The sequence below is a fragment of the Oncorhynchus nerka genome, linkage group LG18, assembly GCF_034236695.1.
Source record: "Oncorhynchus nerka isolate Pitt River linkage group LG18, Oner_Uvic_2.0, whole genome shotgun sequence".
NCBI lineage: Eukaryota > Metazoa > Chordata > Actinopteri > Salmoniformes > Salmonidae > Oncorhynchus > Oncorhynchus nerka.
Window position 1 is genome coordinate 22,211,103 of NC_088413.1, and position 62,156 is coordinate 22,273,258.

The 62,156-nt window shown below is 41.8% G+C and overlaps 4 protein-coding genes across 5 annotated transcripts; 1 reads left to right on the plus strand and 3 right to left on the minus strand.

The window, feature by feature from the left end:
- Positions 1-6,907: 6,907 nt before the first annotated feature.
- On the minus strand, positions 6,908-9,938 carry LOC135561822 (C-type lectin domain family 10 member A-like). Its single transcript, XM_065003749.1, has 6 exons — positions 9,113-9,938; positions 8,941-9,042; positions 8,072-8,836; positions 7,822-7,964; positions 7,556-7,659; positions 6,908-7,273 (listed from the first exon to the last, which is right to left on the minus strand). Exons 1-6 carry the CDS (start codon positions 9,252-9,254, stop codon positions 7,117-7,119), a joined length of 1,413 nt encoding a protein of 470 aa, XP_064859821.1. The 5' UTR covers positions 9,255-9,938; the 3' UTR covers positions 6,908-7,116.
- Positions 9,939-22,944: 13,006 nt separating this feature from the next.
- On the plus strand, positions 22,945-28,598 carry LOC135561823 (ubiquitin carboxyl-terminal hydrolase 37-like). Its single transcript, XM_065003750.1, has 10 exons — positions 22,945-23,286; positions 23,741-24,082; positions 24,362-24,493; positions 25,115-25,247; positions 25,357-25,493; positions 25,670-25,769; positions 25,899-25,978; positions 26,174-26,424; positions 26,860-26,941; positions 27,778-28,598. The coding sequence occupies exons 2-10, from the start codon at positions 23,805-23,807 to the stop codon at positions 27,788-27,790; spliced, it is 1,206 nt and encodes a 401-aa protein (XP_064859822.1). The 5' UTR covers positions 22,945-23,286; positions 23,741-23,804; the 3' UTR covers positions 27,791-28,598.
- Positions 28,599-31,514: 2,916 nt separating this feature from the next.
- Positions 31,515-36,573, minus strand: LOC135561824 (C-type lectin domain family 4 member M-like). Its single transcript, XM_065003753.1, has 6 exons — positions 36,352-36,573; positions 35,966-36,067; positions 35,523-35,861; positions 35,262-35,404; positions 35,042-35,145; positions 31,515-32,888 (listed from the first exon to the last, which is right to left on the minus strand). The coding sequence occupies exons 1-6, from the start codon at positions 36,491-36,493 to the stop codon at positions 32,732-32,734; spliced, it is 987 nt and encodes a 328-aa protein (XP_064859825.1). The 5' UTR covers positions 36,494-36,573; the 3' UTR covers positions 31,515-32,731.
- Positions 36,574-45,858: 9,285 nt separating this feature from the next.
- LOC135561825 (C-type lectin domain family 4 member E-like) lies at positions 45,859-54,236 on the minus strand. Of its 2 annotated transcripts, XM_065003757.1 has the most exons (6): positions 54,005-54,236; positions 50,389-50,490; positions 50,073-50,285; positions 49,818-49,960; positions 49,585-49,688; positions 45,859-46,229 (listed from the first exon to the last, which is right to left on the minus strand). In XM_065003757.1, the coding sequence occupies exons 1-6, from the start codon at positions 54,144-54,146 to the stop codon at positions 46,073-46,075; spliced, it is 861 nt and encodes a 286-aa protein (XP_064859829.1). In that variant the 5' UTR covers positions 54,147-54,236; the 3' UTR covers positions 45,859-46,072. The 2 variants fall into 2 exon arrangements, with proteins under 2 accessions (XP_064859829.1, XP_064859830.1); XM_065003758.1 differs by lacking the exon at positions 50,389-50,490.
- Positions 54,237-62,156: the final 7,920 nt, after the last annotated feature.

Below are 62,156 nucleotides of genomic sequence, written 5' to 3' on the forward strand. Positions count from 1 at the left end.
CCCCCTTCTGACGACCAGGTGGCGAATCGCATCTCTGCATGTCTGGCAGACATATCAGTGTGGATGACGGATCATCACCTCAAGCTGAACCTCGGCAAGACGGAGCTGCTCTTCCTCCCGGGGAAGGACTGCCCGTTCCATGATCTCGCCATCACGGTTGACAACTCCATTGTGTCCTCGTCCCCAGAGCGCTAAGAACCTTGGCGTGATCCTGGACAACACCCTGTCGTTCTCAAATAACATCAAGGCGGCCCGTTCCTGTAGGTTCATGCTCTACAACATCCGCAGAGTACGACCCTGCCTCACACAGGAAGCGGCGCAGGTCCTAATCCAGGCACTTGTCATCTCCCGTCTGGATTACTGCAACTCGCTGTTGGCTGGGCTCCTGCCTGTGCCATTAAACCCCTACAACTCATCCAGAACGCCGCAGCCCGTCTGGTGTTCAACCTTCCCAAGTTCTCTCACGTCACCCCGCTCCTCCGCTCTCTCCACTGGCTTCCAGTTGAAGCTCGCATCCGCTACAAGACCATGGTGCTTGCCTACGGAGCTGTGAGGGGAACGGCACCTCAGTACCTCCAGGCTCTGATCAGGCCCTACACCCAAACAAGGGCACTGCGTTCATCCACCTCTGGCCTGCTCGCCTCCCTACCACTGAGGAAGTACAGTTCCCGCTCAGCCCAGTCAAAACTGTTCGCTGCTCTGGCCCCCCAATGGTGGAACAAACTCCTCACGACGCCAGGACAGCGGAGTCAATCACCACCTTCCGGAGACACCTGAAACCCCACCTCTTTAAGGAATACCTAGGATAGGATAAAGTAATCCTTCTCACCCCCTTACTTAAAAGACCTAGATGCACTATTGTAAAGTGGAGCTGTTCCACTGGTTATGTCATTCCAAACAGCCTGAAAGCACCAACGAGGACTTTGTAAGTCCTTGAAAGTCATGGAATGACTTGTCATGGGCATAAGAGCTTTAACATCACGTCTGCTAAATGACTTAAATGTAAATGTAAATGTAAATCATCAGAATCTTTGACTCTGTTATCTACAAAGTATAAACACATAGTTACTAGGTAAAACACCTGGTAAATAGGCCTAATAACCAGCACGTCTTACAACTAGGTGATAATCAATGAACTTGGACCTAAACTCACAGTAGACAGACAGGCCTATGATCCCAGCCAGTAGAACACACAGCAGCCCCAGAAACACTGCAGCAACTAGTAAGGGTCTCTTGCCTGATCTATCAGGCTCTGTGGAAACAAATAAGAGACTTTTACGTTGTTATATATATAGTCAGTCAGATATATTGTGTGTGTGTGTGTGTGTGTGTGTGTGTGTGTGTGTGTGTGTGTGTGTTACTTGAGTGCTGGTCGCCTGGTCCATTATTAGGAGCAGAGTCTGCTGTCTCTTCTCTCTTGGTGCTGGTCTCACCGTCTCTCAGGGTGTCTGCACTGACATAGACATCCACAATACTCTCCTCCATCTCACCTCTGTCAAACTTGACCTTCTTGTTCCTATCTGGTTCAGCATAGATGACCTTTTACATCTTTAACAATGCCTGGGTCTTTCTTTCTATGTTGGTCTACTATACATTAAGTCTCTGCTTCTAGAATTCATGTGGTGGTCTTCCAACATGGCCACCAGGAGGCGTCGTACGTCAACTGCAAGTCCACAAAACGTTAAGTCTCTGCTTCTAGTGATATCTCTGTCTCTGAGTCATCTGTGTGTCTCTGTCTGTGTGACTGCTGTAGGTGTTAACTCTAGGGAAGTTTCAACAAAATGGCACGATTAGTTGTGGCTATGCTAATACAAAAATATAACAAGTTTGCATACTGTGTCTGTGCTTGTGAGAGATTGTTCCAGTGGTTATTGTTGAACCATTTTCTGCAGCACAATATAAATCATTCCATGTCTCTACATGGTCATCTTGTCCAGAGTGTATCTCAACACAGTCCTCCTGTCCAGGGAACCTGACTTTCTATTTGTGATGATGGACAGGACACTATCATACCAGGAAGATATAGATCATAGAGGGGAAGTGGAGAACAAAGACTAGCTGTTAACATATATTAAATATCATATGTAACAGCCCCAAGATAATTCAGGGAGTTTCCAGAACTCCTCCTTCCTTTCACCTTTCTGCTGATTTGGACCCTCTGTTTACTCCCAAATATACATCAACAAGTTCAGTAGGTCCAGAACTACAAACATGGGTCACTATAATGTCCAGACAATAGATGTGACACTACAAACTGCTCCAAGTGGATATTGAGGATGGGTAGTTTAAACCAGTGAGGATGAGATGATAACAGTAACCCCCGGGGCTCTCCTCTACATTTACAGTTTAGCCATTTAGAAGACGCTCTTATCCAGAGCAAGGTTAAGTGCCTTGCTCAAGGGCACATCTACAGATTTTTCAAATAGTCGTCTCAGGAATTCGAACCAACAACCTTTCGGTTCCTGGCCCAACGATCTTAACCGCTAGGCTACCTGCCGCCCTTTCTCTTAATGAACCTGATTGGTTGAGGAGTTTTTGAGTGACAGCTAGTTGAACCACTGAAAATATCCACTACACTTCCATCTTTTGGGACCCATATAGGAGAACAACATTCAAATATGAGTATTTGATATTGTGCTTATATGTAAATTGACAACAAAGACTGACTGTCAAATTTGATTAAGTAACATTCTTTGATATCTCTACTACACTCATTGATTGGTGATACAGTCACCTCCTATACAGTGTATGTAATGGTGGTTTGGTACTGTTGAGAATGTCATCACCAGGCCTACATTGGAGCATGTAAATATCTGCAGAATATATTTGAATTGGAAGTTATGTGAATGGAAAAGTCAAATGTACTGACTTCATGTTGAACCTGATGAGGTATAAAACACAGGAAGTTACAAACAGGAAATAAGTAGGACATTTATTAATATAATACTACAAATAAACACAACAATAGATGCGTTTGCATGCATGTGTGCACGCAGTGTGTGTGCATGTGTGTGTGAGGTTGTGTGTGTGGGTTTGAGACAGAGAGAGAATGTCTGTGAGAGAGAGAGTGAGAGAGAGAGAGAGACAGAGAGAGACACACAGAGACAGCGAGAGAATGAAGGAGGAAGTTTCGTGCACTGTGTGCGGCTGTATGTGTTACAGTATGTTGTCATGGTGATGTTAAACAGCTTTCTCACAAACCCAGTAGATTTTCCTGTCACATGACAAGTCATTCCATGCCTCCAGAGGACGCTGATCTTTACGTATCTCAACACAGTCCTCCTCACCATAGTCTAGTCTGCCAGCACCATTATCAGGCTGTGGTTTATGCCAGTACCTACAGGGTTAACAACAGTCAGATATCATGGTTAATACCAGTACCTACAGGGTTAATAACAGTCAGATATCATGGTTAATAACAGTACCTACAGGGTTAAAACAGTCAGATATCATGGTTAATACCAGTACCTACAGGGTTAATAACAGTCAGATATAATGGTTAATACCAGTACCTACAGGGTTAATAACAGTCAGATATCATGGTTAAGACCAGTACCTACAGGGTTAATAACAGTCAGATATCATGGTTAATACCAGTACCTACAGGGTTAATAACAGTCAGATATCATGGTTAATACCAGTACCTACAGGGTTAATAACAGTCAGATATCATGGTTAAGACCAGTACCTACAGGGTTAACAACAGTCAGATATCATGGTTATTACCAGTACCTACAGGGTTAAAACAGTCAGATATCATGGTTAATACCAGTATCTACAGGGTTAACAACAGTCAGATATCATGGTTAATACCAGTACCTACAGGGTTAACAACAGTCAGACATCACAGTTAGAACATCACAATCCTAAATAATGTTCAGAAATGTTTCAGTTTAAATTCAACTTAGTTGACTGCTGCCATTAATGACAATAACCTGCATAGATAAAGGTTGGACGAACTGAACATGTGAGCCTTATTGTCAGAGTAGTTATCATCTCTCACTCTGTGGTCAGTGAACCTAGAGTATGAACAACACAGAGAATCAGTCCTACTCCTTACACTGTGGTCAGTGAACCTAGAGTATGAACAACACAGAGAATCAGTCCTACTCCTTACACTGTGGTCAGTGTTATTAGAGCAGTAATATATTACCTTGGGTTGGTCAGTGTTATTAGAGCAGTAGTATATTACCTTGGGGTGGTCAGTGTTATTATAACAGTAGTATATTACCTTGGGGTGGTCAGTGTTATTATAACAGTAGTATATTACCTTGGGTTGGTCAGTGTTATTATAACAGTAGTATATTACCTTGGGGTGGTCAGTGTTATTAGAGCAGTAGTATATTACCTTGGGTTGGTCAGTGTTATTAGAGCAGTAGTATATTACCTTGGGGTGGTCAGTGTTATTATAACAGTAGTATATTACCTTGGGGTGGTCAGTGTTATTAGAGCAGTAGTATATTACCTTGGGGTGGTCAGTGTTATTATAACAGTAGTATATTACCTTGGGGTGGTCAGTGTTATTAGAGCAGTAGTATATTACCTTGGGTTGGTCAGTGTTATTATAACAGTAGTATATTACCTTGGGGTGGTCAGTGTTATTAGAGCAGTAGTATATTACCTTGGGTTGGTCAGTGTTATTATAACAGTAGTATATTACCTTGGGGTGGTCAGTGTTATTAGAGCAGTAGTATATTACCTTGGGTTGGTCAGTGTTATTATAGCAGTAGTATATTACCTTGGGTTGGTCAGTGTTATTATAACAGTAGTATATTACCTTGGGGTGGTCAGTGTTATTAGAGCAGTAGTATATTACCTTGGGGTAGTCAGTGTTATTAGAGCAGTAGTATATTATCTTGGGGTGGTCAGTGTTATTATAACAGTAGTATATTACCTTGGGGTGGTCAGTGTTATTAGAGCAGTAGTATATTACCATGGGGTGGTCAGTGGGGTATCGTCCACCCATATCAAGTTCCCCTCAGTAACAGAGTCAGTCAGACCAATCCAGACTCCCTTGTTGAGGTTGAAGAGAAACTTATTTTGTTGAAAAAGATAAATAAATATATGTTCTCTCTCTCTCTCACTCTCTCTCTCTCTCCCTCTCTCTCTCTCTCTCTGTCTCTCTCCCTCTCTGTCTGTCTGTATATATATATATTTATATATCTATATATAATCTCTCTCTATCTTTCTCTCTCTCTCTCTGTATATATATATATTTATATATCTATATATAATCTCTCTCTCTCTCTCTCTCACCTGTTCCTTATCACTGTTTATGATCACCAGGTCTGCTCCTCTCTCCAGACAGTCCTCTCTGCTCTCCTTCCAGGTTTTTGTATCATTAGACAGGAAGTACCAACTGGATTCAAAATTCTGCCAGCCTTTGGGACATGTTTGTTCTACAAGATGAAAACATGAATTTCTTTCAATTAACCACACAGGATACTTAAGTGAAAAATTCAGCACACGATAAAGTGTGTGGGATTAATGAAAATGTACTATTGTATGTTTACTCACTGAGATTGGTAAGCCTCCCACTAAGAAAATCTCTCTCAGTCTGTAGCTGGTCTCTCTCTTTAATCACAAGGCTATAACTGGCCTGTAGCTGGTCTCTCTCTTCAGTCAGATTGCTGTAACTGGCCAGCAGCTGGTTTCTCTCTGTTGAGTTGTGATGACCAATGTCTCCATCTGTAAAAGGGAAAAGTTGATCAAACATGTAACTAAAACACCATTAATGAGTAAGTGTGATTAAGTAGGCTACTTAATTCTCAGTGACAACATAGTAAACTTACAGTAGACAGACAGGACTATGATCCCAGCCAGTAGGAGAACACACAGCAGCCCCAGACACACTGCAGCAACTCCAGAGGGTCTCTTCCACCACTGAACATGTACTGAATCACAAATTATTAAAGATCTTTGGTAATGTGTTTTACAGTTTCATCCAGGATTGAGACAAATAAAGCTAGAGTTCTACAGGGTTATCACACCTGTATTTGTTTGTGTGTGTGTGTGTGTGTGTGTGTGTGTGTGTGTGTGTGTGTGTGTGTGTGTGCGTGTGAGAGATTGTTCCAGTGGTTATTGTTAAACAATTTTCTGCAGAACAATATAAATCATTCCATGTCTCTACATGGTCATCTTGTCCAGAATATCTCAACACATTCCTCCTGTCCAGGGAACCTGACTTTCTATTTGTGATGATGGACAGGACACTATCATACCAGGAAGATATAGATCATAGAGGGGAAGTGGAGAACAAAGACTAGTTGTTAACATATATTAAATATCATATGTAACAGCCCCAAGATAATTCAGGGAGTTTCCAGAACTCCTCCTTCCTTTCACCTTTCTGCTGATTTGGACCCTCTGTTTACTCCCAAATATACATCAACATGTTCAGGAGGTCCAGGACTACAAACAAGGGTCATTATAATGTCCAGACAATAGATTTTACACCACAAGATTGCACCACATGGATATTGAGGGTGGGTATGCTTAACCAGTGAGGATCAACCTGATTGGTTGAGTGACAGCTGGTTGAACCACTGAAAATATCCACTTCACTTCCCTCTTTTGGGACCCATATGGGGGAACAACAGTCAAATATGAGCATTTGACATTGTGCTTATATGTAACTTGACAACAAAGACTGACTGTAAAATATGATTAAGTAACATCCTTTGATATCTCTACTACACTCATTGATTGGTGATACAGTCACCTCCTATACAGTGTATGTAATGGTGGTTTGGTACTGTTGAGAATGTCATCACCAGGCCTAAATTGGAGCATGTAAATATCTGTTGAATATATTTGAATTGGAAGTTATGTGAATGGAAAAGTCAAATGTACTGAATTCATGTTGAACCTGATGATGTGTGAAACATAACTACTGGTACACAGGAAGTTACAAACAGGAAATAAGTAGGACTTTTATTAATATGATATTTCAAACAAATACAACAATAGGTGTGTGTGTTTGTGTACATGCATGCAAGTGTTTGTGCGTGTGTGTGAAGGAGGGTGTGTGCGTGAGAGAGAGAGCGAGAGAATGAAGGAGGAAGTTGTGTGCGCTGTAGGCTACTGTATGTGTTACAGAATGTTGTCATGGTGATGTTAAAGCACTTTCTCACAAACCCAGTTGAGTTTGCTGTCACATGACAAGTCATTCCATGATGTTCGAGGACTCTGTTCTTCATGTATCTGAACACAGTCCTCCTCACCATATTCTGGTTTGCCACCACCATTATCAGGCTGATTTGGAGACCAGTACCTACATGGTTAACAACAGTCAGATATCATGGTTAATACCAGTACCTACAGGGTTAAAAACAGTCAGATATCATGGTTTATACCGGTACCTACAGGGTTAAAACAGTCAGATATCATGGTTAATACCAGTACCTACAGGGTTAACAACAGTCAGATATCATGGTTAATTCCAGTACCTACAGGGTTAAAAACAGTCAGATACCATGGTTAATACCAGTACCTACAGGGTTAACAACAGTCAGATATCACTGTGGTCAGTGTTATTAGAGCAGTAGTGTATTACCTTCGGGTGGTCAGTGGGGTTCTGTCCACCCATCTCCAGGTCCCCTCAGTAACAGAGTCAGTCAGACCAATCCAGACTCCCTTGTTGATGTTGAAGAGAAACTCCTGTTGTTGAGAAAGATAAATATTTATGCGTATATGTTTGATCATATTTACCGCCTGCACATCCATATCCTCTCTCTCTCTCTCTCCATCTCTCTCTCTCTCTCTCTCTCTCTCTCTCTCTCTCTCTCTCTCTCTCTCTCTCTCTCTCTCTCTCTCTCTCACCTGTTCCTTATCACTGTTTATGATCACCAGGTCTGCTCCTCTCTCCAGACAGTCCTCTCTGCTCTCCTTCCAGGTTTTAGTCTCAGTAGACAGGAAGTACCAACTGGATTCAACCTTCTGCCAGCGTTCAGGACAGGTTTGTTCTACAAGATGAAAACATGAATTTCCTTCAACTTATCACGATGTACACTTAATGAAAAAATACAGACACACGATAATAATAATAATTTACTACTGTAGGTTTACTCACTGAGATTGGAAAGCCTCCCGCTAAGAAAAACTCTGTCAGAATGTAGCTGGTCCCTCTCTTTAGTCAGGGTGTTGTAACTGGTCTGTAGCTGGTCTCTCTCTTTAGTCAGGGTGTTGTAACTGGTCTGAAGCTGGTCTCTCTCTTTAGTCAGGGTGTTGTAACTGGTCTGAAGCTGGTCTCTCTCTTTAGTCAGGGTGTTGTAACTGGTCTGAAGCTGGTCTGGTCTCTGGTCTTTAGTCAGGGTGTTGTAACTAGTCTGAAGCTGGTCTCTCTCTTTAGTCAGGGTGTTGTAACTGGTCTGAAGCTGGTCTCTCTCTTTACTCAGGGTGTTGTAACTGGTCTGAAGCTGGTCTCTCTCTTTAGTCAGGGTGTTGTAACTGGTCTGAAGCTGGTCTCTCTCTTTAATCAGAGTGTTGTAACTGGTCTGAAGCTGGTCTCTCTCTTTAGTCAGGGTATTGTAACTAGTCTGAAGCTGGTCTCTCTCTTTAGTCAGGGTGTTGTAACTGGTCTGAAGCTGGTCTCTCTCTTTACTCAGGGTGTTGTAACTGGTCTGAAGCTGGTCTCTCTCTTTAGTCAGGGTGTTGTAACTGGTCTGTAGCTGTTCTCTCTCTTTAGTCAGGGTGTTGTAACTGGTCTGTAGCTGGTCTCTCTCTTTAGTCAGGGTGTTGTAACTGGTCTGTAGCTGGCCTCTCTCTTTAGTCAGGTTGTTGTAACTGGTCTGTAGCTGGTATATCTGTGTTGAGTTGTGATTATCAATGACTCTATCTGTAAAAGGGAAAAGTTCATCAAATTTGTAACTAAAACACCATTAATGAGTAAGTATAATTAAGTAGGATACTTAAGTCTCAGTGACAACATACTAAACTTACAGTAGACAGACAGGACTATGATCCCAGCCAGTAGGAGAACACACAGCAGCCCCAGACACACTGCAGCAACTCCAGAGGGTCTCTTCCACCACTGAACATGTGCTGAATCACAAATTATTAAAGTAAGTGTGTGCGTGTGCGTGTGCATGTGCGTGTGCGTATGGAATCTTACCTGAAGCAACAACTCCATGTCTTGGACTGGGCTTGAAGGCTCTTACGTTGGCATATAATTTTCCATCAATGTCTGTGTTCTTCATTGCATCAGGCTCGTCTTCTTCAAATCCATCTGGGATTTCATAGACTCCCTCTGACATAATTAAACACTTGTGGTGAAATACAGTAACTTATACTTCTAACCTCAACTCTGTGTCTTGTCCCTGCACTGTCCTACGTCTGTGTAACTAATGGTAGTGTCACTATTTTTTAAACTGTCAACCACAGTGAAGGGGAAACTGTCAAATCCACACAACATTGGCCACCATGTGACTTGTTCCAGCTTTAGTTTCTAATCAGTGAAAAACAAACATTATGTATGTGTGAATTGACAGGGACCCAATATTGGATCTGCTAAAATAAATTGGGATCCTGTTAATTGACATATAAACTACATATATCCTGACTGAGTTTACAGCACCCCCAGCCTTCAAATGGAGAGCACATTATGGATCTCACTCTGTGACTGGTGGTGTGGGGGGAAGTTGTCCCTAGACACTGATCTTAGGTCCGTTTTGCATTTCCACAACAAATGGTTAAGGTTAGGTTTGGAGGAAGGAAAGCTGAGCCTAGATCTGTGTGATCCTGATCCTAGATCTGCCAAGGAGTGTGAATAGCAACAATGATCATATCAGGGTCTTTGTCCTATCTATGCTGACTGTGAACATTTCATCAGAATGAAAAATAGAAGTTCTGACAATATCTCCATAGATTCAGTTTGACAGATTTAATAGAATAGAAAGAAGAATGAAAACACTTCACATGTTTTATGACAAGAAGTTCATATCTCCACCCTGTCTTTCAGTACAACATCGCATTACATTACCAGTTACATCTAATGACACAACTCTCTCTGCACTGATTCCACTGTTCCACATGACATCTACCTACATGAACTATTATATACAACTCTACAGCTCTACTCTATTCCACAGGAGGAGAGAAAGCATCACACAGATCCTTAGATACAGAGACAGAGTCAAAGGTGGCCCTCTGGTGGATGTAGTACTAACTACAGGTACAGCTGTAGTGTTGGTGACAGAGACCTGGGTGGATGTAGTACTAACTACATGTACAGCTGTAGTGTTGGTGACAGAGACCTGGGTGGATGTACAGCTACTAACTAACAGGTACAGATGTAATGTTGGTGACAGAGACCTGGGTGGATGTAGTACTAACTACAGGTACAGCTGTAGTGTTGGTGACAGAGACCTGGGTGGATGTAGTACTAACTACAGGTACAGCTGTAGTGCTGGTGACAGAGACCTGGGTGGATGTAGTACTAACTATAGGTACAGCTGTAGTGTTGGTGACAGAGACCTGTGTGGATGAAGAGACTATGTAGTACTAACTACAGGTACAGCTGTTGTGTTGGTGACAGAGACCTGGGTGGATGTAACTACAGTACAGCTAACAGAGACTTGGGTGGATGTAATACTAACTACAGGTACAGCTGTAGTGTTGGTGACAGAGACCTGGGTGGATGTAGTACTAACTACAGGTACAGCTGTAGTGTTGGTGACAGAGACCTGGGTGGATGTGGATGTACTAACTACAGGTATAGCTGTAGTGTTGGTGACAGAGACCTAGGTGGATGTAGTACTAGGTGGATGTATGTAGTACTAACTACAGGTACAGCTGTAGTGTTGGTGACAGAGACCTGGGTGGAGCTGCAGTGTTGGTGACAGAGACCTGGGTGGATGAACAGCTGTAGTGTTGGTGACAACTATGTAGGTACAGCTGTAGTGTTGGTGACAGAGACCTGGGTGGATGTAGTACTAACCAGCTGTAGGTACAGAGACTGGGTGGATGTGTTAACTACAGGTACAGCTGAGTGCTGGTGACAGAGACCTGGGTGGATGTAGTACTAACTACAGGTACAGCTGTAGTGTTGGTGACAGAGACCTGGGTGGATGTAATACTAACTACAGGTACAGCTGTAGTGTTGGTGACAGAGACCTGGGTGGATGATGTAGTACAGCTGTACTGGTGACAGAGTACAGCTGTAGTGTTGGTGACAGAGACCTGGGTGGATGTAATACTAACTACAGGTACAGCTTCACCACGCTGTCTGTGTGGGTGGACCATTTCAGTTTTGTCCATGATGTGTAAGCCGAGGAACTTTAAACTTTCCACCCACTCCACTACTGTCCCGTCGATGTGGATAGGGGGCTGCTCCCTCTGCTGTTTCATGAAGTCCACGATCATCTCCTTTGTTTTGTGGACATTGAGTGTGAGGTTATTTTCCTGACTCCACACACCGAGGGCCCTCATCTCCTCCCTGTAGGCCGTCTCGTTGTTGTTGGTACTAGATGGCAGGAAGCTTGGCCCCGGTAATGTACTGGGCCTTTCGCACTACACTCTGTAGTGCCTTGCGGTCGGAGGCAGAGCAGTTGCCATTCCATGCAGTGATGCACCCCGTCAGGATGCTCGCGATGGTGCAGCTGTAAAACCTTTGAGGATCTGAGGACCCATGCCAAATCTTTTCAGTCTCCTGAGGGGGAATAGGTTTTGTCATGCCCTCTTCGTGACTGTCTCGTTGTGCTTGGACCAAGTTAGTTTGTTGGTGATTTGGACCCCAAGGAACTTGAAGCTCTCAGCCTGCTCCACTACAGCCCCGTCGATGAGAATGGGGGCGTGCTCGGTCCTTCTAATAAGAACTGGAGTCTGCGTCCAGTGTGTCTGCCCGTTGTTATCAAGGTAATCACATGTATATCCAGGATGCATCTGGTTTACTCAGCCCAACATCACATGCACACTAGCACTCAGTTCACACAGGGAGCAGCGTGAGCAGTGATGTCGTCATTATGTCATCCTAAAACATGGCAGACATTGGATGAATATAAAAAATACAAATGTTATCGGCCTCAAATGTTATCGGCCTCAGTGAAAATTATTTGAATAATTCAATGGATATTTTTTTCACGTAGGTGATGACTAAAGTGACTTATTACACATTTTCAAATCTGACTTCTCTATGTGGCCGTGTATGGAAATGGTCTTTCTGGGCCAAGCGTCCCTTATACTGCAGTACCGAAACAAAACTGTATTAGCAATCGTAACCGTGCTTCTAGACCAGAATCCTGGTAACTTGGAGGAGACACCTGGTAGCCCGTTCTGGGGAGTGGTAAAACCTGTCTCCTGTAGGGAGGGAGGGACGGAGAAGGGGGGAACACAGAGAGGGGAAACATAGAGAGAGAGAGAGAGAGAGAGAGAGAGAGAGAGAGCTTAGTCAGACATCTGATGTAGCTGATAAGAACTGGTAGCTTACACAACCAATTCCATTCATATCATGTTGAGAGGATATGAGAGAAGGAGGCCATTTTAGAGTTTTGAAACAAGACCTTTACCTTGCTTACAACGGAGAGACGCAGGAATGTGTCGTTCAAGTCTGTGGCTCCAGCAGCCTCAGCCTCGATGGTCAGGGTGATATCCGTTCCTGACGGGGTGCTGGCGGGGAACTTTAAATATGTCTGTGTGTGTGTGCGTGTCTCCGTGTGTGTGTAAGTGCTTGTGTGTTTGTCCTCTCAGTACTTTTCTGATCTCTGTCAGTGACGAACTGCAGGCGAAACTGTTCTAAGTATTTAATCACATTCAATCACTTTCAATCAGGAAGCTGGTCGACCTGCTAGGACAGTTCTGCAGAATCTCTCCTTTCCACAATGTGTTAATGTTAGTTTGTAGGCCAAACCGCTCAGACCCCACAGACGTTTTTGTAAGAAGAGCGATTTTGGGGATGTCTCATGTTCTGACAAACACCGCTATAGTACGGCCACCTTCCACCACAGATGAGGAAGGGTGATATCGGAGGATGTGGTGGATTGAGACGTGGCCCATGCAAAAATAGACATCTGCTGCTTAAACTGACAGATTTTGATGAAGATATTTTTATTGTGTTCAGGGCGTCAGTAGGGGTTTTCTAACATTCTGTAGAAAGAACGATTAATATATTTGAAATGGAAATGATGAAATGCACCACATGCCGTGTGCACAAAGTAAAATGTACTAATGTAATGTTGATTTGTCAAACAACTACTGGTATACAAGAAGCTACAATCTGTGGAAATAACTACTGATATAAAGAGGAAATAATATTGGTAATACACTAGTTTTTTTCTCAGTCAGGTTGTTGTAACTGGTCTGTAGCTGGTCTCTCTTTCAGTCAGGTTGTTGTAACTGGTCTCTCTCTTCAGTCAGGTTGTTGTAACTGGTCTGTATCTTGTCTCTCTCTTCAGTCAGGTTGTTGTAACTGGTCTGTATCTTGTATCTCTCTTCAGTCAGGTTGTTGTAACTGGTCTGTAGCTGGTCTCTCTCTTCAGTCAGGTTGTTGTAACTGGTCTGTAGCTGGCCTTTCTGCCGATGTGTCGTGGTGCTGGTCTCACTGTTAGATATCCACAATCCTTTCCTCCATCTCAACTCTGTCAAACATTATTGGTCATATCTGTCTTGGTATAGATGGACTCACACATTTTAAACTATGTTTTCTGACTATGGATACAGCCTCTTAAAGCAGGGCTTTCCAAACCCTCCTTGGTGAACTTAATGTGTTTTGCCCTAGCACTGCACAGCTGATTCAAATAACCAACTCATCATCTAGCTTTGATGATTTGAATCAACTGTGTAGTGCTGGGGTAAAAAACTAAACATTCACCCAGAGGAGACCCTCAGTACAGAGTGTCTGAGTCTGAAGATGACTGCTTTTAAACCTGATGACTGCATTTTAACCTTTTAAACCTGTTGTAGGTGGGGATTTGTGGAACAGAAACATGTCCTGGCTGGTTATACAGTAACATGTCCTGGCTAGTTATACAGTAACATGTCCTGGCTGGTTATACAGTAACATGTCATAGCTGGTTATACAGTAACATGTCATAGCTGGTTATACAGTAACATGTCCTGGCTGGTTATACAGTAACATGTCCTGGCTAGTTATACAGTAACATGTCCTGGCTGGTTATACAGTAACATGTCATAGCTGGTTATACAGTAACATGTCATAGCTGGTTATACAGTAACATGTCCTGGCTAGTTATACAGTAACATGTCCTGGCTGGTTATACAGTAACATGTCCTGGTTGGTTATACAGTAACATGTCCTGGCTGGTTATACAGTAACATGTCCTGTCTGGTTATACAGTAACATGTCCTGGCTGGTTATACAGTAACATCTCCTGGCTGATTATACAGAAACATGTCCTGGCTAGTTATACAGTAACATGTCCTGGCTGGTTATACAGTAACATTTTTTTATTTTTTTATTTTAACTTTATTTAACTAGGCAAGTCAGTTAAGAACAAATTCTTATTTTCAATAATGGCCTAGGTGGGTTAACTGCCTGTTCAGGGGCAGAACGACAGATTTGTACCTTGTCAGCTCGGGGTTTGAACTTGAAACCTTCCGGTTACTAGTCCAAACCACTAGTCTACCCTGCCGCCCCAATGTCCTGGCTGGTTACTCCAGGAGGTTGTCAACCCTGGCTGGTTATACAATATCATGCCCCAATGTCCTGGCTGGTTATACAGTAACATGTCCTGGCTGGTTATACAGTAACATGAGATGTCCTGGCTGGTTATACAGTAACATGAGATGTCCTGGCTGGTTATACAGTAACATGTCCTGGCTGGTTATACAGTAACATGTCCTGGCTGGTTATACAGTAATGTGTCCTGTCTGGTTATACAGTAACATGTCCTGGCTGGTTATACAGTAACCTGTCCTGGCTGGTTATACTGTTGGGACACTTTCTTCTTCTTTTCACCTTGTTATGTGATTCCTGTGTAACTTCCTGGTCTACTGGGGGAAGTTCCACCCACTTACTGTGAAGCAACACAAACATAGACACAGACACATGCAGAAACACACACGATAACATAGCCACTATAAACACACGTACACGTGGATTTTGTGTTGTATATATGTGGTAGTAGAGTAGGGGCCTGAGGGCACACACTTAATGTGAAATCTGTTGTGAACGTATTGTAATGTTTTTAAAATTGTTTAACTGCCTTAATTTTGCTGGAATCCGGGAAGTGTATCTGCTGTCTTGGCAGGAACTAATTAATGGGGATCCATAATAAACCCCAGGAACTAAGTTATGTAAACTGGTTTTGATACCTTGGCAGGAACTAATGGGGATCCATAATGAAACCCAAGAATAGTAGCTGCTGCCTTGGCAGGAACTAATTAATGGGGATCCATAATAAACTCCAGGAGGAGTAGCCGATACCTTGGCAGGAACTAATGGGGATCCATAATAAACTCCAGGAGGAGTAGCCGATACCTTGGCAGGAACTAATGGGGATCCATAATGAAACCCAGGAAGAGTAGCTGCTGCCTTGACAGGAACTAATGGGGATCCATAATAAACCCCAGGAGGAGTAGCTGCTGCCTTGGCAGGAACTAATGGGGATCCATAATAAATACAAATACATACACCAGACACACCCTCTTATATGATCTCTTACTACTCTATATCACTGATTAACATATTGGATGTATACATCTTAATAATGTCTCTGGAAGCTTTAAAAAATTATGAATAATCAGACCTGGGTTTAAAAACTATTTGAAATCTGTCCACTACTTTTAGCGTTTGGGACTATTCTATTGGTTCCATTAAGCCAGACAAGCTCAACCAAGCACAGCTAAAGTATTTGTGTTTTACAGCAGATTTCCTCTTTAATACCAATGAATACACTTAAAGCATTAATCTATTTGCATAATTGAAGGTAAAATCATTTTTAAAAAAGTGCTTCCACTATGACTTGATATCAGTTAGCATTTTTCAGTGTTTTCAGTCATGTGTGTGTGTGTGTGTGTGTGTGTGTGTGCGTGTGTGTGTGTGCGTGTGCGTGTGCGTGTGTGTGTGTGTGTGTGTGTGTGTGTGTGTGTGTGTGTGTGTGTGTGTGTGTGTGTGTGCGTGTGTGCGTGTGCGTGTGTGTGTATGTGTGTGTGTGCGTGTGCGTGTGCGAGTGTGCTCAAATACAGTAACTTCTACTTCTAACCTCAACTCTAATATAATATGCGTCTGTACCTGTGTCTTCTCCCTGCACAGATTATTCTTTTGGGTCCCAACCCCTAATGTGTCTCTACCTGAATTAATGCTGTCATTGAACGGGGGGCGGAGCTGTTGGCCGAGGTTGCCGGGCGGAAGGGGGCGTTATAGACCTCTGGATCTCTGAACTGGTTTTGACCTTTTGCTTGTCCATGACTATTATCTTGCCTTCCCCCTTTGGATTGTTAATAAATATCTTGGGCTCGAACCATCTGCCTCCTGTGTCTGCATCTGGTTGTCCTTGTGCCCCTATTGAAGAAGGTGATTGAATTAAGAACAATATTGTAGGAATTGCTATTTCTCTGTCCTACACACACCCCAAAAATACACAGAATTCTCACAGATCAGATTTGCCCTAACAAAAATGTTGCTTACCGGTAGATATTAATTTAGAATCTTCCAGTCCTCTAAATGTAATTATTGGCGGAGGGGCATCACGTCATTAGCGGAGTCAGGCTGCATTGGTAGAGAGTCATGCGGAGAGTCATGGGGTGGCAGGTATCCTAGAGGTTAGAGCGTTGGACTAGTAACCGAAAGGTTGCAAGACCAAATTCCTGAGCTGACAAGGTAAAATTCTGTTGATCTGCCCCTGAACAAGGCAGTTAACCCACGGTTCCTAGGCTGTCATTGAAAATAAGAATTTGTTCTTAACTGACTTGCCAAGTTCAATATAATAAAAATGATGCATTGAAGAGGAATGAGATTGAGTCACAATCCATGCCAGGCACACCTGTGAGGAACTCCATCTCCTGTACTTGATGAAAATACCTGTCTATTTGTGGAAGAATCACCCTGTTTAACTCTTTAGTCATATCACAGTTTACCTACTTGTTTATGGTTTTTCCTACACCTAGCGACCTGTAAATTATATGAGAAAAAAAGATTCAATTTGATTTGAAATGGCAAGCCAGACAAAATTAAAAGGGCCTATTGTTTAACCCCATGTTCAAGAATGGCCTTTTTCCCTTTATTCAAATTAAAACTGCACAAAATTTGAAAACAAAATATTTTTAAAATAACCATGAACATGAAAATGAGATTGTGAACTCTGTAAACAGCGTTTCCACCTTTGAGAATGAGAATGATAATTTACAGCAATTAATACATTCATTCAATAAATTGGAATACAAAAGAAGCCATCCACACATGATGAAATATTAGCAGGAGAATAGACTCTTCATAGCCTGGCTAATGTAGGCGTGAAAATTCCCCCAACTTGCACGACTTTACAATTGATCCCTAGTTTTGGTCTCAAGTAAGCATGGTGTGTGAAGAGCGTTTAAATAAAATAAGCATTGTTTGTGAAAAAACCCACCAGGAATATATAGACCGGGACCTATGAACACTTAAAAAACGAGAGTCAGGGTTAGTACTTTGTATAAATAATTGGTTATCCTGACCTGGATGACATGACAAAAATCCTCAAGTCTACCAGTACTTTTGAAATGTCTCCAGTAGATTGTCTGTTCTCCCTGAAAGCCCCAATCTGCTCACTTAAATGAATAGAGATCCTGGTCATGTTGCTACAGTATGTTCTTACAGCATAATCAAAGTGAGGACATTCAGCGATCTGCTGTATACTTATGGCCTATAGTAACCTGGAAGTCACACCTTTCCAGTACTCCTCTACCTGCCCCAAACTCCACCCATTCTATGGTGCTATATGTTCCAGGGTCAGGACTGTAACCACCAGAGGACTTGAGAATGAGCCCGAGCTGGGAGGATCACCAAAACTAAAGTTTTTTGGGTTTCAATGCATTTACTTATTTTTTTATTTATATAGTCTGTCCATGTGTAGGCATACTGTGTAATACAATCGATACTTGTGTACTAAAAACATGAATGTGTTTTTGCAGAGCAAACAACCATGCCGACAACCATCCGTGGAGATCGGTGGACAAAGGGTTGGACAACGGGCCACACCCATAAAACACATGGTTCCCATGAAAGCAGTTGGTTTTGCTACATTCTTAAAACATGTTTTATTATGCAGCATTTGTGTGTTGGAGTCACTTTTCATTCTTAATTGATCTACCATTTCTATCACAGGACACCACAATCGATGGGGGCGCAGAGCAGTACCATTCTGCTCATCTGATTAAGGTGCACGTGAATCAGTATCACTCATTATTTGCAGAAACAGATACTTGTATTTTTTATTTAACTAGGCAAGTCATTTAAGAACAAATTCTTATTTACAATGATGTCCTAGGAACAGTGGGTTAACTGCCTTGTTCAGGGGCAGAACAACAGATGTTTACCATGTCAGCTCAGGGATTTGTTTCAACAACCTTCCGGTTACTGGCCCAACGCTCTAACCACTAGACTACACGCCGCCCCAACTGGGATGGATCCCGAGGCAAATGTGGCTGACCAGTGAACCTCCAGGTGTTCATCATTAATACTGTGACCAAGACTGATGCATCCCGAAAAAACATTCAAGACAGAGTTAATGAATACTTGAGGTCACTGAGAAAGTCTTGACATGGCCTGCTCTCCCATCTTTGCCATGTTTACTATGTACTGAATGACTGTGGGCTATGTTTAGCATCTTTGCCATGTTTACTATGTACTGTGGGCTATGTTTACTATGTACTGTGGGCTATGTTTACTATGTACTGTGGGTGAATATGTTTACTATGTACTGTGGGCTATGTTTACTATACTATGTTTACTATGTACTGTGGGCTATGTTTACTATGTCCTGTGGAATATGTTTACTATGTACTGTGGGCTATGTTTACTATGTTTATGTTTACTATGTACTGTGGGCTATGTTTACTATGTACTGTGGAATATGTTTACTATGTACTGTGGGCTATGTTTACTATGTTTAATATGTTTACTATGTACTGTGGGCTATGTTTACTATGTACTGTGGGCTATGTTTACTATGTACTGTGGGCTATGTTTACTATGTACTGTGGGCTATGTTTACTATGTACTGCGGGCTATGTTTACTATGTACTGTGGGCTATGTTTACTATGTACTGTGGGCTATGTTTACTATGTACTGTGGGCTATGTTTACTATGTACTGTGGGCTATGTTTACTATGTACTGTGGGCTATGTTTACTATGTACTGTGGGCTATGTTTACTATGTACTGTGGGCTATGTTTACTATGTACTGTGGGCTATGTTTACTATGTACTGTGGGCTATGTTTACTATGTACTGTGGAATATGTTTACTATGTACTGTGGGCTATGTTTACTATGTACTGTGCGCTATGTTTACTATGTACTGTGGGCTATGTTTACTATGTACTGTGGGCTATGTTTACTATGTACTGTGGGCTATATTTACTATGTACTGTGGGCTATGTTTACTTGTCAGACTGCACACTAGCTTATTAAACGTGTGCATTTTTAAATAGTAAAAATAAAATAATAATCAATAACATGTTTCTACCACGGTGTGTTTCTGGTTGATGGCCAATATTAAGTACAGTCAAATACATTTGTGAATTAAATCACTTTATTGTTTAATTAAATAAGGCTCCTTTCTCTTTTATGTGCTGGAGTTATTTTAAGAATAAAGTAGGCTAATGAAGGCAACAAATTGTTGCTTACTGAAACTCCCAATGTCATCCAATTGTTACAATAGGATTTGAAGCAAAAGCCTACCTGCGTACGGTCAACTATTTCAGCACCGTTTTGTGCTGCTCTGAGAAAAGCAAGACAACTTAATAAACATGTACATTTTTAAAGTAATTCAAATTCAAAAATTAATTCAAAAATATATTTATATTGTACCACTGTAGATGTTGCAGGCAGTCAGAGATGAGTCCTATTGTAAAGTGTAGCCTAAAGGCCAAAATGGGAAAACTTCAATGTATTCAATGCTTAAGTACTCTAAAACCAGATTTGCCCAACCCCTACAAATATATGCGTTTATTATTATTCCTGCATTATCATTGTATAAAAGCCCATTAGATGTTAATTTAGAATCCTCTAAATGTAATTAGATCTACTATTGTAATTTGTTGATCTGAATTGATCTGCAAGTATTTTCATTTTGAGTTTCCGGTAAACTCTTTGTTTCCTTTCATGTGTCCAACCAATTAGAGACAATCGAAACACACACAGTAACGTGTATATGAGGCCCGAGAGCAGATCTGTTATCCAACGATTAGTTTCATATTAAAAACAGTCAAATGTTTCTCAAAGATGCTCTCTGGTGGTCAAACTAGCTCCAACGAGCGTTAATGGCAACAATGTCTGACACTTAAATAATAAATAATAAATAACGTGCCATAGAATTCTGCGGCAGCCTGCAAGTTGTGCTGCAGTATGATGCAACTTTTTAAGGAAGAACCACTGTAGGAGTTGGCAAGACAGCACTAAACAGACCTGGGACTCTAGCTAGTAGGAGTTGGCAAGACAGCACTAAACAGACCTGGGACTCTAGCTAGTAGGAGTTGGCAAGACAGCACTAAACAGACCTGGGACTCTAGCTAGTAGGAGTTGGCAAGACAGCACTAAACAGACCTGGGACTCTAGCTAGTAGGAGTTGGCAAGACAGCACTAAACAGACCTGGGACTCTAGCTAGTAGGAGTTGGCAAGACAGCACTAAACAGACCTGGGACTCTAGCTAGTAGGAGTTGGCAAGACAGCACTAAACAGACCTGGGACTCTAGCTAGTAGGAGTTGGCAAGACAGCACTAAACAGACCTGGGACTCTAGCTAGTAGGAGTTGGCAAGACAGCACTAAACAGACCTGGGACTAGCTAGTAGGAGTTGGCAAGACATCACTAAACAGACCTGGGACTCTAGCTAGGGTTGGGTTATGTATAGGTAAGAGGAATTGCTTAGGGGTTGGAGTGAGGTTAGAAAACAAACAAATTCATGCCAGCAAAATTGTGTTATGCCTTCCATTCAACACCAACTTATCACCTAGCAAGTGTATTTAACACGCACTGTAAGCTCTGCCCACTGACCATTGAGCTTTAATTGAACCAATCACATTCATTATGTCCTTGAGACAGAGCTGCCCTCAGGGCAAAATTGAATACGGAAAACTGTCCTTATCCAATCTGGATTGTTGTTTGAGGTTTAGGCTAAATCTTTATCACCTGTTCACATTCTTTTAATTTCATGAGGATAGGGGGCAGTATTTTCACTTTGGATTAATTGTGTGCCCATAGTGAACTGCATCAAACTCTGTCCTAATATATGCATATTATTATTACTATTGGATAGAAAACACTCTGAAGTTTCTAAAACTGTTTGAATTATGTCTGTGAGTATAACAGAACTCATAGGGCAGGCAATCTTCCAAACAAGGAGTGAGATTCTGAAAGTTGGGGCAACTTTGACGTCATCGCCCCCTCCTTCCCCAACAAGAAATGGATCTGGAAGCACTTTCTACGCCTTCCACTAGATGTCCTCATTAAGTAGAAAGTGTAATGGAGCATTTGCTGTGAACTTTGACCTAATGGGAGGGAAAATAGTCAGTGTCGCAACAAAATGCCATTTTGCTGTGGCGAATATCTCTGTGGCTGCTTCGGCTGTTCCATTCAGACCCAAATGAAAACGTATGATCCAGTTGGAACGTTATTGGATATATATGATAATAACATCCTGAAGATTGATTCTCTACTTAGTTTGACCAGTTTATTCGACCTGGAATATATCTTTTGGAAGTTTTCGTGCGAGTTATCTTGGACCAGCAGTCAGTTTTTGGGCACGTGAGCTGAAAGTGATAGCAAATGCAGCTACTTGGACACTAGTATTGGACATTATGGAACAAAACCACGATTTATTGTGGAACTAGGACTCCTTGCACTACATTCTGATGAAAGATCATCAAAGGTAAGGGGATATTTATGTTGTAATTTCGTATTTCTGTTGACTTCAACATGTCGGTTACGTCTGAGCGCCGTCTCAGATTATTGCAATGTTAGGCTTTTTCCGTAACGTTTAAATAAAATCTGACACAGCAGTTACTTTATGAACCAGTGGATCCCTGAGGGGAACACCTTGCCCCAACAGGTTTTAACCAACCCTTTGTCCATCTGTTGGTGAATAAGAGAAAAAGCATTTAGCATTTAAATAAACCGATAACCAAACCAAAAACAACATGGAAGCTATCAAAAAACTTGTAAGATGAAGATGAAGGCACTTAAAATGCCTTTATTGTGGTCGTACGTTTAATGAAACATAGAAACAAGAATACAATGGAGCATATTATCTACAATATTGTATGTATACTGCATAACTTTGCTCTTCAATAAAACATATTTGTTCATTGAACAATATATTTTAAAATGTTATAGATTGGGTTGCTAGATGGTGGTGTCATACATGACCGATGACATCACAATGGTCTTAAAGCCAATTTGAACAATGGGTTAATGTGGAAATGTATCAGTCTTCATTGGTTATTGACATGGCTTGTTTCTGCTGGTGCAAAAAGGTATGAAATCAGGTCATTTAATCAATTAATAACTACTATAATTCTGGAGTAGTATTTTTCTCTTAAACCTAGTGGGAAGAATAAAAGTAAAATGACATTCTGATTGACGAATACGTAAAAAGTGTACATGAAATGTACATGAAGTTCGGCTATTGCAAATGTCACTCAATGTAACCTGTCTATACTGTGTTATTTGAGCTTTAGGATAGATACCTATGATTCTCCATTTAGGCCAACCTCTTCCTACTCTTATGACCCCCCTCTTCCATTGGCTGGGGATCTTTAGCACTATCACATGTTCTTGTCAACAGAAAAAACGTCAGAATGCAAATTCAGTTGATGTGGAGCAGAAGACAAGAAAGAAGGAGAGGGGCACTTCATCCCCCTCTCCAATTCCATCTGATCGTTCTGAACGGAATGGCTCCGCTACCTCTGACCCCTCACCCTCTGACCAACTCTCCTCCCTCCATCCACCTCCCTCTCCTGTTAAATGTTCCTCTCAGCCTTGCTCTCCTGCTGAACAACCCTCTGTACCCCGGTCACCTGCCAAAAACCCTTCCCCAGTGAAATCCTCTCCAGTGGTGTCCCACCCTAGTTCTCCCTCTCCTACCAACCCTCTGGATCGTCATGGAGACACCAGTCAGGAGGGCACAACAGTCAGGTAATCCAAACATAAAGTACAGTGCCATCCTAGAGTCTCTTTGGAGAGTTGGGTTTAGTGCTACCAGACCAGGACCAGTGTTAATCAACAGTATGAGTGCTAATCTAGGATCAGGTCCTCTCTGTCCATAATAATCTGATTCATTGATCTATGATCTAAAATGCAAAACTGGTCCTAGATCAGACTCCTAATCTGAGACACTTGATAAACACAGTCCCAGAAAGTTATTTTCCTGAAACTGTAGTTTTAGCCTCTTCTGTCTACATCTAGTGGATAAAGAGAGTACTAACCTATTGGCCTGGTCTACTTGGTACACTGCAGTTATATGGACAGCAGTACATGCATAACTACTCAGCTGTGTTTATAGTACAGTACAGTATTTAATAGAGAGACTGTGTAGAGTGATAATATCTCTGTGTTGGAGGCGTAAGACCTGTTTCTCTCCTTCCTCCAGACCTCTGTCTCTTCAGGACCGCTCTAGTCCAAGGCCCCAGAGACCAGTCTCAGCCACCAGAAGCATGACTCTCCCCAGGGCCAGCTCAGCCACCAGAAGCATGACTCTTCCCAGGGCCAGCTCAGCCACCAGAAGCATGACTCTTCCCAGGGCCAGCTCGGCCACCAGAAGCATGACTCTTCCCAGGGCCAGCTCGGCCACCAGAAGCATGACTCTTCCCAGGGCCAGCTCAGCCACCAGAAGCATGACTCTTCCCAGGACCAGCTCAGCCACCAAAGGGTCAGAAGAGACCCAGGGGGCCAGAGGAGAACGGGGGGAACTGGTCAACATGGAACTTCTTGGGTAAACCACAACACACTGCACATGCATTGAATATAAGTTCTTTATTGTTTAGAGATCAGTGTCTGATATACTATGGGGATAAGGCTTACTATCAAGCATGTCCATTTTATTAGATATTTATAAACCCATGAATTATGTCAATCTTGGTCTAAAGGACATCCACTTCTTTGTGTTTAATATAATGTATCCCTTATCCCCTGCCATTATCATCACTTTATAGAGATATGAAGGTTATGATTAATCTCTATGTGTGTACTGATGACTGCTTCTTCTTCACAGGTTGCCTAACATTGGCAACACTTGCTTCCTTAACGCCACCCTGCAGTGCCTCCTGGTCCTGCCTTCCTTCTCAAAGGAAATCCTGCACCAGGAACAACTCTGGAGCTCCTCCCCCTTCTCCAACTTGCTCAGGTAAGGGAAGGCTCAAAAGCAGACACACACCCCACACACCCATTAATTGTGGTCATAAATTAAAGAAGGGACACTCTTTTCACGCCACTTCTACAGAAAGGGATTGTCGTAGCAGGTTAAGATAGCACTTTCACTAATCCTAACCCTTTTCCTAACCTTAACCACTTCATATTTTGATGTGTATTGTATTTATGGTTTATTTTCCAGTTTCTTTTTGTTTTTGGAATCTTCATAACCAAGAGGAACAACAATCACACACTGATTATGATGTAGGCATTTGTAGGCCAATTTGGAAAGTGTAGAATGACTACATGACCCATGATGCTCATTGACTGAACATTCCACCTCACCGTGGGAAATTTGGTAGTTTTTTTAAATGCTCTGGAATTGAGAGCAGTATCCAAACCAAATATCTTAGAAGAATAAACAATACATTTTTGTTGTTTGGCTTCATTGACCGTCCTCAAAGGTGAAATTGCATCGACTCGAATGAATAATTTCTAATGATGGGGTACCACTAGATAAAACATATTTGTATTTACTCATCTGCCTCTTCAGGCATTATCCAGTAGGTTGACACCATCCAGTCAGCTGCTAGCTTACTCTCTGTCTCCCCTACAGGTGTCTGTCTGATGTGCACCGTTCGGGTCTACCTGACAGTGTGGCAAACCAGGCCTCAAAAGCAGACCTCATGTGGAAGGTCAAGTACTCCTTGTCGGGATACGATTTGAAGTATCTGGGGGACACGCAACAGGTAACTGAGGCACTACTCTCTTGTGTACGAGTGCTCTTCTTGCAAGGGTTCATTTTCTCTTCATCATTTGCTTTTATCTTGGTGTGTTTCTTTCTCTTCCTCATCATAGGACGCACACGAGTTACTTGTCAATATGCTGTGCCAGCTGAAGGAGGAGGGCATGATTCTGAAGACACTCGGGATGAACTATACCTGCCCTGTTTCCCAGCTGGAGTTCCAGCTTGTGTCGGTGCGCACATGTACCAGGTAAGAGCTCCCATTGGTTGTAATGTATCTACTGAGAACATGATCTTTCTATATTTATATATATATATACAGTATATATTAATATTACAAAACACATGGCATAACAGAAACATTGTAGAGACCTGAAACAGAAACAGACTTCATGCATTTTTCTTCTCTTTGTCCTGCTTCTGAAGCTGTGGGCGCGAGTCGTCTACCAGAGAGGACTACAACCACCTCTCATTGGACTTCAGCCCTGAGCGCACCTTGCTGAACAGCCTAGCACTCACTTTCAAAGTCAGCACTTAGGGCTCAGCCCTGCATGTAGAGACTAACACCCAGGGCAAGCTGCCCACTGCCTCAGAATACGCTATCTTATTATTGTAGTGGTATCATTCATTATGTAATGCTTTTGTTTCTAACCAGAGTGAACAGGTTGAATTCACATGTGAGGGCTGTAAAGGCCTCCACGCCTCAAAGGTGGAGCAGTTCCACACACTGCCTCTGTGAGTTGTCCCTTTATAACCTCTCATAGTACTAGCAGTGTTTAATGTCCTGAGCCTTTAGGAGTAGTTACCTTCCTGAGCAGGTTGTAGGACTTAAGAGGTGAGCACCACCAAACAAATTTCACTCATCTGTTATTTTGTTGACTGGTTTCATTGTCTGTCTGTTCATCTCTCTTCCTCTCTGTTTCTGGGCAGTGTGCTGGTTCTGCATCTGAAGAGGTTTGGAGGACCTGGGGGGTTGGAGAAGCTGGAGGCTCCTCTTTTGTTTCCTTCGGAGCTGAGGCTCTCCACCCTCTGTGGGGACATGGTGCCACACCTGCACAGTGCCAGCCCACAGGCCCTCACCAACCAGGCCCCCAGCATCCAGGGGTCCATCCCCCAGACCCTCGCCAGCCAAGTCTCCAGCCCACCTGGAGAGGCCAAAGACAGCGCCCTCTGCTGTTCAGGTAGGTCATGGCACCATAACACTATTCTTGCTCCAACACCACACAAACCACCCACTCCCAAAACGGTCCTGCTAACAGAGAAGCTGGAAGCTGCAATTTAAAATGTTTCTCAGATATCTTTAGTGATGTATGGGAGCTGTTTTAGTCCAGAGCAATTCAGACAAGTGACCACGTTTTCAAAGCTCTTGATATGTATATTTGACCCCTCAGATTCAAAGGAGCAGGAACTAGGGAAAGTGCTGCTGACAGCCTCAGTGGTGAGAAGAGAGAGAGAGTGAAACCAGTGAAAAATAAGTTATGACAGAACACTGAGATAGTTATGAGGAGTACATGATGTAGTAGACCTGTAGTAGACTAGTACTGTAGTAGACTGTAGACAGTGTGGTGGACTGTAGAGGAAATGAGAATCCTATGATCACATGTGTTTTCTTACAGAAGCAGAAGCCAGTACAGTCAGTGAATGGTTACTACCAGCTGACTGGCGTAGTCTCTCATTTGGGAGGCTCCGCAAACTCCGGTAAGTAAATACCATCAAACACACACATGCAGATGCACAAAACATATGACATCAGCTGAATTCCAAATCACTCCCTTCTCCTTGGATCTCAATTTGCATGTTCACGTGTGCCTCTGCCGTATACACAAGCATCCCAAAGCTGAGGGAGTGAAAATTATCGAGGGTGAAGGCCAGGGATCATCAACAAGATTCAGCCTCGGGTCCATTTTTTTTCTTAGCCAGATGGGAAGGGGTGTGGAACAAAATTACAAATAATTTGTAGACTGCAAATATACCGTAGGAAGGCCAAACAGATATAATATTTGACTAATTTCAAACCTTGCTTACATTTGTGTACAACCACATATATCTCTTTATTGTTCGTGGGAATATTTTGAAACAGATTTCCAAAATGAAAATCACTTGGAGCTGATTTGCTGGTGTTTTTACAGTCTTTTGACAATTACGTTTTATTTGGACAGAAAACATAGGGGGCCAAATAAAATCACCCTTGGGCCAAATTTGTCCCGCGGGGTGCCATTTGGGGAACCCTGGGGTAGGGGATAATTAGACCCTCCAATAGCCATTTCGGCCAAGCGAGCAAGGCTACATGCTTCAGAGTGAAGTGTCATCCCAACAAACACTGCAATATGTTTAGAGTTTGCTCAATTTAATTGAAAAGAATGGAGAGGCATGCCTAATTTAATGCCATGTGTATTTGTTTATATCTGATTTCAAAACTTGAAACATGTAACAGATAAAATACCTCCCAAATGAACTGTTTAACTGTTACAAAACACTCTATTACCCACAATAGCCTGACCCTTGACCTCTAGTCTGTCTTCCTTGTTCCACAGGGCACTACATTAGTGACATATTGCATGCCAGTGGAAACTGGTTCTGCTGTAACGACAGCCAGGTGTCAATGTCCAATGAAGCCACTGTGCTGAGGACCAGAGCCCGGGATGCCTACATGCTCTTCTATATGTTCAGGTACTGCTTACTCTCACCATCTATATTCTTGTGTTGCTATTAATGTGTACTGTTCCTTTCACCCTACAGGGCAATAGAGCGGGAGGCCCCAGTACACAGGGCCTAACAGGGCCACCAGAATCAGTACCAAGCCCAGTCTAGGCCCAGTCTCAAAACCCCCTGCCCAGCCTCAACACTCACACATCTGCCTCGAAAGGGGTAGCACTTGGCCCAACATCAAGAACCCCCGAGCCCAGCCACAACAGGGGCAGCACGGAGCCCAACATCAACACACCCAGCCCAGCCTCAACATGGGAAGAATCAGGCCCAGTCTCAACATGGGCAGAACAAGACCCAGCCCAAACACCCTCAGACCTGCCTCAACAGGTGCAGCATTCGGACTTCAATCATGCTGCTCTTCAACACTAGCATGAACATTCTTTCAGTAGCTTATGTCATAAATACCTGCCCTTGATTTGACTACTTCACCTAATGTATAAAGCGTATCAAGTATACACACTAAATGTAGTACACATGTAGATGTGGTGGATAGAGAGTGTGATTATTTAGAGGATATAACATCCCTTCTATTTGGTTTGGTTGAAATCCTCCTGTTGTGAAATACACTGTGGTGTCTAACCTCTTATTCAGCATGGTCACACCGGAAGACCTGCAATATTAATAAAGACAAGCAAATGTAAGAAAATCCCATTTAAGATGATTCTGTTAACCGTTGTAACTCTTTAACTCAGGAAGATTTATCGTCTGGGATTCAGGCCGGTCCTAACAGGAAACGTGACAAAGGGAAGCAGCTGTAATGGAGCCTTCTAACACCCAATCAGGTCTGGAGTAGGAATGTCACATAAAGACTCAGAGATGCTATGAGTGTCTTTTGAAGTTACTCTCCAGTTGTATTCCATTTGAATAAATACAGACATGAAAATGCTGGGCTATGGATGTGACCTTGGTTCTGTGAGTAGAGTAACGAGTCACCAAACAAGCTATGGGAACTCCTTCCCTTTATCGTGATGTGATTGAGATGCTTAATATCAACGATGTTTACAATGACGCCACACCCTTACTGTACCATTGTGACCTGTCACTATTAAAGGCGGTGTGACGTGACACACTGTCTTTTCTTATCTCCTATATACTCCCTTACGTATTTATTTGGACAGTGAAGCTACAACTTTTCATTTGGCTCTATACGCCAGCGTTTTGGATTGGAGATCAAATGTTTCATATGGGGTGACTGTACAGAATGTCACCTTTCATTTAATGAATGGTAAATAATGTTGAGTGAGAAAGTTACAGAGGATCATACCCCCAAGACATGCTAACCTCTCACCATTACCAATAATAGTGGAGGTTAGCATTTTATATCATACCCCCAAGACATGCTAACCTCTCACCATTACCAATAATAGTGGAGTTTAGCATTTTATATCATACCCCCAAGACATGCTAACCTCTCACCATTACCAATAATAGTGGAGGTTAGCATTTTATATCATACCCCCAAGACATGCTAACCTCTCACCATTACCAATAATAGTGGAGGTTAGCATTTTATATCATACCCCCAAGACATGCTAACCTCTCACCATTACCAATAATAGGGGAGGTTAGCATTTTATATCATACCCCCAAGACATGCTAACCTCTCACCATTACCAATAATAAGGGGTTAGCATTTTTGGGGGGGTATAATATTTATACCTCTGTAACTTCCTCACTCATCATTATTCACAATTCATTCATGATTGTCTTTAATCATGGTATTATATTCTTATTTACAATAAAAATGACTCCAATGTTACACAATACATTATTTACCATTAATTACTATTACATTTCCATTTCAGTCATTTAGCAGACATACAATTAGAGCATTCATCTTAACATACAGTGACTTCAGAAAGAATTCACACCCCTAGACTTTTACACATTTTGTTGTATTACAGACTGAATTTAAAATGCAGTAAATATGTTTTTCTCTCACTCAACTACACAAAATACCCCATATTTTTAGAAATGTATTGAAAATGAAATATAATATAGATTTTACATAAGTTTTCACACCCCTAAGTCAATACTTTGTAGGAGCACATTTGGCTGCGATTACAACTGAGTATTTCCTGGTAAATCTCTAGGAGCTTTCCACCCCTGGATTGTGCAACGTGACCATTATTCTTTTCAAAATTCTTTAAGTTTGTCAAATTGGTTGTTGATCATTGCTAAACAACCATTTTCAGGTCTTGCCATAGATTTTCAAGTAGATTTAAGTCAAAATTGTAACTTGGCCACTCAGGAACATTCACTGTCTTCTTGGTAAGAAACTCCAGTGTATATTTGGCCTTGTGTTTTAGGTTATTGTCCTGCTGAAAGGTGAATTAATCTCCCAGTGTCTGGCAGAAAGCAGACTGAACCAGGTTTTCCTCTAGGATTTTTCCTGTGTTTAGCTCAAATCAGTTTGTGTTTTTCTTCTGAAAAACACCCCAGTCCTTAACGATTACTAACATACCTTGACATACTGTGTGATAATAAAACTCTTTATCAGTCAACAATAATGGATTAGAAACACTGGCCACCACGTGACTCCCACCAGTCTTAGTGTGATAATATACTACATGATATGACTCCCACCAGTCTTAGTGTGATAATATACTACATGATATGACTCCCACCAGTCTTCGTGTGATAATATACTACATGATATGACTCCCACCAGTCTTAGTTTGATAATATACTACATGATATGACTCCCACCAGTCTTAGTGTGATAATATACTACATGATATGACTCCCACCAGTCTTAGTGTGATAATATAATACATGATATGACTCCCACCAGTCTTAGTTTTATAATATAATACATGATATGACTCCCACCAGCCTTAGTTTGATAATATAATACATGATATGACTCCCACCAGTTTTAGTTTGATAATATACTACATGATATGACTCTATATCATGCTATATGATGTATGTGTGAATTCACAGGTTAAGAATTTTGTATCTGCTAAAATAAATTGGGATCCTGTTAATTGACATATACACTACATATATCCTGACTGAGTTTACAGCACCCCCAGCCTTCAACACATTATGGATCTCACTTTGTGACGTGGTGTGGGGGGAAGTTGCACCTAGACGCTGATCTTTGGTCGGATTTGCATTTCCACCACAAATGGTTAAGGTTAGGATTGGGGGAGAAAGACCTGATCCTAGATCTGTACCTAGGGGAAACTTCCCCCCGGAGTGTGTTGTCTGTGAAGAGTTACTCAGAATGAAAAGGCAGAAGTTCTGAAAATATGTCCATATTTTCAGTTTGACAGATTTAAGAGAATAGAAAAAAGAATTTCAAAAATGAACTGTTTATAACTGTTTATAATGATTAAATGAATCAGGTAATTATTACCTCAGAAACCTGGGGCACCATGGGAAAGTTTGGTTTTATTGAGTTTCTTTTTCCCAAATTAACTCAAAGAATATCAGAATATCGATTTTACAACCGTTGCTAATTAATTAATTTCCTCGACAATCTCATCCTGAACGTCGCATAATCTGTGAATCTGCACAAACCCCAGTCCCACTAAATAAGTCCGTGCCACACCAGTTTAGTTGAATATTTATTTAGTAACAAGCTAAAATGATAATATAAGATACACAAACACACAGTCTATTGATTAGAACGTAGTTTAATGAAATATGTCCCTAGCTGGCCAACACAATATGACACATGTTATACAAAATGGGGATCTAAAAAGAGTGAGAAAGTGAGAGAGCACAAGTGAAAAGCACACTGGGGTACATTTGTAAACTATGCTTAGTTTAGCCCTAACCTTGCCCCGAACTGCCACTCTCATGGGTCAGAATATAATGATGTAATTATGTGTCAAAGGTCTCCGATTTGGCATCTCCTTGTGGACCGAGTTCCTCCTTCTCTGATGGCAGCACTTCTTTGGTTACCGGGTGTAACTCTCTGATTTTACAGTTTAGTCATTTAGAAGACGCTCTTATCCAGAGCGACTTACAGGAGCAATTAGGGTTAAGTGCCTTGCTCAAGGGCACATCTACAGATTTTTCAAATAGTCGTCTCAGGAATTCGAACCAACAACCTTTCGGTTCCTGGCCCAACGATCTTAACCGCTAGGCTACCTGCCGCCCTTTCTCTAAATGAACCTGATTGGTTGAGGAGTTTTTGAGTGACAGCTAGTTGAACCACTGAAAATATCCACTACACTTCACTCTTTTGGGACCCATATAGGAGAACAACAGTCAAATATGAGCATTTGATATTGTGCTCATATGTAAATTGACAACAAAGACTGACTGTCAAATTTGATTAAGTAACATTCTTTGATATCTCTACTACACTCATTGATTGGTGATACAGTCACCTCCTATACAGTGTATGTAATGGTGGTTTGGTACTGTTGAGAATGTCATCACCAGGCCTAAATTGGAGCATGTAAATATCTGTAGAATATATTTGAATTAGAAAAGTCAAATGTACTGACTTCATGTTGAACCTGATGAGGTATAAAACACAGGAAGTTACAAACAGGAAATAAGTAGGCCTTTTATTAATATAATACTACAAATAAACACAACAATAGATGCGTTTGCATGCAGTGTGTGTGCATGTGTGTGTGAGGTTGTGTGTGTGGGTTTGAGACAGAGAGAGAATGTCTGTGAGAGAGAGAGCTACAGAGAGAGCGAGACAGAGAGAGCGAGAGAGAGAGAGACACACAGAGAGAGCGAGAGAATGAAGGAGGAAGTTTCGTGCACTGTGTGCTGCTGTATGTGTGACAGTATGTTGTCATGGTGATGTTAAACCACTTTCTCACAAACCCAGTAGATTTTCCTGTCACATGACAAGTCATTCCATGCCTCCAGAGGACGCTGATCTTTACGTATCTCAACACAGTCCTCCTCACCATAGTCTAGTCTGCCAGCACCATTATCAGGCTGTGGTTTATGCCAGTACCTACAGGGTTAACAATAGTCAGATATCATGGTTAATACCAGCACCTACAGGGTTAACAACAGTCAGATATCATGGTTAATACCAGCACCTAAAGGGTTAAAAACAGTCAGATATCATGGTTAATACCAGTACCTACAGGGTTAATAACAGTCAGATATCATGGTTAATACCAGTACCTACAGGGTTAAAAACAGTCAGATATCATGGTTAATCGCAGTACCTACAGGGTTAAAAACAGTCAGATATCATGGTTAATACCAGTACATACAGGGTTAAAACAGTAAGATATTTTATTTAACTAGGCAAGTCAGTTAAGAACAAATTCTTATTTTCAATGACGGCCTAGGAACAGTGGGTTAACTGCCTGTTCAGGGGCAGAACAACAGATTTGTACCTTGTCAGCTCGGGGGTTTGAACTTGAAACCTTCCGATTACTAGTCCAACGCTCTAACCACTAGGCTACCCTGCCGCCCCATATCATTGTTAATACCAGTACCTACAGGGTGAACAACAGTCAGATATCATGGTTAATACCAGTACCTACAGGGTTAAAAACAGTCAGATATCATGGTTAATACCAGTACCTACAGGGTTAAAAACAGTCAGATATCGTGGTTAATACCAGTACCTACAGGGTTAAAAACAGTCAGATATCATGGTTAATACCAGTACCTACAGGGTTAAAAACAGTCAGATATCATGGTTAATACCAGTACCTACAGGGTTAACAACAGTCAGATATCCAGGTTATAACATCACAATCCTAAATAATGTTCAGAAATGTTTCAGTTTAAATTCAACTTTGTTGACTGCTGCCATTAATGACAATAACCTGTCATAGATAAAGGTTGAATGAACTGAAAATGTGAGCCTTATTGTCAGAGTAGTTATCATCTCTCACTCTGTGGTCAGTGAACCTAGAGTATGAACAACACAGAGAAACAGTCCCTCTCCTTACACTGTGGTCAGTGAACCTAGAGTATGAACAACACAGAGAAACAGTCCTACTCCTTACACTGTGGTCAGTGAACCTAGAGTATGAACAACACAGAGAAACAGTCCTACTCCTTACACTGTGGTCAGTGAACCTAGAGTATGAACAACACAGAGAAACAGTCCTACTCCTTACACTGTGGTCAGTGAACCTAGAGTATGAACAACACAGAGAAACAGTCCTACTCCTTACACTGTGGTCAGTGAACCTAGAGTATGAACAACACAGAGAAACAGTCCTACTCCTTACACTGTGGTCAGTGAACCTAGAGTATGAACAACACAGAGAAACAGTCCTACTCCTTACACTGTGGTCAGTGAACCTAGAGTATGAACAACACAGAGAAACAGTCCTACTCCTTACACTGTGGTCAGTGAACCTAGAGTATGAACAACACAGAGAAACAGTCCTACTCCTTACACTGTGGTCAGTGAACCTAGAGTATGAACAACACAGAGAATCAGTCCTACTCCTTACACTGTGGTCAGTGAACCTAGAGTATGAACAACACAGAGAATCAGTCCTACTCCTTACACTGTGGTCAGTGGTATTAGAGCAGTAGTATATTACCTTGGGGTGGTCAGTGTTATTAGAGCAGTAGTATATTACCTTGGGTTGGTCAGAGTTATTAGAGCAGTAGTATATTACCTTGGGGTGGTCAGTGTTATTAGAGCAGTAGTATATTACCATGCTGTGGTCAGTGTTATTAGAGCAGTAGTATATTACCTTGGGTTGGTCAGTGTTATTAGAGCAGTAGTATATTACCTTGGGTTGGTCAGTGTTATTATAACAGTAGTATATTACCTTGGGTTGGTCAGTGTTATTAGAGCAGTAGTATATTACCTTGGGTTGGTCAGTGTTATTAGAGCAGTAGTATATTACCTTGGGTTGGTCAGTGTTATTAGAGCAGTAGTATATTACCATGCTGTGGTCAGTGTTATTAGAGCAGTAGTATATTACCTTGGGTTGGTCAGTGTTATTATAACAGTAGTATATTACCTTGGGTTGGTCAGTGTTATTAGAGCAGTAGTATATTACCTTGGGTTGGTCAGTGTTATTAGAGCAGTAGTATATTACCTTGGGTTGGTCAGTGTTATTAGAACAGTAGTATATTACCTTGGTTGGGTTGGTCAGTGTTATTAGAGCAGTAGTATATTACCTTGGGTTGGTCAGTGGGGTGCCGTCCACCCATCTCCAGGTCCCCTCAGTAACAGAGTCAGTCAGACCAATCCAGACTCTCTTGTTTAGGTTGAAGAGAAACTCCTGTTGTTGAAAAATATATATATATATATATATATACGTATACCGCTTGCACACCCATATCCTCTCTCTCTCTCTCTCTCTCTCTCTCTCTCTCTCTCTCTCTCTCTCTCACTCACCTGTTCCTTATCACTGTTTATGATCACCAGGTCTGCTCCTCTCTCCAGACAGTCCTCTCTGCTCTCATTCCAGGTTTTAGCATCATTAGACAGGAAGTACCAACTGGGTTCAAACTTCTGCCAGCCAGCAGGACAGTTTTGTTCTTGAAGATGAAAACATGAATTTCCTTCAACTTAAAACACTGGATATTTTTGAATGAATACAAACACACGATAAAGTGTGTGGGATTAATGAAAATGTACAACTGTAGGTTTACTCACTGAGATTGCTAAGCCTCCCATTAAGAAAAACTATCTCAGTCTGTAGCTGGTCTCTTTCTTTAGTCAGTGTGTTGTAACTGGTCCGTTGCAGGTCTCTCTCTTTAGTCAGTGTGTTGTAACTGGTCCGTTGCAGGTCTCTCTCTTTAATCAGTGTGTTGTAACTGGTCCGTTGCAGGTCTCTCTCTTTAATCAGTGTGTTGTAACTGGTCCGTTGCAGGTCTCTCTCTTTAATCAGTGTGTTGTAACTGGTCCGTTGCAGGTCTCTCTCTTTAGTCAGGTTGTTGTAACTGTCCTGTAGCTGTTCTCTCTCTGTTGAGTCGTGATGAAAAGCGACTCCATCTGTAAAAGGGTAAAGTTAATCAAACATGTAACTAAAACACCATTAATGAGTAAGTATGATTAAGTAGGCTACTTAAGTCTCAGTAAAAACATAGTAAACTTACAGTAGACAGACAGGCCTATGATCCCAGCCAGTAGGAGAACACACAGCAGCCCCAGACACACTGCAGCAACTCCAGAGGGTCTCTTCCACCACTGAACATGTACTGAATCACAAATGATTAAAGATCTTTGGTAATGTGTTTTACTGTTTCATCCACACAAATAAAGATATAGTACTACAGGGTAATCTCACCTGTTTAATATATTGTGTGGTACGTGTGTGTGTGTGTGTGTGTGTGTGTGTGTGTGTGTGTGTGTGTGTGTGTGTGTGTGTGTGTGTGTGTGTGTGTGTGTGTGTGTGTGTGTGTGTGTGTGTGTGTGTGTGTGTGTGTGTGTGTGTGTGTGTGTGTGTGTGTGTGTGTGTGTGTGTGTGTTCATGCAATCTTACCTGAAGCAACACCTCCATCACTTCGACTGGGTTTGAAGGCTCCTACGTTGCCATATAATTGGTCATCAATGTCTGTGTTCTTTATTGCATCAGGGTTGTTGTCTTCAAATCCATCTGAGTTTTCATAAACTCCCTCTGACATCTTAACACACTTGTGCTCAAATACAGCAACTTCTACTCCCTACTTCAACTCTAATATACGTCTGTAGCTGTGTCTTCTCCCTGCACTGTCCTGCGTCTGTGTAACTTTAGGTAGTGAAACTCTTTATCAGTCAACCAAAGTGTGAAATTAACGCAACACTGGCCACCACGTGACTTGCACCAACCTTAGTGTGATAATATAATACGACTCCCACCAGCCTGAGTATGATAATATATATATATTTTTTTAACCTTTATTTAACCAGGCAAGTCAGTTAAGAACAAATGCTTATTTTCAATGACGGCCTAGGAACAGTGGGTTTACTGCCTGTTCAGGGGCAGAACGACAGATTTGTACCTTGTCAGCTCAGGGGTTTGAACTTGCAGCCTTCCGGTTACTAGTCCAACGCTCTAACGACCAGGCTACCCTGCCGCCCCATGATATGACTCCTTCCAGTCTTAGTGTGATAATATAATACATGATATGACTCCTTCCAGTCTTAGTGTGATAATATAATATATGATATGACTTCCACCAGACTTAGTGTGATAATATAATACATGATATGACTCCTTCCAGTCTTAGTGTGATAATATAATACATGATATGACTCCTTCCAGTCTTAGTGTGATAATATAATACATGATATGTCTCCCACCAGTCTTAGTGTGATAATATAATACATGATATGACTCCCACCAGCCTTAGTTTGATAATATAATACATGATATGACTCCCACCAGACTTAGTGTGATAATATAATACATGATATGACTCCCACCAGCCTTAGTTTGATAATATAATACATGATATGACTCCCACCAGACTTAGTGTGATAATATAATACATGATATGACTCCCACCAGCCTTAGTTTGATAATATAATACATGATATGACTCCCATCAGTCTTAGTTTGATAATATAATACATTATATGACCCCCATCAGTCTTAGTGTGATAATATAATACATGATATGACTCCCACCAGCCTTAGTGTGATAATATAATACAAGATATGACTCCTACCAGCCTTAGTGTGATAATATAATACATGATATGACTCCCATCAGTCTTAGTGTGATGATATAATACATGATATGACTCCCATCAGTCTTAGTGTGATAATATAATACATGATATGACTCCCATCAGTCTTAGTTTGATAATATAATACATGATATGACTCCCACCAGCCTTAGTTTGATAATATAATACATGATATGACTCCCACCAGACTTAGTGTGATAATATAATACATGATATGACTCCCACCAGCCTTAGTTTGATAATATAATACATGATATGACTCCCACCAGACTTAGTGTGATAATATAATACATGATATGACTCCCACCAGACTTAGTGTGATAATATAATATATGATATGACTCCCACCAGACTTAGTGTGATAATATAATACATGATATGACTCCTTCCAGTCTTCGTGTGATAATATAATACATGATATGTCTCCCACCAGTCTTAGTGTGATAATATAATACATGATATGACTCCCACCAGCCTTAGTTTGATAATATAATACATGATATGACTCCCACCAGACTTAGTGTGATAATATAATACATGATATGACTCCCACCAGACTTAGTGTGATAATATAATACATGATATGACTCCCACCAGACTTAGTGTGATAATATAATACATGATATGACTCCCACCAGCCTTAGTTTGATAATATAATACATGATATGACTCCCATCAGTCTTAGTTTGATAATATAATACATGATATGACCCCCATCAGTCTTAGTGTGATAATATAATACATGATATGACTCCCACCAGCCTTAGTTTGATAATATAATACATGATATGACTTCCACCAGACTTAGTGTGATAATATAATACATGATATGACTCCTTCCAGTCTTAGTGTGATAATATAATACATGATATGACTCCTTCCAGTCTTAGTGTGATAATATAATACATGATATGTCTCCCACCAGTCTTAGTGTGATAATATAATACATGATATGACTCCCACCAGCCTTAGTTTGATAATATAATACATGATATGACTCCCACCAGACTTAGTGTGATAATATAATACATGATATGACTCCCACCAGCCTTAGTTTGATAATATAATACATGATATGACTCCCACCAGACTTAGTGTGATAATATAATACATGATATGACTCCCACCAGCCTTAGTTTGATAATATAATACATGATATGACTCCCATCAGTCTTAGTTTGATAATATAATACATTATATGACCCCCATCAGTCTTAGTGTGATAATATAATACATGATATGACTCCCACCAGCCTTAGTGTGATAATATAATACAAGATATGACTCCTACCAGCCTTAGTGTGATAATATAATACATGATATGACTCCCATCAGTCTTAGTGTGATGATATAATACATGATATGACTCCCATCAGTCTTAGTGTGATAATATAATACATGATATGACTCCCATCAGTCTTAGTTTGATAATATAATACATGATATGACTCCCACCAGCCTTAGTTTGATAATATAATACATGATATGACTCCCACCAGACTTAGTGTGATAATATAATACATGATATGACTCCCACCAGCCTTAGTTTGATAATATAATACATGATATGACTCCCACCAGACTTAGTGTGATAATATAATACATGATATGACTCCCACCAGACTTAGTGTGATAATATAATATATGATATGACTCCCACCAGACTTAGTGTGATAATATAATACATGATATGACTCCTTCCAGTCTTCGTGTGATAATATAATACATGATATGTCTCCCACCAGTCTTAGTGTGATAATATAATACATGATATGACTCCCACCAGCCTTAGTTTGATAATATAATACATGATATGACTCCCACCAGACTTAGTGTGATAATATAATACATGATATGACTCCAACCAGACTTAGTGTGATAATATAATACATGATATGACTCCCACCAGACTTAGTGTGATAATATAATACATGATATGACTCCCACCAGCCTTAGTTTGATAATATAATACATGATATGACTCCCATCAGTCTTAGTTTGATAATATAATACATGATATGACCCCCATCAGTCTTAGTGTGATAATATAATACATGATATGACTCCCACCAGCCTTAGTTTGATAATATAATACATGATATGACTCCCACCAGACTTAGTTTGATAATATAATATATGATATGACCCCCATCAGTCTTAGTGTGATAATATAATACATGATATGACTCCTACCAGCCTTAGTGTGATAATATAATACATGTTATGACTCCCACCAGCCTTAGTGTGATAATATAATACATGATATGACTCCCATCAGTCTTAGTGTGATGATATAATACATGATATGACTCCCATCAGTCTTAGTGTGATAATATAATACATGATATGACTCCCATCAGTCTTAGTTTGATAATATAATACATGATATGACTCCCACCAGCCTTAGTTTGATAATATAATACATGATATGACTCCCACCAGACTTAGTGTGATAATATAATACATGATATGACTCCCACCAGTCTTAGTTTGATAATATAATGCATGATATGACTCCCACCAGCCTTAATGTGATAATATAATACATGATATGACTCCCACCAGCCTTAGTGTTATAATATAATACATGATATGACTCCCACCAGTCTTAGTGTGATAATATAATACATGATATGACTCCCACCAGCCTTAGTTTGATAATATAATACATGATATGACTCCCACCAGCCTTAGTTTGATAATATAATACATGATATGACTCCCACCAGCCTTAGTGTGATAATATAATACATGATATGACTCCCACCAGTCTTAGTATGATAATATAATACATGATATGACTCCCACCAGTCTTAGTATGATAATATAATACATGATATGACTCCCACCAGCCTTAGTGTGATAATATAATACATGATATGACTCCCACCAGTCTTAGTGTGATAATATACTACATGATATGACTCCCACCAGCCTTAGTTTGATAATATAATACATGATATGACTCCCACCAGACTTAGTATGATAATATAATACATGATATGACTCCCACCAGCCTTAGTTTGATAATATATAATACAAGCATTTTACAGAGTAAAGTCCAACTGGGCAGAGACGTCAATTCAATGTCTATTCCACGTTGGTTCAGCGTAATTTTATTGAAATTTAGTTTATACAATGTTGATTCAACCAATGTGTACCCATTAAGGTATGTCTACACACTCCTTTTATTAAATCTTAACATAACTATTCTTATTTTCTTTCTGCCTTTCTCTTAATTTTCTTCTTCATCTCAGTTTGTGTTTCTTCCATTCCTCACCTCCTATCAACCCTATTAGGAGAGAAGGTCCAAGGTCCCTCTGCTAGGATCTCCAGTGTGTTTCTCTCATTTTAACCACTAGGTGGAATCATCACTTCACCATTCAGGACCTTATCCAACTGAAGGGTTAAAGTTGATATTGTGGGGCTTCTAAAGACCCCCACCATTGATTATGTTGTTACTAATTTGCTTTCGTGCCATTGTACTTTTGCTCACTCTATAGCTGAGTATTGAGGTCTCTGTCTGTGTCTAGCTTTCTGCCAAAACCCGCCGCCCAGCGTCTGTGAGGAAAGGTGAGAAAAGGGACTGAGGGTGATAGCGAGACACAGAGAGACAGCGTCTGTTTTTCTCTAAAACCAGGGCAGATTTGCATACTGCTGAGACAGGTTCTCAGAAACCTTGTGTTAAGAATAACTTTAGCTGCACATGCAGGTTTTGACATCGGAGATCGCACCATAAGGTCTGATCTCGGGTATATAAGATGCCGTCTTTCTTTTGTTCGGGGCAGAACTCAGGAGAGACATCAGTTGCATGTCTGATGTTTGATCTTTGACTTCTGTCTACGGCTGTATTATAATTATATATGCACATTTGAAGTATTCCTTATCTGTTAAGTAAATAACGGAGCCCAGATAAGTGGAACCAACACAACCATTAACATAATAACTATGGGAAAGAAGAGAGAAAGGGGAGAGAGACAGACAGACAGACAGACAGATAGACAGAAGGTTATTGTACCACCGCTTTCTCATAGATCCAGTTATGATATTTGGTACAATTGTCATCATTCCATGTCTGTACAGGGTCAGCTTGTCCAGAGTAAATCTCAACACAGCCCTCCTGCACTCTATCATCAGGCTGTCCTTTCCCCCAGTACCTAAACAACACAGAGAACCAGACAGTCAGAAAATGTGGTAAAAACATCCTCCTCAATTATACACAGTCTTATGTTTTCTCAGCTTAAAAGACACACTCTGTAATATGATCATGCCATTATCAAGACCATCAATACATTTTTTATTTTACTCTTTCAATTGCATGTTCATTTGTCAATATTACCTGGTTTCTATAACACATCTATAGTTCTCATTGAATTACATTCATTATTTTTAAACATACATTTTGATGAATATGGTTGGAAGCAAAATATCATTGTTGTTTTTTTATCTCCATATCACAAGGTAAAATGTTCAAATCTCTCACCCTGTGGTCATTGTTGTGCCATCCACCTACTTCCAGGTCTCCTCAGTAACAGAGTCAGTCAGACCAATCCAGACTCTCAGGTGGAGGTTGAAGAGAAATGGTCAGTTGTTGAGAAATATATTAGTGTACTGATGAAAATACTTGCTCAACCACTCTCAACCTCTCTTCTCTCTCACCTCCACCTCCCTCTACACCCCCTCTCTCGCTCTCTTCTCTCTCACCTCTCCCCTCCGTCTACACCCCCTCTCTCTATCTCTCTTACCTCTCTCCCTATCCCTCTCTCTACCCTTCTCCCTATCCCCCTCTCTCACATCTCTCTCTCTTCTCTCTCACCTCCACCTCCCTCTACACCCCTCTCTCGCTCTCTTCTCTCTCACCTCTCCCCTCCGTCTACACCCCTCTCTCTATCTCTCTTACCTCTCTCCCTATCCCTCTCTCTACCCTTCTCCCTATCCCCCTCTCTCACCTCTCTCTCTCTTCTCTCTCACCTCCACCTCCCTCCCTCCCACTCACCTGTTCCTCTCTGCTGTTTATGATCACCAGGTCTGCTCCTCTCTCCCCCTCTCTTCTCTCTCACCTCTCCCCTCCGTCTACACCCCCTCTCTCTATCTCTCTTACCTCTCTCCCTCTCTCTACCCTTCTCCCTATCCCCCTCTCTCACATCTCTCTCTCTTCTCTCTCACCTCCACCTCCCTCTACACCCCTCTCTCGCTTTCTTCTCTCTCACCTCTCCCCTCCGTCTACACCCCCTCTCTCTATCTCTCTTACCTCTCTCCCTATCGCTCTCTCTACCCTTCTCCCTATCCCCCTCTCTCACATCTCTCTCTCTTCTCTCTCACCTCCACCTCCCTCTACACCCCCTCTCTCGCTCTCTTCTCTCTCACCTCTCCCCTCCCTCTACACCCCCTCTCTCTATCTCTCTTACCTCTCTCCCTATCCCTCTCTCTACCCTTCTCCCTATCCCCCTCTCTCACCTCCACCTCCCTCCCACTCACCTGTTCCTCTCTGCTGTTTATGATCACCAGGACTGCTTCTCTCTCTTCCCAGGTTTTCTTAGTAGAGAGGAAGTACAACTGTAGTCAAAGTTTCTCCATCCCTTTTGAAAATGCTGCTCTGTTGTAGAGCAAAGGTGAACACATTGAGAAACATAGCCAGTATCCTCATACTCATTGCTATATAATATAACCCATTGATATATAATTACTGTTTATTTTACTTCTAATTTATTTATATCTCACCTATCACAAAAAGCTTTGCCTGAATATGGCCTTTCTCTTTAGTCAGGTTGTTGTATCTGGTCTGTAACTGGTCTCTCTCTTCAGTCAGGTTGTTGTATCTGGTCTGTAACTGGTCTCTCTCTTTAGTCAGGTTGTTGTATCTGGTCTGTAACTGGTCTCTCTCTTCAGTCAGGTTGTTGTATCTGGTCTGTAACTGGTCTCTCTCTTCAGCCAGGTTGTTGTATCTGGTCTGTAACTGGTCTCTCTCTTTAGTCAGGTTGTTGTATCTGGTCTGTAACTGGTCTCTCTCTTTAGTCAGGTTGTTGTATCTGGTCTGTAACTGGTCTCTCTCTTCAGTCAGGTTATTGTATCTGGTCTGTAACTGGTCTCTCTCTTTAGTCAGGTTGTTGTATCTGGTCTGTAACTGGTCTCTCTCTTCAGTCAGGTTGTTGTATCTGGTCTGTAACTGGTCTCTCTCTTCAGCCAGGTTGTTGTATCTGGTCTGTAACTGGTCTCTCTCTTTAGTCAGGTTGTTGTATCTGGTCTGTAACTGGTCTCTCTCTTTAGTCAGGTTGTTGTATCTGGTCTGTAACTGGTCTCTCTCTTTAGTCAGGTTGTTGTATGTGGTCTGTAACTGGTCTCTCTCTTCAGTCAGGTTGTTGTATCTGGTCTGTAACTGGTCTCTCTCTTTAGTCAGGTTGTTGTATCTGGTCTGTAGCTGGTCTCTCTCTTTAGTCAGGTTGTTGTATCTGGTCTGTAACTGGTCTCTCTATTCAGTTGTGTTGATTTTATAAAGGGAAAAACTCTGGAACAAGTTGTTCCTTTTATCCTCAGAATCTGTGATGTCTCTGTTATCTACAAAGTATAAACACATGGTTACTAGGTAAAACACCAGGCAAATAGGCCTAATAACCTGCAAGTCTTACAACTAGGTGATAATCAATGAACTTGGATACAAACTCACAGTAGACAGACAGGCCTATGATCCCAGCCAGTAGAACACACAGCAACCCCAGAAACACTGCAGCAACTAGGAAGGGTCTCTTCCCTGATCTATCAGGCTCTGTGGAAACAAACAAGAGACGTTTACGTTGTTATTGTGTGTGTGTGTGTGTGTGTGTGTGTGATCTGCCTGAGTCACTGTGATTGTGTGTTATCACTAGAGTGTTTCAGTCTCCGTGACAGAGTTTTCTTAGTTCCTACCTGAGTGATGGGTCTCTGTCTTCACTCTCCTCGGTGTGTGTGTGTGTGTGTGTGTTACCTGAGTGCTGGTCTCCTGGTCCATTATTAGGAGCAGTGTCTGCTGTCTCTTCTCTCTTGGTGCTGGTCTCAACGTCTCTCAGGGTGTCTGCACTGACATAGACATCCACAATACTCTCCTCCATCTCACCTCTGTCAAACTTGACCTTCTTGTTCCTATCTGGTTCAGCATAGATGACCTTTGACATCTTTAACAATGCCTGGGTCTTTCTTTCTATGTTGGTCTACTATACATTTAGTCTCTGATTCTAGAATTAATGTGGTGGTCTTCCAACATGGCCACCAGGAGGCGTCGTACGTCAACTACAAGCCCTCTATACGTTAAGTCTCTGCTTCTAGTGATATATCTGTCTCTGAGTCATCTGTTTGTCTCTGTCTGTGTGACTGATGTAGGTGTTAACTCTAGGGAATTATCAACAAAATGACACGGGTAGTTGTGGCTATGCTAATACAACAAAATAGAACAAGTTTGCATACTAGTGTGCCTACTTGTGTGTATACTTTTGTCCGTGCGTGTGTGTGTGTGTGTGTGTGTGTGTGTGTGTGAGATTGTTACAATGGTTATTGTTAAACCATTTTCTGCAGAACAATATAAATCATTCCATGTCTCTACAGGGTCATCTTGTCCAGAATTTAACTCAACACAGTCCTCCTGTCCAGGGAATGGGACTTGCTATTTGTGATGATGGGCAGGACACTATCATACCAGGAAGATATAGATCATAGAGGGGAAGTGGAGAACAAAGACTAGCTGTTAACATATATTAAATATCATGTGTAACAGCCCCAAGATAATTCAGGGAGTTTCCAGAACTCCTCCTTCCTTTCACCTTTCTGCTGATTTGGACCCTCTGTTTACTCCCAAATATACATCAACATGTTCAGGAGGTCCAGGACTACAAACATGGGTCATTATCATGCCCAGACAATAGATTTTACACCACAAGATTGCACCATGTGGATATTGAGGGTGGGTATGCTTAACCAGTGAGTTTGAGTGATAGCTGGTTGAACCACTGAAAATATCCACTTCCCTTCCCTCTTTTGGGACCCATTTCGGGGAACAACAATCAAATAGGAGCATTTGATATTGTGCTTATATGTAACTTGACAACATAGACTGACTGTTAAATATGATTTAGTAATATCCTTTGATATCTCTACTACACTCATTGATTGGTGATACAGTCACTATGTAATGGTGGTTTGGTACTGTTGAGAATGTCATCACCAGGCCTATATTGGAGCATGTAAATATCTGCAGAATATATTTGAATTGGAAGTTATGTGAATGGACAAAGTCAAATGTACTGAATTCATGTTGAACCTGATGAGGTATAAAACACAGGAAGTTACAAACAGGAAATAAGTAGGACATTTATTAATTTGATACTACAAACAAATACAACAATAGGTGTGTGTGTGTGTGTGTGTGTGTGTGTGTGTGTGTGTGTGTGTGTGTGTGTGTGTGTGTGTGTGTGTGTCGGTGTGTGTGTGAGAGAGAGAATGAAGGAGAAAGTTGTGTGCACTGTAGGCTACTGTATGTGTTACAGTATGTTGTCATGGTGATGTTAAAGCACTTTCTCACAAACCCAGTTGAGTTTGCTGCGACATGATATGTCATTCCATGACTTTCGAGAACTCTGTTCTTTATGTATCTGAACACAGTCCTCCTCACCATATTCTGGTTTGCCACCACCATTATCAGGCTGATGTGGAGACCAGTACCTACAGGGTTAAAAACAGTCGTCAGATATCATGGTTAATACCAGTACCTACAGGGTTAACAACAGTCAGACATCATGGTTAATACCAGTACCTACAGGGTTAACAACAGACAGATATCATGGTTAATACCAGTACCTACAGGGTTAACAACAGTCAGACATCATGGTTAATACCAGTACCTACAGGGTTAAAAACAGTCAGATATCATGGTTAATACTAGTACCTACAGGGTTAAAAACAGTCAGATATCATGTTAATACCAGTACCTACAGGGTTAAAAACAGTCAGATATCATGGTTAATACTAGTACCTACAGGGTTAAAAACAGTCAGATATCATGTTAATACCAGTACCTACAGTGTTAAAAACAGTCAGATATCATGGTTAATACTAGTACCTACAGGGTTAACAACAGTCAGATATCATGGTTAATACCAGTACCTACAGGGTTAAACACAGTCAGATATCATGGTTAATACCAGTACCTACAGGGTTAAAAACAGTCAGATATCATGTTAATACCAGTACCTACAGTGTTAAAAACAGTCAGATATCATGGTTAATACTAGTACCTACAGGGTTAACAACAGTCAGATATCATGGTTAATACCAGTACCTACAGGGTTAAACACAGTCAGATATCATGGTTAATACCAGTACCTACAGGGTTAAAAACAGTCAGATATCATGGTTAATACCAGTAGCTACAGGGTTAACAACAGTCAGATATCATGGTTAGAATATCACAATCCTAAATAATGCACATAAATGTTTCAGTATAAATTCAACTTAGTTGACTGCTGCCATCAATGACAATAACCTGTCATAGATAAAGGTTGAATGAACTGAAAACTGGAGCCTTATTGTCAGAGTAGTTATCATCTCTCACTCTGTGGTCAGTGAACCTAGAGTATGAACAACACAGAGAAACAGTCCTACTCCTTACACTGTGGTCAGTGAACCTAGAGTATGAACAACACAGAGAAACAGTCCTACTCCTTACACTGTGGTCAGTGAACCTAGAGTATGAACAACACAGAGAAACAGTCCTACTCCTTACACTGTGGTCAGTGAACCTAGAGTATGAACAACACAGAGAAACAGTCCTACTCCTTACACTGTGGTCAGTGAACCTAGAGTATGAACAACACAGAGAAACAGTCCTACTCCTTACACTGTGGTCAGTGAACCTAGAGTATGAACAACACAGAGAAACAGTCCTACTCCTTACACTGTGGTCAGTGGTATTAGAGCAGTAGTATATTACCTTGGGGTGGTCAGTGTTATTAGAGCAGTAGTATATTACCTTGGGTTGGTCAGAGTTATTATAACAGTAGTATATTACCTTGGGGTGGTCAGTGTTATTAGAGCAGTAGTATATTACCTTGGGGTGGTCAGTGTTATTATAACAGTAGTATATTACCTTGGGGTGGTCAGTGTTATTATAACAGTAGTATATTACCTTGGGGTGGTCAGTGTTATTAGAGCAGTAGTATATTACCTTGGGGTGGTCAGTGTTATTATAACAGTAGTATATTACCTTGGGGTGGTCAGTGTTATTAGAGCAGTAGTGTATTACCTTGGGTTGGTCAGTGTTATTAGAGCAGTAGTATATTACCTTGGGGTGGTCAGTGTTATTAGAGCAGTAGTGTATTACCTTGGGTTGGTCAGTGTTATTAGAGCAGTAATATATTACCTTGGGGTGGTCAGTGTTATTAGAGCAGTAGTATATTACCTTGGGGTGGTCAGTGTTATTAGAGCAGTAGTATATTACAGGGCAGGGCTTTCTCCTATAGAGCTCCATTTTTATGGAACGGTCTGCCTACCCATGTCAGAGACGCAAACTCGGTCTCAACCTTTAAGTCTTTACTGAAGACTCATCTCTTCAGTGGGTCATATGATTGAGTGTAGTCTGGCCCAGGAGTGGGAAGGTGAACGGAAAGGCTCTGGAGCAACGAACCGCCCTTGCTGTCTCTGCCTGGCCGGTTCCCCTCTTTCCACTGGGATTCTCTGCCTCTAACCCTATTACAGGGGCTGAGTCTCTGGCTTACTGGGGCTCTCTCATGCCGTCCCTGGAAGGGGTGCGTCACCTGAGTGGGTTGATTCACTGATGTGGTCATCCTGTCTGGGTTGGCGCCCCCCCTTGGGTTGTGCCATGGCGGAGATCTTTGTGGGCTATACTCGGCCTTGTCTCAGGATGGTAAGTTGGTGGTTGAAGATATCCCTCTAGTGGTGTGGGGGCTGTGCTTTGGCAAAGTGGGTGGGGTTATATCCTTCCTGTTTGGCCCTGTCCGGGGGTGTCCTCGGATGGGGCCACAGTGTCTCCTGACCCCTTCTGTCTCAGCCTCCAGTATTTATGCTGCAGTAGTTTATGTGTCGGGGGGCTAGGGTCAGTTTGTTTTATCTGGAGTACTTCTCCTGTCCTATTCGGTGTCCTGTGTGAATCTAAGTGTGCGTTCTCTAATTCTCTCCTTGTCTCTTTCTTTCTCTCTCTCGGAGGACCTTTTATTTTTTATTTTATTTGACCTTTATTTAACCAGGCAAGTCAGTTAAGAACAAATTCTTATTTTCAATGACGGCCTGGGAACAGTGGGTTAACTGCCTGTTCAGGGGCAGAACGACAGATTTGTACCTTGTCAGCTCGGGGGTTTGAACTCGCAACCTTCCGGTTACTAGTCCAACGCTCTAACCACTAGGCTACCCTGCCGCCCCTCTCGGAGGACCTGAGCCATAGGACCATGCCCCAGGACTACCTGACATGATGACTCCTTGCTGTCCCCATTCCACCTGGCCGTGCTGCTGCTCCAGTTTCAACTGTTCTGCCTTATTATTATTCGACCATGCTGGTCATTTATGAACATTTTAACATCTTGGCCATGTTCTGTTATAATCTCCACCCGGCACAGCCAGAAGAGGATTGGCCACCCCACATAGCCTGGTTCCTCTCTAGGTTTCTTCCTAGGTTTTGGCCTTTCTAGGGAGTTTTTCCTAGCCACCGTGCTTCTACACCTGCATTGCTTGCTGTTTGGGGTTTTAGGCTGGGTTTCTGTACAGCACTTTGAGATATCAGCTGATGTACGAAGGGCTATATAAATACATTTGATTTGATTTGATTTATTACCTTGGGTTGGTCAGTGTTATTATAACAGTAGTATATTACCTTGGGTTGGTCAGTGTTATTAGAGCAGTAGTATATTACCTTGGGTTGGTCAGTGTTATTAGAGCAGTAGTATATTACCTTGGGTTGGTCAGTGTTATTAGAGCAGTAGTATATTACCTTGGGTTGGTCAGAGTTATTAGAGCAGTAGTATATTACCTTGGGTTGGTCAGAGTTATTAGAGCAGTAGTATATTACCTTGGGGTGGTCAGTGGGGTGCCATCCACCCATTTCCAGGTCCCGTCAGTAACAGAGTCAGTCAGACCAATCCAGACTCCCTTGTTGAGGTTGAAGAGAAACTCCTGTTGTTGAGAAAGATAAATATTTATGTGTATATGTTTGATCATATTTACCGCCTGCACACCCAGAGCTCCCCCCCCCCCCCCCCCTCCCACTCACTCACTCACTCACTCACTCACTCACTCACTCACCTGTTCCTTTTCACTGTTTATGATCACCAGGTCTGCTCCTCTCTCCAGACAGTCCTCTCTGCTCCCCTTCCAGGTTTTAGTCTCAGTAGACAGGAAGTACCAACTGGATTCAAACTTCTGCCAGCATTCAGGACAGGTTTGTTCTACAAGATGAAATCATGAATTTCCTTAATCTTTTCACACTGGATAAAATAATACAGACACACGATAAAGTGTGTGCGATTAATGAAAATGTACTACTGTAGGTTTACTCACTGAGATTGGAAAGCCTCTCGCTAAGAAAAACTTTCTCAGTCTGTAGCTGGTCTCTCTCTTTAGTCAGGTTGTTGTAACGGGTCTGTAGTTGGTCTCTCTCTTTAGTCAGGGTGTTGTAACTGATCTGTAGCTGGTCTCTCTCTTTAGTCAGAAGGCTGTTGCTGTCCTGTAGCTGGTCTATCTCTGTTGAGTCGTGATGATCAGTGACTCCATCTGTAAAAGGGAAAGTTAATCAAACATGTAACTAAAACACCATTAATGAGTAAGTATAATTTAGTAGGCTACTTAAGTCTCAGTAAAAACATAGTAAACTTACAGTAGACAGACAGGCCTATGATCCCAGCCAGTAGGAGAACACACAGCAGCCCCAGACACACTGTAGCAACTCCAGAGGGTCTCTTCCACCACTGAACATGTACTGAATCACAAATGATTAAAGATCTTTGGTAATGTGTTTTACTGTATCATCCAGGATTGAGACAAATAAAGCTATTGCACTACAGGGAAATCTCACCTGTTTAATGTGTGTTTTTTATGTGTTTTTCCCCGCCTTATTTGTAACTTATTCTGTACATAATGTTTCTGCAACCATATCTTACGGCAAAAAAGAGCTTCTCGATATCAGGACAGCGATTACTCACCTCGGATTAGACAATTATTTTTTTCTACAACAAAGATGATGCACAAGATATTCTCCAAACACCCCTCAAGACCGTCATCCCCGTTATTTGCAAGAGGAAGCAACGCAGGTTACGGAGGCAAAGAGCCGGATGCCTGGTCAGGACCCGGCGAAGGCGACTGGGAAAGCTGCCGCTACCGTCAATACTACTCGCCAACGTGCAATCATTGGACAATAAATTATACGAGGTACGATCACAAATATCCAACCAACGGGACATCAGAAACTGTAATATCCTATGTTTCACGGAATCGTGGCTGAATGACGACATGGATATTCAGCTAACGGGATATACGCTGCACCGGCAGGATAGAACAGCACACTCCGGTAAAACGAGGGGGGACGGGGGACGGTCTGTGCATGTTTGTAAACAACAGCTGGTGAACGAAATCTAAGGAAGTCTCTAGATTTTGCTCGCCTGAAGTAGAGTATATTGTGATAAATTGCAGGCCACACTACTTGCCTAGAGTGTTTTCAGCTATACTTTTCATGGCTGTTTATTTACCACCACAGACAGATGCTGACATTAAGACAGCGCTTAGTCAGCTGTATTAAGGACATAAGCAAACAGGAAACCACTCACCAAGAGGCGGCGCTCCTAGTGGCTGGATACTTTAATGCAGGGAAACTTAAAATCAGTTATACCAAATTTCTATCAACATGTTAAATGTGCAACCAGAGGGAAAAACATTCTAGATCACCTGTACTCCACACACAGAGACGCATACAAAGCTCTCCCTCGCCCTCCATTTGGTAAATCCGACACAACTCTATTCTCCTGATTCCTGCTTACAAGCAAAAATTAAAGGAGGAAGCACCAGTGACTCAGATGAAGCAGATGCTAAATTACAGGACTCTTTTGCTATCACAGACTCGAACATGTTCCGGGATTCTTCCGATAGCATTGAGAAGTACACCACATCAGTCACTGACTTTATCAATAAGTGCATCGAGGACGTCGTCCCCACAGTGACTGTACGTACATACCTCAACCAGAGGCCATGGATTACAGGCAACATTCGCGCTGAGCTAAAGGGTAGTGCTTCTGCTTTCAAGGTGCGGGACTCTAACCGGGAAGCTTACAAGAAATCCTGCTATGCCCTGCAAAGAACCATCAAACAGGTAAAGGGCAAATTCAGGGCTAAGATTGAATCATACTACACCAGCTCCGACGCTCGTCTTATGTGGCAAGGCTTGCAAACTATTACAGACTACAAAGGGAAGCACAGCTGCGAGCTGCCCAGTGACACCAGCCTACCAGATGAGCTAAATCAGTTCTATGCTCGCTTCGAGGCAAGCAACACTGAGGCATGCATGAGAGCATCAGCTGTTCCGGACGACTGTGATCACACTCTCTGTAGCTGACGTAAATAAGACCTTTAAACAGGTCAACATACACAAGGCTGCGGGGCCAGACGAATTACCAGGACGTGTGCTCCGGGCATGTACTGACCAACTGGCAGGTGTCCTCACTGACATTTTCAACATGTCCCTGATTGAGTCTGTAATACCAACATGTTTCAAGCAGACCACCATAGTCCCTGTGCCCAAGAACACAAAGGCAACCTGCCTAAATGACTACAGACCCGTAGCACTCACGTCCGTAGCCATGAAGTGCTTTGAAAGGTCGGTAATGGCTCACATCAACACCATTATCCCAGAAACCCTAGACCCACTCCAATTTGCATACCGCCCAAACAGATCCACAGATGATACAATCTCTATTGCACTCCACACTGCCCTTTCCCACCTGGACAAAATATACACTTATGTGAGAATGCTATTCATTGACTACAGCTCAGCGTACAACACCATAGTACACTAAAAGCTCATCACTAAGCTAAGGATCCTGGGACTAAACACCTCCCTCTTCAACTGGATCCTGGACTTCCTGACGGGCTGCCCCCAGGTGGTGAGGGTAGGTAGCAACACATCTGCCACGCTGATCCTCAACACTGGAGCGCCACAAGGGTGCGTGCTCAGTCACCTCCTGTACTCCCTGTTCACCCACGACTGCATTGCAAAGCACGATTCAAACACCATCATTAAGTTTGCAGACGACACAACAGTGGTAGGCCTGATCACAGACAACGACGAGACAGCCTATAGGGAGGAGGTCAGTGACCTGGCCGTGTGGTGCTGAAATAACAACCTATCCCTAAATGTTGCCAAGACTAAGGAGATGATTGTGGACTACAGGAAAAGGAGCACCGAGCACACCCCCATTCTCATCGACGTGGCTGTAGTGTAACAACAAACTAGAATGGTACAAACACACCAAAACAGTGGTGAAGAGGGCACGACAAAGCCTATTCCCCCTCAGGAAACTTAAAAGAATTGGCATGGGTCCTCAGATCCTCAAAAGGTTCTGCAGCTGCAACATCGAGAGCTGGTTGCATCACTGCCTGGTACGGCAATTACTCGGCCTCTGACCGCAAGGCACTACAGAGGGTAGTGCGTACAGCCCAGTACATCACTGGAGCTAGCTACCTGCCATCCAGGACCTCTACCTGCCATCCAGGATCTCTACACCAGGCGCTGTCAGAGGAAGGCCCTAAAAATGGTCAAAGACCCCAGCCACCCCAGTCATAGACTGTTCTCTCTACTACCGCATGCAAGCAGTACCGGAGTGCCAAGTCTAGGACAAAAAGGCTTCTCAACAGTTTTTAGCCCCAAACCATAAGACTCCTGAACAGGTAATCATATGGCTACCCAGACTATTTGTTTTGTGTGCCCCCCCAACCCCTCTTTTTACGCTGCTGCTACTCTCTGTTTATCATATATGCATAGTCACTTGAACTATACATTCATGTATATACTACCTCAATTGGGCCGACCAACCAGTGCTCTGGCACATTGGCTAACCGGGCTATATGCGTTGTGTCCCTCCACCCACCACATGCTAACCCCACTTTTACGCTACTGCTAACCTCTGTTCATCATATATGCATAGTCAATTTAACCATATCTACATGTACATACTACCTCAACCAGCCTGACTATCCGGTGGCTGTATATAGCCTCGCTACTTTTATAGCATTGCTACTGTACATAGCCTGTCTTTTTACTGTTGTTTTATTTCTTTACTTACCTATTGTTCACCTAACACCCTTTTTGCACTATTGGTTAGATCCTGTAAGTAAGCATTTCACTGTAAGGTCTACACCTGTTGTATTCGGCGCACGTGACAAATAAACTTTGATTTGATTTGTGTAAAGTACGTGTCTGTGTGTGTGTGTTTGTGCAATCTTACCAGATGCAACAACTCCATTTCTTGTACTGGACTTGAAGGCTCTTACGTTGGCATATAATTGGCCATCAATGTCTGTGTTCTTCATTGCATCAGGCTCATTGTCTTCAAATCCATCTGAGTTTTGATAGACTCCCTCTGACATTCTAACACACTTGTGATCAAGTACAGTAACTTCTACTTCTTACATCAGCTCTAATATGCGTCTGTAGCTGTGTCTTCTCCATGCAATGTCCTGTCTCTGTGTGAATTATAGAAGTGAAACTCTTTATCAGTCAACCACAGTCAGCCACCACGTGACTCCCACCAGCCTTAGTTTGATAATATAATACATGATATGACTTCCACCAGCCTTAGTTTGGTAATATAATACATGATATGACTCCCACCAGCGTTAGTTTGATAATATTATACATGATATGACTCCCACCAGTCTTAGTTTGATATTTTAATTCATGATATGACTCCCACAAACCTTAGTTTGATAATACAATACATGATATGACTCGAACCAGTCTTAGTGTGAAAATACACCACATGACATGACTCCCACCAGTCTTAGTTTGATAATAATCTACATATGACTCCCTGCAGCCTTAGTTTGATAATAAACTACATGATATGACTCCCACCAGCCTTAGTTTGATAATATAATGCGTGATATGACTCCCACCAAACTTAGTTTGATAATATAATACATGATATGACTCCCACCAGCCTTAGTGTGATAATATAATACATGATATGACTCCCACCAGACTTAGTGTGATAATATAATACATGATATGACTCCCACCAGTCTTAGTGTGATAATATAATACATGATATGACTCCCACCAGTCTTAGTTTGATATTTTATTTCATGATATGACTCCCACCAGCCTTAGTTTGATAATATACTACATGATATGCCTCCCACCAGTCTTAGTTTGATAATATAATACATGATATGACTCCCACCAGCCTTAGTTTGATAATATACTACATGATATGCCTCCCACCAGTCTTAGTTTGATAATATACTACATGATATGACTCCCACCAGCCTTAGTTTGATAATATACTACATGATATGCCTCCCACCAGCCTTAGTTTGATAATATAATACATGATATGACTCCCACCAGCCTTAGTGTGATAATATAATACATGATATGACTCCCACCAGCCTTAGTGTGATAATATAATACATGATATGACTCCCACCAGCCTTAGTGTGATAATATAATACATGATATGACTCCCACCAGCCTTAGTGTGATAATATAATACATGATATGACTCCCACCAGCCTTAGTGTGATAATATAATACATGATATGACTCCCACCAGTCTTAGTTTGATAATATAATACATGATATGACTCCCACAAACCTTAGTTTGATAATATAATACATGATACGACTCCCACCAGCCTTAGTGTGATAAGATACTACATGATATGACTCCCACCAGTCTTAGTTTGATAATATACTACATGATATGACTCCGACCAGTCTTAGTTTGATAATATACTACATGATATGACTCCCACCAGCCTTAGTGGGACAATATCATACATGATATGACTCCCACCAGCCTTAGTTTGTGTCACGTTCTGACCTTAGTTCTTTTGTTATGTCTTTGTTTTAGTTGATCAGGGCGTGAGTTGGGTGGGCAGTCTGTTCTTTTTTCTATAATTTGGTCTGGTATGGTTCTCAATCAGAGTCAGCTGTCTATTGTTGTCCCTGATTGAGAACCATACTTAGGCAGCCTGTTTTCACCCTTGATTGGTGGGTGATTATTTTTTATTTTCTTTGTGTTCCACACGGAACTGTTTCGGTTTGTTATTTCACGTTGTTATTTTGTATTTTTCTGTGTTCTATTAAAAGAATCATGAACACGTACAACGCTGTGCATTGGTCCTCAGATCCTTCCTACTACTCCTCGTCGGAGGAGGAAGAAGACCGTTACAGAATCACCCACCACCAAGGACCAAGCAGTGTGGTAACGGGCAGCAGCAGAAATCTAAGGACTCGTGGACATGGGAGAAGACTCTGGACGGAGAAGGACCCTGGGTACAGGCTGGGGAATATCGCCGCCCCAAGGCAGAGCTGGAGGCAGCGAAAGCTGAGCGGCGGTGGTAGGAGGAGGCAGCACGGCAGGGACGAGAGGCAACCCCCAAAAATTATTTGGGGGAGGCACACGGGGAGTGTGGCTAACATTTACATTACATTACATTTAAGTCATTTAGCAGACGCTCTTATCCAGAGCGACTTACAAATTGGTGCTTTCACCTTATGACATCCAGTGGAACAGCCACTTTACAATAGTGCATCTAGGTCTTTTAAGGGGGGTGAGAAGGATTACTTTATCCTATCCTAGGTATTCCTTAAAGAGGTGGGGCTAAGTCAGGTATGAGACCTGCGCCAACTCCCCGTGCTTACCGTGGAGAGAGGTGGACCGGTCAGGCACCGTGTTAGCCCGGTGCGTTACATAGCAGCGCCTCGTATCGGCCGGGCTAGAGTGGGCATCGAGCCAGGTGCCATGAAGCCGGCTCAGCGCATCTGGTCTCCAGTGGGTCTCCTTAGTTTGATGATATAATACATGATATGACTCCCACCAGTCTTAGTGTGATAATATAATACATGATATGACTCCCACCAGTCTTAGTGTGATAATATAATACATGATATGATTCCCACCAGTCTTAGTTTGATAATATAATACATGATATGACTCCCATCAGTCTTAGTTTGATAATATAATACATGATATGACTCCCATCAGTCTTAGTTTGATAATATAATACATGATATGACCCCCATCAGTCTTAGTTTGATAATATAATACATGATATGACTCCCATCAGTCTTAGTTTGATAATATAATACATGATATGACTCCCATCAGTCTTAGTTTGATAATATAATACATGATATGACTCCCATCAGTCTTAGTTTGATAATATAATACATGATATGACTCCCACCAGTCTTAGTGTGATAATATAATACATGATATGACTCCCATCAGTCTTAGTTTGATTATATAATACATGATATGATTCCCACCAGTCTTAGTGGAATATTATAATACATGATATGACTCCCACCAGTGTTACTTTGATCATATAATCCATGATAGACTCTACATCATTTTACAGTGTGTATATCTGAATTCGTAGGGTCCCATTTTTGTATCTGCTAAAATAAATTGGGATCCTGTTAATTGACATATACACTACATATATCCTGACTGAGTTTACAGCACTTCCAGCCTTCAAATGGAGACCACATTATGGCTCTCACTCTGTGACTGGTGGTGAAGTTGTCTCTAGATGTCGATCTTAAATTTATGCTGTCTGTGAAGAGTTACTCAGAATGAAAAAGCAGAAGTTCTGACAAAATCTCCATTGATTAAGTTTGACAGATTAAAGAGAAGAGAAAGAAGAGTTAAAACCGTTCACATTTATTTTGACAAAACGTTCATATTTCCACCCTGTCATTCAGTACAACATAACATATACATACCGGTTACATCTAATGACACAACTCTCTCTGCACTGATTCCACTGTTCCAAATTACATCTACCTACATTAACTATTATTCAACTCTACAGGTCTACTCTATTCCACAGGAGGCTGGTTATACAGTAACATGTCATGGCTGGTTATACAGTAACATGTCCTGGCTGGTTATACAGTAACATGTCCTGGCTGGTTATACAGTAACATGTCATGGCTGGTTATACAGTAACATGTCCTGGCTCGTTATACAGTAACATGTCCTGGCTGGTTGTACAGTAACATGTCATAGCTGGTTGTACAGTAACATGTCCTGGCTGGTTATACAGTAACATGTCCTGGCTGGTTGTACAGTAACATGTCCTGGCTGGTTATACAGTAACATGTCCTGTCTGGTTATACAGTAACATGTCCTGGCTGGTTGTACAGTAACATGTCCTGGCTGGTTATACAGTAACATGTCCTGTCTGGTTATACAGTAACATGTCCTGTCTGGTTATACAGTAACATGTCCTGGCTGGTTGTACAGTAACATGTCCTGGCTGGTTATACAGTAACATGTCATGGCTGGTTATACAGTAACATGTCCTGGCTGGTTATACAGTAACATGTCCTGGCTGGTTATACAGTAACATGTCCTGGCTGGTTATACAGTAACATGTCCTGGCTGGTTGTACAGTAACATGTCCTGGCTGGTTATACAGTAACATGTCCTGGCTGGTTATACAGTAACATGTCCTGGCTGGTTGTACAGTAACATGTCCTGACTGGTTATACAGTAACATGTCCTGGCTGGTTATACAGTAACATGTCCTGGCTGGTTATACAGTAACATGTCCTGGCTGGTTATACAGTAACATGTCCAGGCTGGTTAAACAGTAACATGTCCTGGCTGGTTATACAGTAACATGTCATAGCTGGTTGTACAGTAACATGTCCTGGCTGGTTATACAGTAACATGTCATAGCTGGTTATACAGTAACATGTCCTGGCTGGTTATACAGTAACATGTCCTGGCTGGTTATACAGTAACATGTCCTGGCTGGTTATACAGTAACATATCATGGCTGGTTATACAGTAACATGTCATGGCTGGTTGTACAGTAACATGTCCTGGCTGGTTATACAGTAACATGTCATAGCTGGTTATACAGTAACATGTCCTGGCTGGTTATACAGTAACATGTCCTGGCTGGTTATACAGTAACATGTCCTGGCTGGTTATACAGTAACATGTCCTGGCTGGTTATACAGTAACATATCATGGCTGGTTATACAGTAACATGTCATGGCTGGTTATACAGTAACATGTCATGGCTGGTTATACAGTAACATGTCATGGCTGGTTATACAGTAACATGTCCTGGCTGGTTATACAGTAACATGTCCTGGCTGGTTATACAGTAACATGTCCTGGCTGGTTATACAGTAACATGTCCTGGCTGGTTATACAGTAACATGTCATGGCTGGTTATACAGTAACATGTCCTGGCTGGTTATACAGTAACATGTCATAGCTGGTTGTACAGTAACATGTCCTGGCTGGTTATACAGTAACATATCCTGGCTGGTTATACAGTAACGTGTCCTGGCTCGTTATACAGTAACATGTCCTGGCTGGTTATACAGTAACATATCCTGGTTGGTTATACAGTAACATGTCCTGGCTGGTTATACAGTAAGATGTCCTGGCTGGTTATACAGTAACATGTCCTGGCTGGTTATACAGTAACATGTCCTGGCTGGTTATACAGTAACATGTCCTGGCTGGTTATACAGTAAGATGTCCTGGCTGGTTATACAGTAACATGTCCTGGCTGGTTATACAGTAAGATGTCCTGGCTGGTTATACAGTAACATGTCCTGGCTGGTTATACAGTAACATGTCCTGGCTGGTTATACAGTAACATGTCATAGCTGGTTATACAGTAACATGTCATGGCTGGTTATACAGTAACATGTCATAGCTGGTTATACAGTAACATGTCATGGCTGGTTATACAGTAACATGTCCTGGCTGGTTATACAGTAACATGTCCTGGCTGGTTATACAGTAACATGTCCTGGCTGGTTATACAGTAACATGTCATAGCTGGTTATACAGTAACATGTCCTGGCTGGTTTTTTAATTTTTTTTATTTCACCTTTATTTAACCAGGTAAGCAAGTTGAGAACAAGTTCTCATTTACAATTGCGACCTGGCCAAGATAAAGCAAAGCAGTTCGACACATACAACGACACAGAGTTACACATGGAGTAAAACAAACATACAGTCAATAATACAGTAAAAAAAAACAAGTCTATATACAATGGTTAGTGTTGGGACACCTTCTTTCCACCTTTTTTTCCTGATTTTCCTGAGTAATTTCCTGGTCTTCTGGGGTAAGTTCCACTCGCATACTGTGAAGCAACACAAACATATGCACAGACACATGCATACACACACACGATAACATACCACAATCCTCTCCTACATTCTCTCAGCAACTAATGAGAACCCATAATAAATGCAAATACAAATACATACACCAGACACACACCCTCTTATATGATCTCTTACTACTCTATATCGCTGATTAACATATTGGATGTATACATCTTAATAATGTCTCTGGATGATTTAAATAACTAGAAATCTGTCAAATACTTTGAGCGTTTGGGGCTATTCTATTGCTTCTATTAAGCCAGGCAATCTCAACCAAGCACAGCTAAAGTATTTGGGTCATATTCATTAGGAACCAAATGTAAGATAGCAAACTGAAACAGGGAGGGAATAACTGTACCTGTCCAATAAGAATAAAGTGTTTTGTTTTGCCGTTGTAAAACATTTTACGATGGTGTGCCCTAATGAATATGTGGCCCAGGTCTGCTAATAACCACCAACCACAGACAGACAGACAGACAGACAGACAGACAGACAGACAGACAGACAGACAGGAAGCTGTTATTAAAGGAAGTCAGTGGTATGGCTAAATATGAGTTGGCACAGCAACACATGCTGAAATCAACTGAAATTACAATACAATAGGTGATCCAGCAAAAACATCCCTAAACTCTATGTGTCCCAAATTGAACCCTTTTTCCTACATAGTGATGGACCCTGGTCAAAAGTAGTTCACTACAGGGAATATGGTGACAATTGAGACGTATCCTTAATGTCATTATTCACATTCTATGGAGGTATTATGTACTGCCTCTGTCCTGAAAACACAGGACACTTTTCATCCATGGATATAAGGTTGGGTTATTGTTAAGGTAATGGTGAGTTTTGGGTTTGGTCTATCATCTGGTTGTAGTTGGATGCTGGTCAGAAAAGTCCCTCTTGTTGGGTGTAATACCTACTTTTATAAGTGTGTGTCTCCCCCTACTGGCTGTTTTCTACAAGCTCAGTTTCACCTTCTATTACCGTGACCTTGAACCATAAAAAAACAGACTGTGTTGCGGACAGCCATGATCCCTCTGAACTAAGCGGCCGCGCACTTCCTCCAGGACTGCTGCACAGAAGAAACGCCATGCTACAGAGAGGTGGAAGAGATTGAACTTCACTGAGTTCAACCCCATTAGTTTGCACTATATAGATCAATGTTTTATCAGGGATCGAATCAATATTATGTCAGCCTATTTACAATGCAACAAAACATAACAAATCAAATTGTCCAAGATTGAGTCTGTGATTTTGTTGTTGGCAGAGCCACAGCTGTAACGGCTCTCTTCTATCTCCTCCTCTGACGAAGAGGTAGAACAAGGATCGGACCAAAATGCAGCGTGATGATGATTCATGATATTTTAATGAAGGAAAACCTATACATACAGAAACTACAAAAATAACAAAATGAAATAACGAAAACCGAAACAGCCCTATCTGGTGCAAACACAAAGACAGGAACAATCACCCCCGAAACACTCACAGAATATGGCTGCCTAAATATGGTTCCCAATTAAAGACAACGATAATCACCTGACTCTGATTGAGAACCGCCTCAGGCAGCCATAGACTACATAGACACCCCACAAAACCCCAAGACAAAAACACACCACAATAACCCATGTCACACCCTGGCCTGACCAAATAAATAAAGAAAACACAAAATACTAAGACCAAGGCGTGACAGAATCCCCCCCCCCCCCCCTGAGGTGCGGACTCCCGGACGCACATCAAAATCCTAGGGAGGGTCCGGGTGGGCGTCTGTCCATGGTGGCGGCTCCGGCTCGGGACGTGGACCCCACTCCATAAATGTCTTAGTTCCTCCCCCTCACGTCCTGGGATAGTCCACCCTCGCCGCCGACCATGGCCTAGTAGTCTTCACCCAGAACCCCACTGGACTGAGGGGCAGCTCGTGACTGAGGGGCAGCTCGGGACTGAGGGGCAGCTCGGGACTGAGGGAAAGCCCAGCACTGAGGGGAAGCCCAGCACTGAGGGGAAGCTGAGCACTGAGAGGAAGCTCAGCACTGAGAGGAAGCTCAGCACTGAGAGGAAGCTCAGCACTGAGAGGAAGCTCAGGCAGGTAGTTGGCTCCGGCAGATCCTGGCTGGCTGGCGGATCTGGAAGAGTCTGGTTGACTGGCAGATCTGGAAGAGTCTGGTTGACTGGCAGATCTGGAAGAGTCTGGCTGACTGGCAGATCTGGAAGAGTCTGGCTGACTGGCAGA

Bases quoted from the DNA above. Each gene is read 5' to 3' on its own strand.
- LOC135561822 (XM_065003749.1), bottom strand. From the start codon at position 9,254: ATGTCAGAGGGAGTCTATGAAATCCCAGATGGATTTGAAGAAGACGAG. The intron at 8,837-8,940 runs GTAAGTTTAGTA...TCCCTTTTACAG, and splicing joins CATAGTCCTGTCTGTCTACT to ATAGAGTCATTGATAATCAC. The intron at 7,274-7,555 runs GTAATACACTAC...TTAACCATGTAG, and splicing joins ACCCCACTGACCACCCGAAG to GTACTGGTCTCCAAATCAGC.
- LOC135561823 (XM_065003750.1), top strand. From the start codon at position 23,805: ATGACTCTCCCCAGGGCCAGCTCAGCCACCAGAAGCATGACTCTTCCC. The intron at 24,083-24,361 runs GTAAACCACAAC...TCTTCTTCACAG, and splicing joins GTCAACATGGAACTTCTTGG to GTTGCCTAACATTGGCAACA. The intron at 25,770-25,898 runs GTCAGCACTTAG...GTTTCTAACCAG, and splicing joins GCCTAGCACTCACTTTCAAA to AGTGAACAGGTTGAATTCAC.
- LOC135561824 (XM_065003753.1), bottom strand. From the start codon at position 36,493: ATGTCAGAGGGAGTTTATGAAAACTCAGATGGATTTGAAGACAACAAC. The intron at 36,068-36,351 runs GTAAGATTGCAT...TTTGTGATTCAG, and splicing joins TGATGGAGGTGTTGCTTCAG to TACATGTTCAGTGGTGGAAG. The intron at 35,405-35,522 runs GTGAGTAAACCT...TTCATCTTCAAG, and splicing joins TGGGAGGCTTAGCAATCTCA to AACAAAACTGTCCTGCTGGC.
- LOC135561825 (XM_065003757.1), bottom strand. From the start codon at position 54,146: ATGTCAGAGGGAGTCTATCAAAACTCAGATGGATTTGAAGACAATGAG. The intron at 50,491-54,004 runs GTAAGATTGCAC...TTTGTGATTCAG, and splicing joins AAATGGAGTTGTTGCATCTG to TACATGTTCAGTGGTGGAAG. The intron at 49,689-49,817 runs GTGAGTGAGTGA...TCTCAACAACAG, and splicing joins TAAACAGTGAAAAGGAACAG to GAGTTTCTCTTCAACCTCAA.